General features: G+C 44.1%; 2 non-coding genes across 2 annotated transcripts; both read left to right on the forward strand.

Annotated features, from left to right (window-relative positions):
• Positions 1 to 22,946: 22,946 nt before the first annotated feature.
• Trnal-caa (transfer RNA leucine (anticodon CAA)) lies at positions 22,947 to 23,021 on the forward strand. The gene has a single exon. It is a non-coding gene; the product is annotated as a tRNA-Leu (tRNA).
• An 829-nt stretch (positions 23,022 to 23,850) lies between these two features.
• On the forward strand, positions 23,851 to 23,925 carry Trnas-cga (transfer RNA serine (anticodon CGA)). Its single transcript has one exon. It is a non-coding gene; the product is annotated as a tRNA-Ser (tRNA).
• Positions 23,926 to 72,089: the final 48,164 nt, after the last annotated feature.

Here is a 72,089-nt window from a genome sequence, read left to right on the forward strand (position 1 = left end):
TTCTTAAGTTCAGTCTAACTGAAAATTTAATCACCTTTATTTCAGGTTTGGATCTAAAATATGTAATGTTATCTTAAATTGCAACGCAGTGTAATTCGAGTGTGAAGTTCAGAATATCTTCCGGCAGTTGCATTGTCACTACTTTGTGAGTAAAGTGGAACCACGTGTTGATCAATAACTCTAACTAAGATCATCAATCTTAAATGCGAATGTGCGTGAGATTATAACGTCTCGTCTTGACAATATTTTTCAATATAGCAACTTTTCTTTATGTTGAACCCACGTGGGGTGTACTTTGTGAGACCAGTACCAAGTGCTTATACAATTGTTTGACCCATCAGGTTAATAGTAAGACGATAGTAACCAGTTCGAGGTTTTTCTTTTGTAAACTGCGTTTCGATGTAATGTATTTTAATTATCAAAATTATTGTGGAGTTACACTCTTTGTGTAAAACAAGTTGACCACGTGAAGCATGTGGTGTAAGCATCAAAGTAGCCCGCAGCTATTCTTTTCGGGAAGATTTCACAGAGAGTTAGTATGAATTTAGTATACCAGTGTGTGGTAATTTCATGACGGACAGGATTTCGCTACGAACGTAACTTCTGTGGGTGAAAATTGAATCGGTTGGTGGTGGTTAATTTCCTCTTGGATATGTTTCAACGTTCTTCGTGTGTTATTTTACGAATGTGGTGTTGTATGTAGTCTCCCAATCTTGGCTCCCTATTTGATGTGTTCCGTAAGATTACAAACTCACATTTTCACAATCCTAAATAAGGCACCAGTTTAGTTATGAATCACGTTTAACATGCTGAAATTTCAGCGATGAATGTTATAATAAATTTCCAAATATAAACTGATTTATTTCTTTTTATTTAAATTCTCTTTTATATATATGTCACCGGTTGTCGTATGACTATTAAAAGATTATTATTAATGTTAGTCTGGTTGGGAATTTGGTAAGCTAGACTGGATACCTGGTGAAACAGTTGCTCCGTAATGCAAGGTTAACTTCCCCCGACAGCTCACAGCTTTTAACCCGCTTTTATTGAATATCAGTACCACTTTCAGAATAAATGAATGTAACAACTTTACATATAACAACATTACAATGTGTGACGTAGTTTCACCACGTAGCCGCCAACGATAGCAAACAGCGGATATATCGATACTAGGGCGTAAAGTCTTTAGGAATTTCATTCCGTGTACTTAGCTGGAGGGTAACTATACCTCGTAGGCAGTCGCTTGAACACGATACGCATATGTCAGTACTTGAGAGAGAATGTGCAGTTTGGCTCAACAAGTAATCGGCGTATCGCTCGACGTTTGAGTAGAAGCGACGCCTCTCTTCGTCGATACTGGTAGAAATGGGTTAACCGTGTTCGAACACAGCGTCGAGAAGGAACCGACCTAGAAAGACAACGAGAGGACCGAGCAAACGCCAGAGAGGCACTCAGAGCCACGGATTCATCATCATCATCGATTCGACACTGATGCTTCAGTGACAAGTGCTATTAATAGGCGGCTTACAGAGAGGGAGATAAGCTCAAAGCGTCCCTAGCGCCGACTACTATTGACTGTACAACAACAAGCCCGTTTGCAATGGTGTCAAGCCCATTCGGCATAGCGTCTCATTGAATGGAATATAATTGTCTTTAGTTATGACTTATGCTTTCAAATAAGCCCCGATGGCCAGCGAAAAGCTGTCTGGAGACGTCCCGGACATTGGTGGGGTACCAACCTGATGTCGCCCTCCATTCGGTCCACGGCTAGACAACCAGGAATGATGACTTCGGGTGCTTTTCACAGCATGACCCCTCTGATTGTCAACCGCGGCATCCTTACAGCACAGTGGTAAGTGGACGATATTCTGCGCCTCGTTTTGTTGCTCTCCATCGCAAGCCATCTTGGGCTTACATTTCAGCAAGATAATGCCTGTGCGCACACGACGAGTTTCTACTGCTTGTGATCATGCTAGCCATACTCTGCCTTGGCCAGAACCGTTGCCCGATATCTCCCAAAACGAGAGCCGTTGAAGCTCTACGGGCAGGACTCTTCAACCATATCGGGATTCAGAAGATCTAACGCGCCAATGGGGCAGAATTGAAACGTCCCCTTTGAAAAATTATACATGACTATGCTTAAACTGACACACAATATTTTTTTAGCGCAATGAAATCTGACTTTCAGTAATCCCTACAAAAGAATGGCCCTGACTAACATTAACCTATACCTTTCACAAATCATTTACCTCACAAAAATCTTCGTTACTCGAACTACAGCAATACAGCGAGCACCACTACTGCCAGCTAAATAAAAGATTCAAACTACTGAAGGCACTAACTACTGATAGGCATACTTAGCAAATGAAAGATTTTGATAGAGAACAAACAATGTATTTACCTTAATAATCATAATATATATAGCAGTTCATGCCATCCAGTATTACAAATTTCAAAACTCCGCCATCTCTCTCCCCACATCCACCACTGCTGGCGGCTCACCTCCAACTGCGCAACACTACGCGCTGTTCACATCCAGCTGCCGCTGCCCAACACTACAATGGCAGACAACAATGCAAATTAGCCACAGACTGAACACAGCACAGCCAGTGATTTTCATACCGAGCGCTACGTAACGTTGCCAATAAGAGAACATAAACAGCCTACTTACATAGCCCACATGCTCCCCACAAAAAATTTTACAAATTGTTTAGGGCAGTGGCCAATAATGATTTGATAAAATTTTTCATAATTACAATAACAAAGATATAAAATGAACACACTTATTGATACAATGTTGGTCAAAAGCTAAAATTTTCTCTCAGTCCATAAAGACGGTCCTGATCATTCATTGCAGTAAAACTGCCGTTTCTTTTCTCAAAGTCTGAGCAGTAGAAGAAAATGCACACGGAAGTAGTGGATTTCCATGCAGTCTTGAAGAAGTAGTGTTGTCCTTCCAACGAAAAGACAGTGCTGACTCTTGACATGCAAACACGTAATGGGCACAACAGAGCAAACCCACAGCAGAGTCAGTCGAAGTTTTGAAAAAGATTGGTAGGTAAGTCATCACAGAGCAGACCCACTGTAGTCCCGGTAGAGATTATGGTATTGGTGGGCCACCAGAGATGCAGACCCACTACAGTCCTTGTAGAAATAAAGATATTGGTGGGCCATCAGAGATGCAGACCCACTGTAGTCTTTGTAGAGATGGCCAGCAGCCATCTGCTCCAACTGTGCAGGTGCACAATCACCATCGAAGAGTCTTGCAGAGAAGATAGCAAGTCCATAAACCACCACTTGTGCATGCACAAAGTTTTTGGAATTGTCCTTAGAACCAGCAATGCTGTTATCCAGTCCCTTGCTGAATTATTAACACACGTGCAAACACTAACAGTCCCAACTTCTCACATATTGTGCATTACTATGACCAACAGAAATGTGTGCAGTGAAATGAATGCTTACAAGTTACTTAATTTGATGAACTGGTGTCAATTACAATATTATACCATGAGAATACAGTAACAAGGATACAGAAAACATCATTAAAACATAATAATACAGACAACATTTGTAGTAATACAGGCTTTACAAAAGAATAGAAATAACATATACATCAGTGTTACAGGAATTATGACATGAGTACATACATAAAAGATCAGAATAACTTTCGAAACAACTTCACACATGAGCATTAAAACAAAACAGAATAAATAATGTCTAAACATTTTTACAAAGAAAATAACATATTATCAGAAAAATTCTACAACATAGCTCTCATCAGCTAAACACATAAAGACAGGAAAAAGACAAATAAACAAGGGTACATAAACACATAGTGGGATAACACAAGGAAAGGACAGGTTTGGTTTTATTGCAGTATTTTGCAAACAAAACTTTCTTTGCTTCTTGGAGATCTCCCTTCATTCATCATTATTCCCAAAAAGTCCTATCTATACCTCCTTCCTGAATTCTATTCATATTTCTTTCAAAATAATTGTTTCTGATTGTACAATACTCATTTTGGCACAAATTTTTTCATATAACTTCGCAATGCATTCTTTACCTATTCTCCATAGTCAGTTTCTTATGTAGTCTACCCCTCTTAAGCTAACTTAAGTCTACTGAGCTCAGATGCTAAACTAAGGGACGAGGCAATGCAGCAGCACAAAACAATTAACGCAAACAGTAATTTAAAAAATTCAGATTTGTGAAGCAAGCAGCATTATAGAAATTAGCAAAGCAATTGCAATATTACAACTAATATAAGGCAATGTGCAGCAAACAAGAAAAATAAATCAGTAGTAAACTGGCTCAGAAGAGTAACACAAAGTCAAATTCAGTAACACTATGCTTGGCAAACAGGAGCAGCAAATGAAATAACTTATATCTAAACATGACATAGCTCAAGCAAAAAAAAAAAAAAAAACATTACACTAAAGACAATAATGCAGACAAGGGAAATGTATATTCACATCTTAATGTCTATGTAATTAAAGTGGTGCACCACAAATTATTCTACAAAAGAAATTATCAAGTACTTGAAAATAAAATTATATATCAGTTATTGTTATCAGTCCCTTCTTATTGTTCTTTCCATTCCAAGAGCTCCTTTTTCGAAGAATGTGGATCATAAAATAATTATTTAATAGATCTGTTGACAGAAAGTTTTCACATCAGCAAATGCATCTAAGTTTATTTTATAAAACTAATGCTGCAACACAGCTGGAAACCAGATATTAAACAAAATGAGCAATCTCTCAACTACAAAGACAACAGATGTAAAATGTTTCTCATCATTTCATTAGGCATTTTAGTAAATATCATAAATTACGAGCTCCACAGTATGCTATCAACAAGGAAATGTCAATAGCGAGGATAATGGCCTCCCCTTTCTTTTTTTCTACCTGTGCCTCTGAAAAGGCACACACTAATGAGTTTTTCTCCAGGTGTCTGACACAGCTGGGTGCACACGACACATTACGTGCAGGTGGTCACTTAACTTTCTTATGGAAATATTTACGACAGCAGTTTCTGCTACAGTGACAGTCTCATATAAAAATATTTCACAGGTCAAGAATTTGCGTTACAAATCTGTAGGGACAAAATCCTATTGACGTAACAGAGTCCAAAAAATTTTCGTCGGCATTGTAACACATTCACGCATTTACATACATTTCATAACTCTTAAAGTATGATTCTTGGTTTCCAACAACCTTTTTCACAAACCAGAGTCCCTAAACACTACTCATTATTCCTTACCTTATTCGTCGACACTTCTTCAATATTTCATCATGACAGATATGTAGCATACTCAAATAACTCATATAGCATCAGCTTATTGGTCATAAACATACCATAACAGCATAATACACATAGTCATCGTAATAATAACACCATAACACCTCAGTGAACTCTCAAAATCGTCATAGCTTCCTCCAATAATTTCAAAACCTAAAAAAATTCTCTGCTCATGTCAAAAGTGTCATCTACCTCAAACGTACCTTAAAAATCATGATCCCATACCAAATACATCATTCAAAGCTCTCATAGTATCACAATGGTTCTGAAAAAATATGAAGAGTTCACAAAGTACAGACAAAATACAGTTTCGTAAGTGTGAAGTTATCCAACTGTGTAATTACATAAACATGTGTCAGTGATGTAGTGAAAAAATGTTTATCTCTCAGTTAAATGATCAGATAGCTATGTAATATATGTGTTAGAGAAATATAGTACCAATGGGTAAAGTTGTATAAGCAAATACCATATTAGCTAGGGCTCCTTGTGCTTGCCAAACACATGGTACACAAAGTAAGCGTGTACCCCCCTGAGGATTAATGTAATTATACCCTCAGGTGTTACAGATTACAGCAATGGAATGAAATGTATCACGGAAAACCTTTGTATCATTGTACTTCAAATATCTTTAAAAATAAATATTTTAAGTACAAATTTAATCACTCAAGTATGTGTACTGTAACGCTAAACTGTGCGTCTTGTTGTAAGATAATCTCTGTGGAAGTGTCGTAGTTATCGTCCTCCGAAAGCTAAGTTCTGCAGAAGCCAATGTACTTACCTCATGATAAACAAAAGTGAAATGCTTTGGGTATAGATATCTTAGTTATTACGCTTATTGCCGTGATGAAGAAAGTACTGTGCTGTAACATATTGTTGTGCTACTGAAAAGGCAGTCTCATTGTAGCTATACCACAAAAGTTACTACTAAAACATGTTTTACTTTCCAAACTAATACAGAAAAACTGTGCAGGTATAAAACAGATACACCGCAAAAGCAACAATGTAAATTGTTTTACATATTAGTAGCGTCGTGATATAATCGTGTAGATGTCAAATAAACTAACCACTATGTCGTCTGGTATCTCTCAGAAAGTACTTTAAATCCAGAATGTATTTCAAGTAAACCAAAATGGTGCATTAAAATCTCATTAGCAGTATATGTTCTAAGTATGTAAGCAGTATATTCGTTATGTAATCGTGCAACTAACATGGAAGAATGTATAAATAACAACACTGTGTCGTCTGTTCGCAATAACAATGCACTCGCAAGTACTTGTCTAAGTTACCTATGTTCTTGACTGGATAGTTAGTTAGCTTTAAAACATAGTTGCATGTTAACAGTTTGTAAGTGTGACAAAGAGTACTAGTAACGTGAAGTGAAAAATTTTATAGCAAAGACTAAATTAAAAAACAGATTATCTCTCAATAAACGGTTTTACATGTGAAATGTGGTGTAAACCTTTACTCTTCCTAGTACGCAGTGTTTCAACTTCGACGCAATTATCGTGTGGTATACGTCGGATTCTGTAAGGTCCATTGTAAACTAGAAAGAATTTGTGACTCAAGTGTTTCTTCTTATGTGACAGTGAATGAGCTTTAATGAGAACTTTCTGACCAATATATAAATTCTTTGCATTTGCTTTACCGTGTAGTTTTCTGTTTTTGTCGGCTGCATATTTTATATTTTTGAGAGCCAAATCAATTATGTCTTGTGTCGAAGTTTACGCGTATTCGGGAAAGGTACAAGCTCTCTGATTCTGTTCGGTGGTTCTTCATTCTTCTGTACAAGAGTAGGTGGTAAAGCAGTGGAGTCATGAGGCATTTCATTCAGCACGTTTTGAAATAAGCGTAAATATCTGTCCCAATGCTGATGCTTTCTGTGACAATAAAGTCTGCAAAGCATATTGATTTCTTTCATAATCCTTTCGGACGGGTTACAATGTGGTGAGTACAATGAAATAAAAACAGGTTTGATTTTATGATTCCGAAGCATGCGTGACCAAACAGCAGATCTGAATTGCGGTCCGTTATCTGAAATGACTTTAGCAACGTGGCCAACTTCACGTAAGAAATTTTTAACAAAGGCGTTGGATACAGACCGTCCAGTGGCTTTACGTAACGGAGTGAAAGAAACAAATTTTGAAGTAAGTTCAACAGCGACTAGAACGTACGAAAATCCATTCGATGTTCTGACAAGGGGTCCCAAGAGATCAACAGCAGCAAATTCTTTTAATTTAGAAGGAATGATAGGAAACAACGGAGCACGATGTGAGATAGTAGATGGTTTCGTCTTTTGACAAAGTTTACAAATAGACAAGACTCTTCGAATTCTCTTTTCCATATTGTTAAAATAACAAGACGTTCGAAGAATATGATAACATTTTCGTGGACCAAAATGTGCGTAGCTGAAATAAATGTACCAAATGAGCTTATTAACAAAATCTTCAGGAATGCAAAGTACCCATAGCTTGTCATCAACAGTACAGCGTTTGAACAGTATGTTGTTTCTAACCAGATAATAATGCCGAATCTGTGTGTGTGTCTTTTCATGCCATTTGCTCTTGATGTCTTTCCAAATCGGATCTTTATCTTGTTCATGAGTAATGTCCTTTAAAGATGTGGTGATGAAGTTTTCAAAGGCGACTTTCTGAATGTAAAGAATACTGAAATTTTTCTCGAGGTTGCCTTCTGTGTTACTTTTCTCAAGCCCAGCCGGTGCGCGTGACAGTGCGTCCGCAACAGTGTTGTCCTTGCCGGGAATGTAGACTACTGTGAAGTAGAATTCTTGCAGAAACAATGCCCAACGTTTTAACCTGTCATGATTTAATTTTGAAGACATAAGAAATTAAAATGCACGATGATCACTGTATACTTTTACGTGCTTACCAGAAAGAAAGAAACGGAATTTGTTAAATGCCCAAACGATAGCTAAAGCTTCTAATTCAGTAACGGAATAATTTTTTTCAGATTTTGTTAGCACTCGGCTAGCAAAAGCAATGGTTTTCTGAACGGTAGTGTCATTTTCTATGGCTTCTTGAAATAAATGGGCACCAAGACCGACTTTAGAAGAATCCGTGCTAAGGCAGAAATCTTGTGACAGATCTGGATGAGCTAGTATTGGCGCGTTAAGTAGCGATTCTTTCAAAGAATTGAATTCCAACTGTGGTTGTTCGTCCCAGTTCCAAATAGTATTTTTTCCAGTGAGAGAACAAAGTTTTGGTGTAACTAGAATTTGCATATTCGGAAAACGACGGTAAAAATTTACGAGACCTAGAAAACTGCGGAATTGTCTTTTTGTGGATGGAACTGGAATGGCTCTGATTGATTCTAACTTTTCAGGATCCGGCTGAATGCCTTCAGAAGAAATAATATGTCCCAAAAACCTCACCTTTGACCTACCGAATTCAGACTTTTCCAAGTTAACTGTAATTCCAGATTCTGCAAAAATACGTAACAAACTGTTGAGGATGCGATTATGTTGTTCCCATGAAGCTTCTGCTATTAGAATATCTACATCTACATCTACATCCATACTCCGCAAGCTACCTGACGGTGTGTGGCGGAGGGTACCTTGTGTACCTCTATCGGTTCTCCCTTCTATTCCAGTCTCGTATTTTTCGTGGAAAGAAGGATTGTCGGTATGCCTCTGTGTGGGCTCTAATCTCTCTGATTTTATCCTCATGGTCTCTTCGCGAGATATACGAAGGAGGGAGCAATATACTGCTTGACTCTTCGGTGAAGGTATGTTCTCGAAACTTTGACAAAAGCCCGTACCGAGCTACTGAGCGTCTCTCCTGCAGAGTGTTCCACTGGAGTTTATCTGTCATCTCCGTAACCCTTTGGCGATTACTAAATGATCCTGTAACGAAGCGCGCTGCTCTCCGTTGGATCTTCTCTTTGTCTTGTATCAACCCTATCTGGTACGGATTCCACACTGCTGAGCAGTATTCAAGCAGTGGGCGAACAAGCGTACTGTAACCTACTTCCATTGTTTTCGGATTGCATTTCCTTAGGATTCTTCCAATGAATCTCAGTCTGGCATCTGCTTTACCGACGATCAACATTATATGATCATTCCATTTTAAATCACTCCTAATGCGTACTCCCAGATAATTTATGGTATTAACTGCTTCCACATATAAGGTGATGTGACGTTTTAAGAACTCAGGTAATATGGAATTTAGCCCGCGAATGAATGCTGCCGAAGAAATGTTCAAACCAAAAGGAAGTTTCCGAAACTGATAACAAACGCGGTTACAAAGGAAAGCTGTGTATTTTCTACATTATGGATGAAGTTTGATCTGATAAAAGCTGGATCTGAGATCAATGGAAGACAACACTTTTACACCATTAAAATTTTGAAGAAGTTCTTCCAACGTTTGCGGCCTGTCTGTTTCAGGAATGATGATAGTATTGATTTGTCTCGAATCTAAGACAAGCCTGATCGATCCATTTTTCTTCTCAACAACATGTAATGGATTGTTGTATGAGCTTACTGCAGGCTCAATAATGCCCTCGTCAAGCATAGATTGTATTTCTGTTCTAACACGGTCCCTATAATGTGCTGGAATTACGTATGGTCTAACACAAAATTTAGTATGCTCACGAACACGAAATTGGTACTGAAATCCCTTGATTGTTCCTGTTTTGTGAGTAAAAACTGTGGAATGTGCTTGTAAAATCTCAAAAAGGTCCTGCCTATCAGTGTCATTACAATTCTCAATTGTTTGAATTTTATTCTGAATTAACTTATTAGTTTCAAATATGCCGGCGATATCATCCCTGTCAGTACTTGCAGAGTGATTATTAGTGTCTAGTTCCGTAGAAAATTCCGAACTGTTGTCTAACAGAAGGTAAAGCCCATTAATTTCTTCGTCATGGTTTGAGAGCCAATCTTCAAATTTCAAAGCTATTGACCTACCTTCTTTCTCTAAACTTATTTCAGCATCGTGAAAGTTTAAGATTACTTTTAAACAGCCTACTTACAGAATTTGGCACTATATTTCTCAGCAGGACACCCAACAACTCTGTCAATCAATGCTAAGCCGTATAACTACTTGCTTAAGGGTCAGATGTGGTCTAGTGCCTTACTGACTTACCCAGTTACGGATCTCTTTCTCTTGAATAAATCATCCAATATTTCTGAAGATACCGGGTGATCAAAGAGTAAGTATAAATTCGAAAACTTAATAAACCGCGGAATAATGTAGACAGAGAGGTAAAAATTGACACACATGCTTGGAATGACATCGGGTTTCAAGAGAACAAAAAAAAAAAAAAAAAAAAAAAAAGTTCACAAAATGTCCGACAGATGGCGCTGGACAACAAAACGTCAGGGACTGCGCATGACAATCGTGTATAAAAGGAGCTTTAATGAGAGAGAGAATCAGATATGCCAGCAGTCGCAGCATGTTGACGTTACCTGAAAAGGCGCCTTTAGTGAAGCTGTATTATCAGAATGGGGAATGTGCTAGTTCAGCGTTACGATCCTCTCGCCATAGGAAGGGGATTCGAACTGGTAAAGGTCCGTTGACAAATGCAGCTGTGGCGAGAATGATTTCGAAGATCGAAGCTACGGGTTGTTCAGACGATAGACCCCGTAGTGGCCGACCGAGCACAAGGCGTAATGCTGCTGAAACAGTTCAGGAAGAAATGGAGACTGTAGCGGATTCATGTATGCACTGGGAAGTCAGTGCTCGTGCAGTCGCCCGTCTCACCGGCATTCCATACACTACTGTTAGGTTGGCATTTAGGCGTACCCTCCGATGCTACCCATAGAAAATCCATCGGCATCATGAACTGTTACCTGACGATTTAGTGAAGGGGAGGGCATTTGCAGTGTGGGCGTTTCAAAGGATGGCGGAAGATGACGACTGGTTGAGTAACGTGTTGTGGACCGACGAAGCTCATTTCACGCTCAGAGAGTCTGTCAACGCCCACAACTGCAGAATTTGGGCTACCGAATATCCTAGAACTGTCGTGGAAACTCCATTACACGACGAGAAAGTCACGGTATGGGTTGGATTTACCACATCTACCGTTATTGGGCCTTTTTTCTTCGAGGAAATGCGTGATGCTGGTTTTGTAACTGCTACCGTGACGGGTCAGAGGTACGCCGATATGTTACAGAATCGCATCATCCCCCAGCCCGGCTGATAAACACCTGCTGGAACGTACGATGTTTATGCAGCATGGCGCTCCACCCCATATTGCTAGACGCGTGAAAGATCTCTTGCGCGCGTCGTTGGTGATGATCGTGTGCTCAGCCGCCACTTTCGTCATGCTTGGCCTCCCAGGTCGCCAGACCTCAGTCCGTGCGATTATTGGCTTTGGGGTTACCTGAAGTCGCAAATGTATCGTGATCGACCGACATCTCTAGGGATGCTGAAAGACAACATACGACGCCAATGCCTCACCATAGCTCCTGACTTGCTTTACAGTGCTGTTCACAAAATTATTCCTCGACTACAGCTATTGTTAAGGAATTATGGTGGACATATTGAGCATTTCCTGTAAAGAACATCGTCTTTGCTTTGCCTTACTTTGCTATGCTAATTATTGCTATTCTGATCAGATGAAGCGCCATCTGTCGGACATTTTGTGAACTTTTGTATATTTTTGGTTATAATAAAACCCCTAGCCGGCCGCGGTGGTCTAGCGGTTCTAGGCGCTCAGTCCGGAACCGCGCGACTGCTACGGTCGCAGGTTCGAATCCTGCCTCGGGCATGGATGTGTGTGATGTCCTTAGGTTAGTTAGGTTTAAGTAGTTCTAAGTTCTAGGGGACTGATGACCACAGATGTTAAGTCCCATAGTGCTCAGAGCCAGCCAATAAAACCCCATGTCACTCCAAGCATGTGTCGATTTGTGCCTCTCGATCTGCATTATTCCGCGATTTAATCAGTTTTCAAATTTATACTGACTTTTTGATCACCCAGTATAATCATTCTCATAGCTGTTTCGTGGTACGTCTACTTTTATAAAGAGTGTTCTAGAAAAAGTATCACTTAAACATGTAACAGAGATTTTTTATCAAAATATGTTTATGGGGACTATTAAATAACACCAATATAACACTTACAGCTCTTCGTCATTTAGCTTAATAAAGGAAAAAAGCCTCTAAAAATCTTGAGGCATCTCTTGAAGTATACACGAGTCTCTTGATTTTCTCTGGACACAGCAGTGGAGGCGGAGAGAGCGACGTCTTGCAATGGTGTGGGTCGGGTTGGCGGTGGGGGAGGGGGGTTTCTGTGAGGGGGGGTGGGGTGGGCAAACGCTTCTCGCGGGTCGAACAACGGTGACTTGGCGGCAGTTCAGCGCCAGCTCAACTTGTTGTTCTGCTACGTTTGCCACAGAGGCGGGGACGGAGCGAAACCAAGAGCAAGAGCTAGAGGGGTGGTGGTAAGGGGCGGGCAGAGGGAAGCCGTCCGTGGGCTTCTCAAGTTCTGCGCCTCTCTGGCAGGCAGAGCACCCACCATAATTGGCCGAGTGCGCACTCTGCCAATTTAACGTTTTCGACGGCGTGTTCCTACTTATTGTTAACTGTGTCTGAGTGCCCACACTTCAATTATGCAACGCTGTTCGGTTTCTGAGAGCGAATTTCGAGCAGCAACGTTGTCAGCCAGGACCACTGAGACTCAGATATATATGCTAAATATCCCTAGAGATGCTCGCTACATTGTAAAGTGTCAAGAAAGCGAATAAGCTTGCCCTATATTAATTTTGTTTTATAGAAAGGGGACGTTATCATCTGACACACAAGAGTGAGAGAAACGGAAGTAGCGATACTTCGTATTCTTTTTGTAGGAAAAACTCCGCAGACAGCTGTATTTAAACCAGTTTCATTTAGGCACTGCCACTTTCGTGGCTTGTAGCCTCATCTTCAGATGCATTTCTGAACAAAAAATACACAACGATAATGACTGGACACCTATACATCATACCAGAGCCACTATGAGAATAAATAAAAAAACAAATGTACTTACAAACAATAAAACATTATATACAACATGGCCAAGAATCTAGAAGGGCCAGTTATCTTAGTTAAAGCCATAACGAACGTGCGTCAGATAGTCAACGTGTAAAAATTTGAGCGAGGAAAAATTCCTGCATATTTAAATAACAAGAAAGAACCAGTGACAGAGATTGACCCTCTACGTATCTAAATAATGCCAGGGCCATGATCAGCTAATTATGAGGAAAGACAAAATACAAGTGTAATTATAAACATTAAAACATGGTACACGTCGTGGTGAAGACTATAGGAAGGCCAACCGTCTTAGTTAATAACGTCCATAGAGCGGATAATCAGTGTGTAAAAAAGTTGGGCGACGGAAAACATACATTGCCAAGTAACAAGTTCGCGTCTGTAACCAAACAGAGAAGCTGGAACAAAAGCAACATATAGTAGAGGCAAGAAGCAGAAGGCATACCAGCAGGTCAGTATAACACAGAGCCTCCCAGGTGAGCCGAAGCAACCACCGGTCGCACTGAATGCGTGGGGCGAGGCGGTGAACGAGTCCGAAGCATGAGTCGCCGGAGCGAAGATCGCAACCTTCTCGTGGGACGGAAGAAAACAAAACTACTTGCCCATCCTCTAAACGTACTATCAAAGCATCTGCTTTGTTGCATCAGTTCTAAAAGATCAAGGGCAACAAAACAAGGAACCCTGTGCGGAAAGTCTGGAGTTTAGACCCAGACGCAAAAGCAAACAGCATTGCACATATAGTGGTGGCACAAGCAGATACGTAGTAAGGAAAAAATATTGAAAAACCAAAAATGTCTATGAATAGACAAGAGTGACATAAAAACTGTATTAAACCAGACTGAGGGATCACTAAGCACCAGCAATACTGTCAAAGTAAAACAAGAAGCCCACATGCCCTAGATCGATTTGATTGTTCATCGTTAGTCGCGGATACAGTATCAAGCTATGCATAATCTCCACCTCTTTTCAAATACTAAGGGGGTGAATCTTCTTCTCGCTACGTAAAATTCTTAAATTTTTTTCACATTGACTATCCGCCCTAAGGAAACTATGGTTTTGAAGTGTGAGGGTTTGGGCCTGCTACATTCTTCACCTTTTTTTACCGTTTGTAAGCAAATTTGTATTTTTATCTACTCTTATAAATATGTGCTTTTGGCCCTGGTATTACTTAGATGTATAAGGGTGAAACACTACCATTGGTTACTTTTTTCCATTTAGATATGCAGAAGTTTCCCTCGGTCTATGGCACTTAAATGTGATTTGCAGAGTATCCATGTAGATGAAGATGTAGATATGGACGTTACGGTTGTAACTACAAAGGTTGGAACTACAGTATGTGCAGAAGGTTGCGTTCCATGTTTAAATGTTTGAAAATACATTTGTGTTTTATTTACTCCCATAATTAGGTGCTTATGGCTCTGATTTAATTTGATGTATACGGGTTCATTCATTATGACTCACTGCCTCCTGTTGTTCAGCTATGCAGTTCGTGTGGCTGCAAGCCACAGGCCCCGTATTGCCATAATAAAATTGGTTGAAGCACACCTGTTGGCGGGATTCTTCCTACAAAATGTGCTACCACAGCTGCGGGCTACCTGTTCTGTTGATGAAGTGGCGGCAGTGAAACCTTCTCTCCTTCTATGTACAACTGCACCCTCTTTTGAATAAGTTGACCAAATGTGGAGCATCAGGACGACCGGAGTTATTGTAAGAAATGTCTGTTATCTGATACCTGCTCCGGTAAACCTCGTACCAATCGAAAGACTGGTTTGAAAACACAGGGATTTACTGGGCATGATTCTGTTAGGGGCAGTATGCCATTTCCTGCCTGTGACTTGGTTTACGGAGTCAGTTCCTAGGGAACCAATAGTTTTATGTGAACTCCCATACACGGTGCACCTCGGAACTTTTCGCATCATCAAATATTGCCAGAGGTGAAAGAAAGGTGGGTGACAGATACAATTTCTTAAACAGAGCGAGGATCGAACACGCGACCTTTGTCTACGCACATCTACTTCAACAGCTTCTTCCTTTTCATTTTTTTTCCTTTCCTCTCCGGAACTATGAAAGAAATTAAGTGAGATTACTATTCCGTTTGAAGAATCAGCTACTTTTCTTTCTTGTTTAAATTAAATTTCTTTTCACTCGTAAGATAAAAGCTAAGGAAAAAAGGAGTCCATGGAACTGAAAAAAGTAATAATATAGTAAAGTCACTTTTGAATTTCTTCTTCTGAAGTCCTTCACGTCTCCCTTTATTTTAAAACTGAAATTTATGTTTCTTTGTAAAGAATGCAGATGTGGTTGCAGATATGTTGTCCAATCCAATCCCTTAGAGATCTACATAATGTGGAGTAAGTGTTTCTTGTTACAGGAAAAAAATTAATAAAAAAAATTAAATTCTGCTTCATTGTACCATTTTACATCAATCAATTTCAGCCGCGTTAAGAATCTATGGAGGCAGTCAGTTTTAGCTTAGAGGAAATTATGTTGATATTTAAAGTAAAAATTTTATAACATTATAAGGCTATTAACGTCTTTGGTTTTTGTGAATTACCGCTTTTGAGTTCTGGTATTTGGACTGAGAATAGCCTCCCCTCTCCACTCCTCCTGGATTTCTGTTTGGTTCTACGTGATCCATCAATCTGCATTTTCTGTACTTAATTTCCTCCCTTATGACTGTCCGCAGACAACTGGTGTTCGGCGTGGGAGATCGCTTCCTAGTAAGACAATGGTATATCTTCAGTCTCGCTTTCTTCTAGGTCACCACTGGAAGTTGCTGAGTGCAGGTACTCACGGATTCAGGTACTCATAGAGGTCCAGTGTAGGTTGTAATTATAGTATGGTACAAAACTTCATAAATATGCTAATGTTTTAATGCTGAACTAAATTAGTTACAATTTCGGCCATCAGATGCAAATCTGGCTCTGTACACTCTTCGTATGGCGGTATAACATTCACCCTGTTATCTGACAGGCCATCACATTGGTGAAAAATGTAGCTATTGAGAAGAGAGAAAGTGCGCTGTAGTGAAACTGTTTTATTTGAACGGCAGCAACTACAATGCTGCACTGAGAAAGTGCCGCCGACTGAAGGTCGGAAGTTACTAGCGAGGTTGCTGTAACTGACCATGCAACACGTGCCCCGTGTAGTGCCCATGGTCAACAGTACCGAAAGTTTTGTGGGCTATATTACACTGATATCCGAACAAGAATCAGACACTGCAGCAACTGAAACCTTGTGAATAGTAGCAACGTTCTGCATTTGCTCTCGCACGGATCGAGAATATATTCTATGTAGTGATGAGGCACATTTTACGCTAAAGGGTACAGTGAATACACAGAATTCACAAATCTGAAATAATGTTCGGGAGTTTTTAGTACACAAATAGGATAAATAAAGACTTCAGCTCTAGAACCATCTCGGTAGTAAGCAGGTGAAACATAAATAGCTTTACGACATGCTGTTAATCAGCGTTTTGTGCACGAGGAGTTACTGCACTTGCACTTGCCATGTGTGACTGTGCGACGTGGTTTCAAATGCGTCTTTATTCTTTCTTTGAAGATTATATACACAGAGGGTCATTCAAGTGTACCATGACGTCAGTGTGTTATCGAGACCTATATGTATAGCATGTGATTCCTGCTTTGAAAGAGCGGGATTGTGTGGAAACACAACACCTCATGTCAGTCGCCCAGTGAAAGATCTGTTTAATGCAACCCTCCACGGACGTGTTGTCTCCATAAGTTTTCCTGATGCTTGGCGTGCAAGATAAACTGTTGCGCGACTTTTGGCTCTGGGGGTATCAAAATGAATGTATTTATCATGGTCACATTCAGTCTTCACCTAATCTGAAGGCCATTATACACGAACACGTTGCTCACTAACAACTGTTGATCACGTCGTTTTACGGTTGTGGCATCTCTTCGACGCCTCAAGCACTCATACTGAACAAACAGTTTGAATGCGGCTAGTAGTAAAATTAACATTATGTCTTTCTTACTTGATTTGATCTTTTTTGCCCACGTCCTGTTCCTAACCCATTACATATAAATACATTTCTCTGCATCTTTCTTGCATTCATAGCGCCATGTTTGCACTTGATGATCAAAACTGGTGAAACTTTTTTCCACTGTAAATAGCTTCCTCATTAACGCATTAAAATATCTACCAAGTTTCGCTGTCGTGCCGTAATTTCAGTCCACACTAAACCTCTGTAAGCACCTACACATTAATTATAATCACCCATCACCACTGATTTCGTTTCTGGACCTGGCTCCGGAGGATCGTGCATCATATCACTCTGAACGAAATCCAATGCCGATATTTCTAATTTGCCTGCAGTAAACTGTTTGGTAATGACGGCAATGTTTCTTTAACGATGGGATTGTTGACCTTCGTTGCCTCTACAAAGATGTGCTAGAGCCTTCAACTTTCCTACAAGCTTGGTACTAATCGTTATGAAATGGATCAGAGTTCCCCATTCCTAAAACCTATTAGATTTCAGAACTCTGACTCTTTCCACGTACGCCGGAAGACGGTGATACACCTCTGTATAAAATATTTGGAACATTACTGCTATGTTCAGGCTTATTAAAATAGTCTCGGTGTCAGTTTCAGTTTTATCACTTGTTTGGACACTACCAACGGGATGTTAAAGACACGCACATTTATCAAGCTGTCTTCGACAGTACTAACGGTAAACTTATAGACAGAGCCTATTTCTAATGTTAATTCAGAGGTACCGCTAGACTCATCGATTAATCGCCCTTGCAATAAGTTTGAAATATTAGATCGATTGGTTAGTATTAAGTTCCACACTGTCTGCTAGATCTCCTGTCTACTAGATCCCATGTAAGTAGTTACCTTTCTTTCGAATTCCGAGAGCTGTTGGTCGCTCGTTCTCCTTAGCAAATTCCATTTCCACAGCGTTTTCTCGGAGGTAGGTATACACTGTAGTCTATACCGCTTCACACGTTCAGGAAAGTGTAAGGCCTTTTACTTTTCGCCTAACGAAACTGTGTAATAGAAGCTACGAATAGCAGTTTGTAAACACTGGCGGCAGCGTACTGTGGGGTCGACTCCTGCGACTTCTGAAGCGGAACTAATCACCAAGACACCTAGTGGCCACACAATTTACCTCTTGAAGCCTCGACAGCCATCTTACTCTCACGGGCTATAATGAAATTTATTATGAAACTAAATTGTGGGAATTGGCAGACATAAATAATATGATCCATGCATACGACGTCAAAGCCGGCCGGAGTGGCCGTGCGGTTCTAGGCGCTACAGTCTGGAGCCGAGCGACCGCAACGGGTTCGAATCCGGCCTCGGGCATGGATGTGTGTGATGTACTTAGGTTAGTTAGGTTTAATTAGTTCTAAGTTATAGGCGACTGATGACCTCAGAAGTTAAGTCGCATAGTGCTCAGAGCCATTTGAACCATTTGAACGACGTCAAAGGCAAAGACACACTCCATTCAGCTCGTTGAAAGCATGACCATTGGCTTCATCTCTGTTTTGCTTCCCCAGCTCGACGTGACTGCATTCACGAATTCTGAGTCGAGCGTTAAATGACTTCCTTCACAGACACATTATTTATGGAACTGGTGCTCATATCCTGGCTGTACGGTCTGTTCTGAGACCAAGCTGGAATTTCGAAACGGGCGAGTGGGACACTGCTGCTAATATGAAATTGATTGATCCAGTTCCAGAGAACGAGGTAAAGTTTTGTGCCACAGTTAAAACACCAGCCAAGAAAACCGTTTCCACGAGGCGTTCGCAAATATTTTAAACAGGGTGGAATGAAGAGACTACCGGACTTGCTGGTGAATTTTAAAAAAGGAATGTCAATGAAACAGCTCCGACTCCTCAAATTGGCGACTGAGGCCAGGAAAGCTAAATGGAAGAAAACTGTTCAGAGCAACATTTTCAGTCTTTGTAGCAGGAATGTCTGGCCTCTCATTCGTAAAATGGACTCATTGTCAACAGCATCGAGAAAGAATGCAACAGTAAAGAACCCATAACCAACTACATTCTCGGAACTTCCAAGCTGACAGCCATAAGTAGTTCAGTAAGAGAGTCATAGATGAACTGCTTAAGGCAAACCGAGTGACTACGAAATGATTTGTATTCTCAGGTATTTTCAACTTCAGAAACACAACGTAGCTTTACCAGCCTCTGAAGAGTACAGGCACAGGCGATGAAATTTTCCCACAGCTACTCACATGCCGTGGAATTGCTACTAGGCGCCGGCTCGCTTCCTTTTCCAGCTGAATTTCAGAATAAAACAAGCTAAGACTACAGTAGACTTCTTCTAGAAGACTACGGTAACTGCGCTACTGGAACAGGGGAAATACCGAGACCTTTCATAAGGCTACAGTCCAACAGCACTGATCTCTGTTAGACATAAATAACGTATAGGTTGATCCCAAAAAAGAGTAGCGTGGGGAATTTGTGTTAGTTCTAGAACAACAACCTGGTTTCCACCCCTGTCGTGACTGCAGTTACCAAATATTCTCTTTAAACAGTCTACTTGAGAACTGGCTTCCAGAAGAAAAAGAAGAAGTATAGCAGCACGCAATACAGTCTGGGAGAAGAATTGCTAATGTACCTGATAAAAACAGTTTCCTGCATAATGATCACCTCATTACTGTAAAATATGGTGGATGATCGCCAGTTACAAGTAGAGTCCGAGTACCTGGAGAGCAAATTCCACAAACCTAAAAATTGTCTTTCAATAACTCTGTCTAGTGACGCAATCAAAATGTCTCGACCACTCTCATCCAAACCAACTGTTGCCAGACAAAATCTACGTCTGCGTCTACTCTCTGCAAGCCATCTTGCGTTGTTTGGCGAAGGGTACTTTCTGTACCACAGTCACTTTCCCCCTTTATTGCTTCACTTCCAAATAGTTCGCAGGAATAACGATTGTCGCTTAGCCTTATTATGGACGCAGATATCTCTAATTTAATCTTCATGGTCTTTTCATGAGATGTAAGTAGGAGGAGGTAGTATATTTGGTAACTGTTCTATGAATCCAGAATGAGATTTTCACTCTGCAGCGGAGTGTGCGCTGATATGAAACTTCCTGGCAGATTAAAACTGTGTGCCCGACCGAGACTCGAACTCGGGACCTTTGCCTTTCGCGGGCAAGTGCTCTACCAACTGAGCTACCGAAGCACGACTCACGCCCGGTACTCACAGCTTTACTTCTGCCAGTACCTCGTCTCCTACCTTCCAAACGTTACAGAAGCTCTCCTGCGAACCTTGCAGAACTAGCACTCCTGAAAGAAAGGATATAGCGGAGACATGGCTTAGCCACAGCCTGGGGGATGTTTCCAGAATGAGATTTTCACTCTGCAGCGGAGTGTGCGCTGATATGAAACTTCCTGGCAGATTAAAACTGTGTGCCCGACCGAGACTCGAACTCGGGACCTTTGCCTTTCGCGGGCAAGTGCTCTACCAACTGAGCTACCGAAGCACGACTCACGCCCGGTACTCACAGCTTTACTTCTGCCAGTACCTCGTCTCCTACCTTCCAAACTTTACAGAAGCTCTCCTGCGAACCTTGCAGAACTAGCACTCCTGAAAGAAAGGATATAGCGGAGACATGGCTTAGCCACAGCCTGGGGGATGTTTCCAGAATGAGATTTTCACTCTGCAGCGGAGTGTGCGCTGATATGAAACTTCCTGGCAGATTAAAACTGTGTGCCCGACCGAGACTCGAACTCGGGACCTTTGCCTTTCGCGGGCAAGTGCTCTACCAACTGAGCTACCGAAGCACGACTCACGCCCGGTACTCACAGCTTTACTTCTGCCAGTACCTCGTCTCCTACCTTCCAAACTTTACAGAAGCTCTCCTGCGAACCTTGCAGAACTAGCACTCCTGAAAGAAAGGATATAGCGGAGACATGGCTTAGCCACAGCCTGGGGGATGTTTCCAGAGTGAGATTTTCACTCTGCAGCGGAGTGTGCGCTGATATGAAACTTCCTGGCAGATTAAAACTGTGTGCCCGACCGAGACTCGAACTCGGGACCTTTGCCTTTCGCGGGCAAGTGCTCTACCAACTGAGCTACCGAAGCACGACTCACGCCCGGTACTCACAGCTTTACTTCTGCCAGTACCTCGTCTCCTACCTTCCAAACTTTACAGAAGCTCTCCTGCGAACCTTGCAGAACTAGCACTCCTGAAAGAAAGGATATAGCGGAGACATGGCTTAGCCACAGCCTGGGGGATGTTTCCAGAATGAGATTTTCACTCTGCAGCGGAGTGTGCGCTGATATGAAACTTCCTGGCAGATTAAAACTGTGTGCCCGACCGAGACTCGAACTCGGGACCTCTGCCTTTCGCGGGCAAGTGCTCTACCAACTGAGCTACCGAAGCACGACTCACGCCCGGTACTCACAGCTTTACTTCTGCCAGTACCTCGTCTCCTACCTTCCAAACTTTACAGAAGCTCTCCTGCGAACCTTGCAGAACTAGCACTCCTGAAAGAAAGGATATAGCGGAGACATGGCTTAGCCACAGCCTGGGGGATGTTTCCAGAATGAGATTTTCACTCTGCAGCGGAGTGTGCGCCGATATGAAACTTCCTGGCAGATTAAAACTGTGTGCCCGACCGAGACTCGAACTCGGGACCTTTGCCTTTCGCGGGCAAGTGCTCTACCAACTGAGCTACCGAAGCACGACTCACGCCCGGTACTCACAGCTTTACTTCTGCCAGTACCTCGTCTCCTACCTTCCAAACTTTACAGAAGCTCTCCTGCGAACCTTGCAGAACTAGCACTCCTGAAAGAAAGGATATAGCGGAGACATGGCTTAGCCACAGCCTGGGGGATGTTTTCAGAATGAGATTTTCACTCTGCAGCGGAGTGTGCGCTGATATGAAACTTCCTGGCAGATTAAAACTGTGTGCCCGACCGAGACTCGAACTCGGGACCTTTGCCTTTCGCGGGCAAGTGCTCTACCAACTGAGCTACCGAATCACGACTCACGCCCGGTACTCACAGCTTTACTTCTGCCAGTACCTCGTCTCCTACCTTCCAAACTTTACAGAAGCTCTCCTGCGAACCTTGCAGAACTAGCACTCCTGAAAGAAAGGATATAGCGGAGACATGGCTTAGCCACAGCCTGGGGGATGTTTCCAGAATGAGATTTTCACTCTGCAGCGGAGTGTGCGCTGATATGAAACTTCCTGGCAGATTAAAACTGTGTGCCCGACCGAGACTCGAACTCGGGACCTTTGCCTTTTGCGTGCAAGTGCTCTACCAACTGAGCTACCGAAGCACGACTCACGCCCGGTACTCACAGCTTTACTTCTGCCAGTACCTCGTCTCCTACCTTCCAAACTTTACAGAAGCTCTCCTGCGAACCTTGCAGAACTAGCACTCCTGAAAGAAAGGATATAGCGGAGACATGGCTTAGCCACAGCCTGGGGCACAGTTTTAATCTGCCAGGAAGTTTCATATCAGCGCACACTCCGCTGCAGAGTGAAAATCTCATTCTGGAAACATCCCCCAGGCTGTGGCTAAGCCATGTCTCCGCTATATCCTTTCTTTCAGGAGTGCTAGTTCTGCAAGGTTCGCAGGAGAGCTTCTGTAAAGTTTGGAAGGTAGGAGACGAGGTACTGGCAGAAGTAAAGCTGTGAGTACCGGGCGTGAGTCGTGCTTCGGTAGCTCAGTTGGTAGAGCACTTGCCCGCAAAAGGCAGAGGTCCCGAGTTCGAGTCTCGGTCGGGCACACAGTTTTAATCTGCCAGGAAGTTTCATATCAGCGCACACTCCGCTGCAGAGTGAAAATCTCATTCTGGAAACATCCCCCAGGCTGTGGCTAAGCCATGTCTCCGCTATATCCTTTCTTTCAGGAGTGCTAGTTCTGCAAGTTTCGCAGGAGAGCTTCTGTAAAGTTTGGAAGGTAGGAGACGAGGTACTGGCAGAAGTAAAGCTGTGAGTACCGGGCGTGAGTCGTGCTTCGGTAGCTCAGATGGTAGAGCACTTGCCCGCGAAAGGCAAAGGTCCCGAGTTCGAGTCTCGGTCGGGCACACAGTTTTAATCTGCCAGGAAGTTTCATATCAGCGCACACTCCGCTGCAGAGTGAAAATCTCATTCTGGAAACATCCCCCAGGCTGTGGCTAAGCCATGTCTCCGCTATATCCTTTCTTTCAGGAGTGCTAGTTCTGCAAGGTTCGCAGGAGAGCTTCTGTAAAGTTTGGAAGGTAGGAGACGAGGTACTGGCAGAAGTAAAGCTGTGAGTACCGGGCGTGAGTCGTGCTTCGGTAGCTCAGTTGGTAGAGCACTTGCCCGCGAAAGGCAGAGGTCCCGAGTTCGAGTCTCGGTCGGGCACACAGTTTTAATCTGCCAGGAAGTTTCATATCAGCGCACACTCCGCTGCAGAGTGAAAATCTCATTCTGGAAACATCCCCCAGGCTGTGGCTAAGCCATGTCTCCGCTATATCCTTTCTTTCAGGAGTGCTAGTTCTGCAAGTTTCGCAGGAGAGCTTCTGTAAAGTTTGGAAGGTAGGAGACGAGGTACTGGCAGAAGTAAAGCTGTGAGTACCGGGCGTGAGTCGTGCCTCGGTAGCTCAGTTGGTAGAGCACTTGCCCGCGAAAGGCAAAGGTCCCGAGTTCGAGTCTCGGTCGGGCACACAGTTTTAATCTGCCAGGAAGTTTCATGTTCTATGAATGTACGCACTCAGGGCTTCAACAGTAAATCACGCCATTGAATTTTGTTGATAACCTCCGTGACACTTTCGTGTTTACTAAAAGAAACCGGAATGAAATGCGCTGTTTTTGTTTGGATCTTCTCTACTTTCTATATCAGTGAGTGTATTTTAGAAACGAGGAACCAAAACTAAATTCAGTGAAGACAAGGTTTGCAGCATTCCATATGGCCGGCAAATAAGCAAACTAATGTCCACTAAGAGACAATGTATTAAACGGCAACAGGAATCCAAAGTAGGTGGTCGTCTCGTTGAATGAAGCGCTTAGCTAGCAATATCATCTTCGGATGATAGTTATAAAAGTTGAAAGGTGAGCGTTTTGCGGAGTCCTGCAATGGTATCTTTATTATTTTTCATCTAGCAATGTCATGCCATATCGGTGCTTAGTTTTCTACACCCAAAATCACACTAAATCGTGAAAGATGATCGGAGAAAGGTTTTTCTATTTTATTTTTTTAAAAGCTTCAGTTTCTCTCAAGTAGCCATAACGGAGTCCTTTTTTCTGTATAGACTGTTTAGCTTGAAAGCATGGCTTGTTCATTGGAATGCCTTGTGTGTGCCCAAGAAGTCCCTTTACTTTTTCTCACAAGTAGCAGTACCAAGCTTTGAAACCTTGCCTTTCCTCCATATCTGTTGACGCAAAGAGATCCTCCTGCCTATTTTTTGGCGAATCACGAGCTATCCTGCTGCATTCGTGCTACTTGCCAGAACGGCACGTAGTTCACACGGCAGGTTTGCGCATCGTCATTGACCAGAATGACGAGCGCTACTTTCCGCCCTAGCATAGTCAGGTCTTTACGTTGAACAAGAGAGAGATGCAGACATCGGGAGCGGCGTTGTGTTCCTGTCATAGATGGGAAAGCATGAGTTAACAGTGGACACTGTGGATCTCGGAATATTGACTAAGTTGCGAGGCATGTGTTAAGTCAGAAACCCAGTACACAAGCATTAGCCTTTTCTAATTCTCCTATCTGTTATTATGCCCATTTTTTTCCCTTTTGTGTGTGAATTTCATTGATTGGACTCGGCACGTGAGATTTGTCTTTTAGTTAGATTTCATGCATGTGGAAACATTTGGTAACCACGTTAAGGAAATTCGTCCGCTTTTCATACATTTCTTTCCCCTTTGTATGATCAAGTATTACGAGAATGATGTAAATATTTTTGTAATCGTTAATTTTTTTGCAAGACACAATCTTGTTGCATTGTTAATAATTTAAAAATCATTTGGCGAGTGTTTGGTTTCAGTACTGCTATCATAAAAACAATTATTCGTGACTGAGGAACGCATCATGTGCACTATAGTAAGTTACAGATCGTCTGATGACAGCTCCAATGATTACCTAACATGCAGGAGGAACCATCTTTTACCATTCTACCTTTCCTGTGAGTTATCTCCCGGTTTATCTATCTTCAACGACGACAGCGTATTAATCCTCTCCATTTCTCTGTAAGCACTAAAATGATTTTCTCTTTGTAATGGCCAGACTGTGGAACTCTCCCCCTTTAGTTTGTCGATTACTTATTGACAGACTTTACTGCTTAAATGTGTGTTCATGCAGATATAATATTAAATTGTGGTAGGCTAATCATGTCCCATTTTTAATCAATATACTGAGGTTAGCTGTAATAAACTGATGTTGGAAATTCCTTCTTTTATTGCCATACAACTTCAACAAAACCGCAGATGAAAAGCATGAAATTACAAAGAACCTGTCATGGAGTCCGTAAGGAGAACAAATAAGTTCATAAAAATTGTATTTGGTTTTCGTATGGTCGTCACGGATCTGCCGTTGTCGCCATTCTAAAGTTTTGCTAAATTAGACGTCAGGGCGTTATTATTCAAAGATCCATTCCGACTATTAGACGTGCGAAAGACAAGTTGAATATCATTCCTTCAAGTAAAGGAAGCATCGAATCATTGATAGACACGAAATGAAAGTCAATTTGCTGGGTGGAAGAGGATGCTTGCTTTTGAAGGTTATAAATATACCTATATTCCTTCAGATCATTCTATGAAGGCAGTCTTCCTCATCCGCCATCCTGAGTATCGTCGTTTGTGACTAAAAGTTATCTTCAAGGTATCATAATCTTTCCCTCCTGCTTTGATGGATTGAGAACCACAGAGAAATCCTATTTCACACAACCAGGCGTCTCTTTTAAAGAGCTACAATAATTTATTGGGAAAGTTAACTGGTACTTTACCTCATGCGGAGCCGATGCTAACACCATGAGACCAACAGTTCAGTCTTTAGTTTGTTCACCGGATTAGCTGTATGACTCAACAGTTTCCTCACTTACTTAGCCAACCTTAAGGTTTGACAAACCATACGCTTTGTATCTAGAACACTTCAAGGCCACACCTGATCAGTGGTTCCAGTCCTAAGCAATGTTACGTGAAATGATAAAACACTGTCGCTCGGTAATGGACGAGGACAGAGGAATCACTCTTCCCGTACGTCATACCTTTCAGCGAGGTTCTACAAGCTGACTGAAGGAGGAGAGGAGGAGATTAGTGTTTAACGTCCCGTCGACAACGAGGTCATTAGAGACGGAGCGCAAGCTCGGGTGAGGGCAGGATGGGGAAGGAAATCGGCCGTGCCCTTCCAAAGGAACCATCCCGGCATTAGCCTGAAGCGATTTAGGGAAATCACGGAAAACCTAAATCAGGATGGCCGGAGACGGGATTGAACCGTCGTCCTCCCGAATGCGAGTCCAGTGTGCTAACCACTGCGCCACCTCGCTCGGTAAAGCTGACTGAAGTCTCGTCAATACAACTGGAGGGCAACCATCAGCTTGTTAGCCAGTTCTGTCTCTCCCGTGACTGCCTGTAAATCTGAGTGATCGTCTTCATACCAGTGGGGCTTTTTGCGAGTCGAGAACCCGACTGTCAAAATCCAGGATTTCAATCTTTTTCACGTCATCTGATGGGAGCTCAACTCAGCCACATGTGGGACAGGTAGGACAGTGTAATCTTACAACTAGTATTGTAATTTAGTATGCTTTTACCTAAACAACAGAAAACCTGTCTCTATGTTGCCACACACTTTAAAAAGCTATTATTCTTTGAACTAACTCTGTTTAGTCATTTAATAGATTATAGTAACTTGGCTTCACTCTGACTGAATTTTACGTAAGCAAACCTTTACTATAACACTTTGCAATAGTTAAAACAAACTTTCTCATTATTTACACAAAAAACTTTAAATGGTGCCTCTTTATATTAACTTGGCGCTTCATAAGTCTGTTAAACAGGACACTCGGATTAATCAAACGCCAGGAAGGAGCCCTATATATGTGTATGATTAGGATGAAATAACAGGGTGAGCCAGTTTCTTTAAAGTTCAAGAATGATTAATAAAACACAGTTTAAATTAATGGTTCACGCTGTACAAAAGTAGAATACCAGTATATCTTATCGGGTGGCTGTAGGCTTGGGTGTGGCGAACAATTATAGTCGCTACACTACCCACAGTACGGCCTGCTAGTATCTTGTTGTATGGGCTCAATTTCTCTCCTTGGCGTTATTCAGTTTTACATACAGTAGCCCAACAACTCGCATCTACGCCGTAAGCCGTTTGCAGTCTTCATCCGAGGAAATTTTGTGCAATTTTGCTGACAAAGCTTCTCCTGCTCTACTAAGAAATTGCCTCAATGACTGCTGCCTACAGACTGTGTGACTTACTTCCCGCGCTTGCTCTAGGTAGCGCGTCAGTTCGCCCTTTTGCCATCTTCTCCACTTTCGTATGAAAGTCTTTTCTTAGCCATGTGTTGGATGCGTCTTGATCGATGTGTGGCTGTGTTAGATGATACGGGTGCTTGCCATGTAGCGTTTTCTTTTTCCAATTTCTGCTTGTATCCACCGTGCGTGTCTGTTATGTTGTACCGGGTTTGACTATATGTTGCTCCTGAAGTGTTCCATGTCTGTTATGTTTGGTGGATTGTCTTTTTTAATGTGTGTGTTATCTACTGTCTGGTACATTTTCTTTTGGTTTGTATTGAATGTTTGGTTTTGTTTCCTTCTATTTTCACTTTTTTTTGTATCTTCTATGTCGTTTGGCCAATGCTTGTAATTTCTGCTTCTTTTCATCTAATTGCTCTATCGCTTCTTGTTGTGAGATTTTACTTAACCTTTTTCGTTTTTTGTCTGATATTTCATTTCTTATAAATTGTGTTAGCTGACCAAAGTCTTTTCTCAGTTTTTCTATTCTGATCTGTAGCCTGTGTTGCCATGCTGGTTTTGTGGGTTTCTTCTGTGTCTTGGTTGGTTCTGATCCCTGCCTAGTGTGTATATTTAGCGTAGTGAGTGCTCCTACATAAACCAGTAGTTGTAACTCTTCCAAAGTTGTATTTTCATTTATTTTGTTGTGTATGATTGTGTTGATAGTTGTTATTGTTGTTTCAACTTGTGGGTTATTGGTGGTCTATGCAAGAATGGTCTAATGTCTGTATTTGTGTCTTAGTTTCTATATACGTCAACTGAAATTTTTCTTCTATATCTATCATGTGTGTCACCTCGTGTTCTATTTGTGATGGTTCTGGTGGTTGTCTTATGATTTCGTTTTCCTCTCATTGTTTAATTGATGCGTGGTGTTCTTTGTTTGTTTGCTCTGGGATGTTTTCCATTACTGTATTTTCTTCCTCTTCTGATTGCACGTTATTTTGTTCCAGTATTTGTTGTACTTGTTGTTTGATGTTTTCTAATTCTGACTGGGGTATCCTGTTATTTTTGATTATTACACGAATATGGTCAGCTAGTCGTTGTTCTGTTAAAAATTTTAATTCTGGGTATCTGGTAATAAATGTTGTGTATACTTGTGATCTGTATCCAGCTGTGTTGGTTCCTAAGTTTGTTGCTTGGTAATAACAGAACATGAGGTGTCAGTTAACTTCATCTGACCATCTCATCCTCTGTCTTTGTATTCCTTCTAGAGTGGTTACAGGATGCATGTCCTGCAAAACACCTCTATTTGGATTTAAATCGTTTTACCTGTGGCTAGCAGTGTCGTTACCATTGTGGGCGGGCATAGGGTTCAAGCGTTGTCCCCAACCATGACAGCGCTTGTCCGAGGCTTCATTAGTTCTGTCCTGAACCAACTAATCACACTAAAAGGGGGGTTAGCCCTGTTAGTGGTTTGTTCTTTTCGTCGCCTTTTACGACTGGCAGAACATACCGAAGGCCTATTCTTTTCCCGAGCCTCCACGGGGTTTATTATTATTATTATTTCTATTTTTCTCAGACCTCAGGTCTGGTTAAAAATGGAAAGTGACGCGGACCTTCATGAAGCGTGACTTCCTTTTAACTGTACGGTATATGTTACATTGTATTTAGGAACTTTCGGGTTATTGAACACGTATCAATAATTACGGATTTCTGTAGTTGTATATATACGTTTGGATGTAGCTGTATTGCGTTGATGTACTGGTGGATATTGTGTGGTATGACTCCTGTAGTTGATAGTATAATCGGTATAATGTTAACTTTATCCTGATGCCACATGTCCTTGACTTCCTCAACCAGTTGGATGTATTTTTCAATTTTTTCTCGTGTTTTCTTCTGTATATTTGTTGTATTGGGTATGGATATTTCGATTAGTTGTGTTAATTTCTTCTTTTTATTGGTGAGATTGATGTCAGGTTTGTTATGTGGTGTTGTTTTATCTGTTATAATGGTTCTGTTCCAGTATAATTTGTATTCATCATTCTCCAGTACATTTTGTGGTGCATACTTGTATGTGGGAACGTGTTGTTTTATTAGTTTATGTTTTATGGCAAGTTGTTGATGTATTATTTTTGCTACATTGTCATGTCTTCTGGGGTATTCTGTATTTGCTAGTATTGTACATCCACTTGTGATGTGATCTACTGTTTCTATTTGTTGTTTGCAAAGTCTGCATTTATCTGTTGTGGTATTGGGATCTCTAATAATATGCTTGCTGTAATATCTGGTGTTTATTGTTTGATCCTGTATTTCAATCATGAATCCTTCTGTCTCACTGTATATATTGCCTTTTCTTAGCCATGTGTTGGATGCGTCTTGATCGATGTGTGTCTGTGTTAGATGATACGGGTGCTTGCCATGTAGTGCCTTCCCCTTCCAATTTACTTTCTTCGTATCTGTTGATGTTATGTGATCTAAAGGGTTGTAGAAGTGGTTATGAAATTGCAGTGGTGTAGCCGATGTATTTATATGAGTGATTGCTTTGTGTATTTTGCTAGTTTCTGATCGTTCTACAAAGAATTTTCTTAAATTGTCTACCTGTCCATAATGTAGGTTTTTTATGTCGATGAATGCCCTTCCTCCTTCCTTTCTGCTTAATGTGGATCTTTCTGTTGCTGAATGTATGTGATGTATTCTATATTTGTGGCATTGTGAAAGTGTAATTGTATTGAGTGCTTCTAGGTTTGTGTTACTCCATTTCACTACTCCAAATGAGTAGGTCAAGATTGGTATAGCATAAGTATTTATAGCTTTTGTCTTGTTTCTTGCTGTCAATTCTGTTTTCAGTACTTTTGTTAGTCTTTGTCTACATTTTCCTTTTAGTTCTTCTTTAATATTTGTATTATCTATTCCTATTTTTTATCTGTGTCCTGGATATTTATAGGCATCTGTTTTTTCCATCGCTTCTATGCAGTCACTGTGGTTATTCAATATGTAATCTTCGTGTTTAGTGTGTTTTCCCTTGACTATGTTATTTTTCTTACATTTGTCTGTTCCAAAAGCCATATTTATATCATTGCTGAATACTTCTGTTATCTTTAGTAATTGGTTGAGTTGTTGATTGGTTGCTGCCAGTAGTTTTAGATCATCCATGTATAGCATATGTGTGATTTTGTGTGGGTATGTTCCAGTAATATTATATCCATAATTTGTATTATTTAGCATGTTGGATAGTGGTTTCAGAGCAAGACAGAACCAGAAAGGACTTAATGAGTCTCCTTGGTATATTCCACGCTTAATCTGTATTGGCTGTGATGTGATGTTATTGTTATTATTATTATTATTATTATTAGTTGAAAAATTCTAAATATGTTTATTATTATCTCAGAACTGCAGACGTTCCGTCTAAGAGCTTCAGAAGCTAAATCAATAAACACATAAATCTTACAAATATTTTTTGTATTCCGCAACTCTGCAATTTTTGACATGACAGTACGAAGCATTAAGATTCTGTTCATATTCCCGTTTGGAAAAATCTGCTCCGAGGATCACTGCTATTTAGAGAAATGTAAAATTTGAGTAGGTAGATGACTGAGATCCTCAGTTATATTTTGTATACCTTTCAGTATCTGACTACCCCTACAGCTTTCAGAATCTAAAGCTCTCTCTGGTACTACGGATGTTATTCCTTGATGTCTTTACATACATCCTGTCACCCAGCGCCTTCCTCTTGTGAATGTGTTCAACATGTTCATCTCATCGACGAAACTGTGGAAAACCCCCTCATTCTGACAATTTAATTCTCGATATCCTTCTGTACCACATCTCAAAAGCTTATATTTTGTTATTTCCTGGCATACCCATAGCCCATGATTCACTGTCATGCAATGATATGCACCAAAGGTACATTCTCAAAAAGTTATGCCTCATATTAAAGGCGACCTTTGGTAGTAGACATCTTTTGCTAGGAATGTCTTCTTTGCCTGCGCTAGCCTGTTTTTTATGTCTTCTTTCCGTCGTTTATCATGTGTTATGACCGGTTTACTATTTTAAATGATATATTGATAGCATGACGCATTGCACAAGAAAAACACTTCTATCTTGACGGCTGCTTGGTTGCCCATCCATCATCACAATGCTGCATGAACAGAGCGTTGTGTGTTTGGCAGTTTTTGGCCAAACATAAAGACACTGTGTTCGCACTTACCCAGCTCACCTCATTTAGTCTTGTGTGGATTTTCTTTATTGCTTGAAAGGAAAAAATGACTTAAAAAGGAAGCGTTTTATAACAGAAAAAACGAAACCAAAACTAATGGAGGCAACGTTCACATTACAAATTGGGACGCGCTAAAAATAGGTTAGGTCTGCTGGACACTATTTTGTAGATGATGCAGTTCCGTAAACTTCACGAAAAATAAAAATTACTAATTAAATATTTCGTGTTGCTTTTGGTTTTATCCTTCATAGGTCTTAATCCCCCCCATGAACCATGGACCTTGCCGTTGGTGGGGAGGCTTGCGTGCCTCAGCGATACAGATGGCCGTACCGTAGGTGCAACCACAACGGAGGGGTATCTGTTGAGAGGCCAGACAAACATGTGGTTCCTGAAGAGGGGCAGCAGCCTTTTCAGTATGTGCAGGGGCAACAGTCTGGATGATTGACTGATCTGGCCTTGTAACATTAACCAAAACGGCCTAGCTGTGCTGGTACTGCGAACGGCTGAAAGCAAGGGGAAACTACAGCCGTAATTTTTCCCGAGGACATGCAGCTCTACTGTATGATTAAATGATGATGGCGTCCTCTTGGGTAAAATATTCCGGAGGTAAAATAGTCCCCCATTCGGATCTCCGGGCGGGGACTACTCAAGAGGACGTCGTTATCAGGAGAAAGAAAACTGGTGTTCTACGGATCGGAGCGTGGAATGTCAGATCACTTAATCGGGCAGGTAGGTTAGAAAATTTAAAAAGGGAGATGGATAGGTTAAAGTTAGATATAGTGGGAATTAGTGAAGTTCGGTGGCAGGAGGAACAAGACTTTTGGTCAGGTGATTACAGGGTTATAAATACAAAATCAAATAGGGGTAATGCAGGAGTAGGTTTAATAATGAATAAAAAAATAGGAGTGCGGGTTAGCTACTACAAACAGCATAGTGAACGCATTATTGTGGCCAAGATAGACACAAAGCCCATGCCTACTACAGTAGTACAAGTTTATATGCCAACTAGCTCTGCAGATGATGAAGAAATAGATGAAATGTATGACGAGATAAAAGAAATTATTCAGGTAGTGAAGCGAGACGAAAATTTAATAGTGATGGGTGACTGGAATTCGTCATTAGGAAAAGGGAGAGAAGGAAACATAGTAGGTGAATATGGACTGGGGGGAAGGAATGAAAGAGGAAGCCGCCTTGTAGAATTTTGCACAGAGCATAACTTAATCATAGCTAACACTTGGTTCAAGAATCATGAAAGGAGGCTGTATACATGGAAGAAGCCTGGAGATACTGACAGGTTTCAGATAGATTATATAATGGTAAGACAGAGATTTAGGAACCAGGTTTTAAATTGTAAGACATTTCCTGGGGCAGATGTAGATTCTGACCACAATCTATTGGTTATGAACTGCAGATTGAAACTGAAGAAACTGCGAAAAGGTGGGAATTTAAGGAGATGGGACCTGGATAAACTGAAAGAACCAGAGGTTGTAGAGAGTTTCAGGGAGAGCATTAGGGAACAATTGACAGGAATGGGGGAAAGAAATACGGTAGAAGAAGAATGGGTAGCTCTGAGGGATGAAGTGGTGAAGGCAGCAGACGATCAAGTAGGTAAAAAGACGCGGGCTAATAGAAATCCCTGGGTAACAGAAGAAATATTGAATTTAATTGATGAAAGGAGAAAATATAAAAATGCAGTAAATGAAGCAGGCAAAAAGGAATACAAACGTCTCAAAAATGAAATCGACAGGAAGTGCAGAATGGCTAAGCAGGGATGGCTAGAGGACAAATGTAAGGATGTAGAGGCTTGTCTCACTAGGGGTAAGATAGATACTGCCTACAGGAAAATTAAAGAGACCTTTGGAGAGAAGAGAACCACTTGTATGAATATCAAGAGCTCAGATGGCAACCCAGTTCTAAGCAAAGAAGGGAAAGCAGAAAGGTGGAAGGAGTATATAGAGGGTTTATACAAGGGCGATGTACTCGAGGACAATATTATGGAAATGGAAGAGGATGTAGATGAAGATGAAATGGGAGATAAGATACTGCGTGAAGAGTTTGACAGAGCACTGAAAGACCTGAGTCGAAATAAGGCCCCCGGAGTAGACAACATTCCAGTAGAACTACTGACGGCCTTGGGAGAGCCAGTCCTGACAAAACTCTACCATCTGGTGAGCAAGATGTATGAAACAGGCGAAATACCCTCAGACTTCAAGAAGAATATAATCATTCCAATCCCAAAGAAAGCAGGTGTTGACAGATGTGAAAATTACCGAACAATCAGTTTAATAAGTCACAGCTGCAAAATACTAACGCGAATTCTTTACAGACGAATGGAAAAACTGGTAGAAGCCGACCTCGGGGAAGATCAGTTTGGATTCCGTAGAAATGTTGGAACACGTGAGGCAATACTGACCTTACGACTTATCTTGGAAGAAAGATTAAGAAAAGGCAAACCTACGTTTCTAGCATTTGTAGACTTAGAGAAAGCTTTTGACAATGTTGACTGGAATACTCTCTTTCAAATTCTGAAGGTGGCAGGGGTAAAATACAGGGAGCGAAAGGCTATTTACAATTTGTACAGAAACCAGATGGCAGTTATAAGAGTCGAGGGGCATGAAAGGGAAGCAGTGGTTGGGAAAGGAGTGAGACAGGGTTGTAGCCTCTCCCCGATGTTATTCAATCTTTATATTGAGCAAGCAGTAAAGGAAACAAAAGAAAAATTAGGAGTAGGTATTAAAATTCACGGAGAAGAAGTAAAAACTTTGAGGTTCGCCGATGACATTGTAATTCTGTCAGAGACAGCAAAGGACTTGGAAGAGCAGTTGAACGGAATGGACAGTGTCTTGAAAGGAGGATATAAGATGAACATCAAAACGAGGATAATGGAATGTAGTCAAATTAAGTCGGGTGATGGCGAGAGAATTAGATTAGGAAATGAGACACTTAAAGTAGTAAAGGAGTTTTGCTATTTAGGGAGTAAAATAACCGATGATGGTCGAAGTAGAGAGGATATAAAATGTAGACTGGCAATGGCAAGGAAAGCGTTTCTCAAGAAGAGAAATTTGTTAACATCGAATATAGATTTAGGTGTCAGGAAGTCGTTTCTGAAAGTATTTGTATGGAGTGTAGCCATGTATGGAAGTGAGACATGGACGATAACTAGTTTGGACAAGAAGAGAATAGAAGCTTTCGAAATGTGGTGCTACAGAAGAATGCTGAAGATAAGGTGGGTAGATCACGTAACTAATGAGGAGGTATTGAATAGGATTGGGGAGAAGAGAAGTTTGTGGCACAACTTGACTAGAAGAAGGGATCGGTTGGTAGGACATGTTCTGAGGCATCGAGGGATCACAAATTTAGCATTGGAGGGCAGCGTGGAGGGTAAAAATCGTAGAGGGAGACCAAGAGATGAATACACTAAGCAGATTCAGAAGGATGTAGGTTACAGTAGGTACTGGGAGATGAAGAAGCTTGCACAGGATAGAGTAGCATGGAGAGCTGCATCAAACCAGTCTCAGGACTGAAGACCACAACAACAACAACAGGTCTTAATCAGCTGGATCTGTCTCGATTGAAGAAATCATAAAAATTTACCCTTCTACGATGTAAAGTGAAACAGAGGAAAATAAAAAAAAATCCTACACGCCCCAAAGTGTTATTAACTTTTCGTTTAGGTGTGAATATTTATAGCTGAGCCAGTAGGATTTCGGTGCTGAATCACTATTCTGAATGCAAAATTGTTCCATGTATTGTTTAGAAAAGTTATCTCAATAGTTTTGATCAGCTGAGGCAGAGAAAACAGGAACAGGTAAGTGCTACTGTCTCATGATGCGTTTGAATGTTCGAGTACGTCTTCTTTGAATCACAGTAATTTCAGTACAAAGTAGTTTCAAATTTTACTGTGAACTGTGTTTTGTTGATCAGATTAACCTATTTCTTGGTCGCACATGGCTGTTTTCACCTTGTACACGTGGTGCATTTACATTATCGTAAGATCACGTGCCTTTATTAATTAAGAGAGCCATTGATGGTGTAACTAATTAGCGATGCTGTTAAACTGTACATAGTGGACTGGTGTCCGTATTGTTTTCTAGTGTTTACTTCCACTATTGTCAGAAATAGTAGACACTTCTACCGTTTCAGCCTCAAGAAATGTATGAAGATGGTATCTATTCTTTCGGACAGACCCTGATGATGTACATCAACTGGGACAATTGAAAATGAGTGCTCCGACTGGGTCTCGAACCCGGGATCTCCTGCTTACACGGCGGACGCTGTATCCATCTGAGTCGCCAAGCGCACGGAGGGGAGTGCGACTGCAGGCAATTATCACTTGCACGCTCGCCGTGAGACCCACATTCCCAACTTAATGTCCACACAGTACATTCGTAGTGCCCCTGCCCATTACACTCATTATTTGCGGCAGACAATCTTACCGAGTCCCTTAAAAGTTCGGGCAATGCGTGCGCATCCAGCACAGAAGAAGAAGGTCAATGGCCGGTTACCCCTAACTATATGCAGATGGTATCTGTTGTTTCAGGCAACGCGGGATTAGCCGAGCGGTCTAAGGCACTGCAGTCATGGACTGTGCGGCTGGTCCCGGCGGAGGTTCGAGTCCTCCCTCGGGCATGGGTGTGTGTGTTTGTCCGCAGGATAATCTAGGTTAAGTAGTGTGTAAGCTTACGGACTGATGACCTTAGTAGTTAAGACCCATAAAATTTCACACACATTTGAACACATTTTGTTCTTTCAGACACTGACCTTCTTCTTCTGTGCTGGATGCGCACGCATTGCCCGAATTCTTACGGGACTCGGTAAGATTGTCTGCTGCGAGTAATGAGTGTAATAGGCAGGGGCACTGCGAATGAAGTGTGTGGACATTAAGTTGGTAATGTGGGTCTCACGGGGAGCGTGCAAGGGATAAATCCCTGCTGTCACACTATCCTCTGTGCACTCGGTGGCTCAATGGATATAGCGTCTGCCATGTAAGCAGGATTCCCGGGTTGAGTCCCGGTGGGGGCACACATTTTCGATTGCCCCCTTGATGTATATCAACGCCTGTCGACAGCTTAGGGTCTTTATCATTTCATTCAAAGAAATGTGTCCTACATTTATTTCTTGCTCCATAATTCATGAACACTGGCACGTGTTGTTTGATTTAAAGCTGAGCAAGAGAGGAGACAGCAGATATGGAAGTACATACACATTGGCATATCAATTTTCGTCTGTTAATCGGAATGGACTGCCATATTTCCGATCAATTAGGCTTACAGTCACGGTGTCGATTTAACCGATCGCGGTGTGGGGGGTTTCTAAGAACAGGGTTAAAACAGTCGATTACTGGCTGCTTTAGAAAATGATGGCGTTCGACTAGACACAGCCTGTGGAAAAACTGTTAAAAATGGTTCAAATGGCTCTGAGCACTATGGGACTCAACTGCTGAGGTCATTAGTCCCCTAGAACTTAGAACTAGTTAAACCTAACTAACCTAAGGACAACACAAACATCCATGCCCGAGGCAGGATTCAAACCTGCGACCGTAGCGGTCTTGCGGTGCCTGGCTGCAGCGCCTTTAAGCGCACGGCCACTTCGACCGGCTAAAAACTGTTAATTTTTTGAGTGAAAACGTTCTGGTCGTAGAGACTATCAGTATGTACGAAGCCAAAAAATATATACATAAGAGGAAATATGAATGTAGATGTGCGGTGTGTCACTTGAACAAAAAACAATCGTCACTGTAACACCTTGTTTAATATCCTCGATTTGTGTTACTAAAATATTTCATTCAGCCTTGTAAGACAAGTATGCTTGATTGGTAAAGCGAGCCATATGTAATGTAAGACAGGAGGGAATACGATACGATTAAAGATAACGGAGTTAGAACGCATGAGAATGGGAATGTTTGGTTTGCATGTCACTCACTATAACATATTCGTGCTCATGGAATATGCATTTAGCGCAAATCCGTTGAAATAACTGTCAGAAAGGAAAGGTGATGTGGCGATATTTGGTCTTGCTCTGCATGTGCCCCTTGAATTCAGAAACCCGCCAAAGATGTATAGAGTCACACTGCTGGAAAATATTCACGAATGAGCTTCACGGAAGATTTACAATAAGGGCAATTTGGAGACGATTCGTTCCTCCGTATTCAAGCAAAACGGAAACCGTGGAACTGAGGTACTCACAAGAGAGGTGACGGAGCTCACAGAAACGGCGTGGTGACGGAGCGTGCGAATTTCCCCCCCCCCCCCCCCCCTCCCCGACAGAAGCCGCCATCTTACACTGATCTCATTAGGGAGACCAGTGAACTGCAGTCTCGGATATCGGATCACGAGGGCTGAGGTCAATGGCCTTACAGGATAGGTCACTACCCTGGGACCTCTATTGCCTGTTAGCTTTCTGGAATAGATTGATCTACATGCTGACTATAAAATCAGGAATACCGGAATGGCGGCATTACGAAATCGTTAAATTTGCGTGAAATGTGCCATATGTTTGGTCATTCAAAATATTGTGAGTATGCAGGATTTCATGGACGTTTCCATACGTGATAAAATTTTGTCAGCTTTAAAGCCGTTCAGGGACACCAGCGGGAACCTAAAGAACGTCCCGGGTGATGGGTCGAAACGTCGAGCATCGAAGACGTATCAAGAGGACTATGACCTAACACAGCGAAACAGAACATTTTCTCATAACTCAAATTATTACTGTTTTAACGCCAGGCGAAATAAGTTGTAGTAATGGCTTATGCATTTTCAATGTAAAGATAACGCTGCGGACTGCTGAGTTAGAAATCACGTTTGAATGTTGGTTGCTCGTTAGAAGATCGTGTTAGGAGAGTTGTTTTTGCCGGCATGTGTCGGAATCTGACAGTGGCAGAATGGTTTCCTTTCTAGACTGTAGTGTATCGTTCAGCGGTTAGTAATTACTGTGGCTGGAGTTCCACAACTGTCATATGAATATGGAATCCATCGGTTCAAAAGGATCTTACTCAAGGGGAGGCACGATTTGAATGTCACCAAGCGACGACCATTAGACAGGACAGACGTACGCTGGTGGACAAAACTTAAGGATGAAAGTAACTTTCGCATGACGTGTCATAGTCATGGAACTTCGACCATACGTAGAGAGAGCTGCCACAGAACAGTACAGAAGGTAACTGAAAGGAGTACTCAGTGAGACGAACGGAAATTAAATTTTTATTCAGAGTCAATATATACACTGAAGTCCCTGCGATTTTTGTTGCTCCCGTAGATGTCACAAACGGTGGAACATGGTTCTTAGTAGTGTGATCACCACAGACGGCATAGCATGTTCTGCAATGTGATCCCATACAGGGCAAATGATTGCTAATGAGTTCACGTGTAGGGCGTTCCGTTCCTCTCCAATGCGGTTGGCAATTCCTGGATGGTCGTTGGTGCATTCTGACGTGCTGCAGTAGTCTCCAAACGCATCTCACGTGTGCTCGATGCGATTTAAGTCGGGGGAACAAATAGGCCATTCCATTCGCCGAACATCCTTTCGTTCCAATAGCTCCTTCGCATGTGCAGCTCGATGCTGTAGGGCACTGTCTTTTGCAAAAATGAAGTCAGGGCTGAATCTAACTCTGAAAAGACGCACATGGGGAGGGATGATTGTGTCACAACAACAACGTTGACCGCTGAGTACATCTTGTTCAAAAATTTGCAGGTAAGCACGTGCATGCAACATTATTCCTCTTCACCCCATAACACTTCGATCACAAAAACGATGCTGTCTATGTAGACTTTCCCGGCGTATTAGTATATCAGATTCTTTTCGCGTTTCCAGACGGATCAAACAGTAATCTGAGCACAATATTTCAGCGGTCCACCTGGCTGTCTCGGATGCTGGAAATTTATCACAGGAGCTGCAACATCTTAAGGACGTGTTCAATAATAACGGCTAAACGGACCGACAAATTCGACGTGCTTTTGAGTCTGGACCTCTTCCTGAACCTTCTGAAAACCCCCTTAGGTCTGTGGCTTTTCTTTCGTATGCTGGGAATGTGTCCGCCAGGATAGGTAGACTTTTGAAGAAATATGAGATCAGATGTGTTTTTCGTCCGCCAGCTAAGATTAGAGCACTTCTTGGCTCTGTTAAAGGTTATTTAGGTTTGAGGAAGTCTGACACAAAATACCGTGTCAGTGCGGGAAAATTTACATTGGCCAAACTATTCGTACCGTCAACGACAGGTGCATTGAACGTCATCGCCATAGGCGATTATTACAACCAGATAAATCTGCCGTGGCTGAGCATTGCCTTACAGAGGGACACAGGTGGTTATACAATGAGACGCAAGTAGTTGCAAATGCTTCTCGGTACTGGGATTGTGTTTTAAAAGAATCTGTTGACATCAGACTAGCGGATAATATCATTAATCGTGATAATGTACAGACTAGCGGATAATATCATTAATCGTGATAATGTATACCGGCTAAGTAGAACGTGCAATCCTGTTTTTGTTTTATCAGACATGAAGAAACAACGGCATCTGAATCTTCCAGCTATGAATAATCATTTATAGCGATATATCGTTTTCAACAGCATTCACCAACGGTGGCGCTGCAACTCTTTGCGCCAGGGGGCAGCAGGAATGACTGAGCGCGTGCGCACTGCATCTAGCGCATGCGCTGTTGTACTTCCGATGCATTTAAAGGTGCAGTCATTTACGAGTGGAGTCAGTTATCGGCGAGAGCAGCGTAGCTTTTCTCAGCTGATGATGGCGGCCAGGCGGACCGCTGAAATATTGAGCTCAGATGACAGTTTGATCCTGCTGGAAACCCGACAAGAATTTGATACAAAAACGATGCTGTTCGACAGTGCTGGACATACCCTCAAATGGCGAGAGATGAGAGCATTTAATGTACACATAAACACTATCGACCATGATCGTTTCGGTGATCCTGATTTAGTAAGTGGGAGCCACTATATTGCATGGGTGTACACTCACTCGTCAACGTTATTGTCATATCCTTCTCCATGTCTGTCTTTTAACTGGTGGATTCGGCCATGACTTCATTTCTATGGATGACAATAAGCGACCGCATCGATCAGCGTCTTTGGAAGAGTTGTTGGAGCAAAAGGATATTAGGTGACTGGACTGAGTTCCCCTGCTCCCGATTACATCCTGTCGAGGATGTGAGGGATGCATTGGGAAGACATACTGCAGCACGCCCACATGTCCCTGTCATCTTCCAGAAGTTGCTAGTCGCACTGATGGAGGAATGGAGCGCCCTACCGCAAGAACTCCTTACTGATTCGTGCCAAAATATCGACCTTGCTGGGTTGGATCGAGTCGCCGATTTTAGACTGTTTTTCGGAGATACCAGCTAAGCAACTGGTCTATATATCGATATCTGAGTGTTCAAAGAACGGGTGGGGGAGCAGAGGGAGCTGAAATACCGACAGAGTGGCGAATGCGAGCGTGGCATGGCTGTCTGCAAGAAACTGTGGTCACCAGCAGCGCCGAGTAGTACGGTATCGCTGGGCACTGACAAAGGGCAGCGAGGAGAGTGGTGGACTCACCAGCTGGCGGCCAGCGAGGGGACGGAAGTTTTACCCGTTACTTGCTGCATGTCTGTCCCATATCACCATGCGAAGATTGGCAAGGAATCAGACAGGGCGGCGGAACATGCACTGATGCTCAACTACGTGCAGAGAGAGACGGAAAGTGAATCTGGGGAATCGGTAGATTTAATAACCAGTGAAGCGACGTTTCTGCCATGTGATTGTGCTCGTGAACATAAACTTTATTAGAGTTCTATCCAATTAAGGTAGAATCTGTCAAGGAGGTAGGATTCTTGCCCTACATACACTACTGGCCATTAAAATTGCTACACCAAGAAGAAATGCAGATGATAAACGGGTATTCATTGGACAAATATATTATACTAGAACTGACATGTGATTACATTTTCACCCAATTTGGGTGCATAGATCCTGAGAAATCAGTACCCAGAACAACCACCTCTGGCCGTAATAACGGCCTTGATACGCCTAGGCATCGAGTCAAACAGAGCTTGGATGGCGAGTACGGGTACAGCTGCCCGTGCAGCTTCAACACGATACCACAGTTCATCAAGAGTAGTGACTGGCGTATTGTGACGAGCCAGTTGCTCGGCCACCATTCACCAGACAATTTAAGTTGATGAGAGATCTGGAGAATGTTCTGTCCAGGGCAGCAGTCGAACATTTTCTGTATCCAGAAAGGCCCGTACAGGACCTGCAACATGCGGTCGTGCATTATCCTGCTGAAATGTAGGGTTTCGCAGGGATCGAATGAAGGGTAGAACCACGGGTCGTAACACATCTGAAATATAACGTCCACTGTTCAAAGTGCCGTCAATGCGAACAAGAGGAGACCGAGACGTGTAACCAGTGGCACCCCATACCATCAGGCCGGATGATACGTCAGTAGGGCGATGACGAATACACGCTTCCATTGTGCGTTCACCGCGATGTCGCCAAACACGGATGCGACCATCATGATGGTCTAAACAGAACGTGGATTCATCCAAAAAAATGACGTAAATGACGTTTTGCCATTCGTGCACCCAGGTTCGTCGTTGAGTACACCATCACGGGCGGTCGTGTCTGTGATGCAGCGTCAAGGGTAACCGCAGCCATGGTCTCCAAGCTGATAGTCCATGCTGCTGCAAACGTCGTCGAACTGTTCGTGCAGATGGTTTTTGTCTTGCAAACGTCCCCATCTGCTGACTCTGGGATCGAGTCGTCGATGCACGATCCGTTACAGCCATGCGGATAAGATGCCTGTCATCTCGACTGCTAGTTATACGAAGCTGTTGGGATCTAGCACGGCGTTCCGTATTACCCTCCTGAACCCACCGATTCCGTATTCTGCTAAAAGTCGTTGGATCTCGACCAACGCCAGCAGCATTGTCGCGATAAGATAAACCGCAATCGCGATAAGCTACAATCCGACCTTTATCAAAGTCGGAAACGTGATGGTACGCATTTCTCCTCCTTACACGAGGCATCACAACAACGTTTCACCAGGTAACGCCGGTCAACTGCTGTTTGTGTATAAGAAATCGGTTGGAAACTTTCCTCGTGTCAGCACGTTGTAGGTGTCGCCACCGGCGCCAAACTTGTGTGAATGCTCTGAAAAGCTAATCATTTGCATGTCACAGCATCTTCTTCCTGTCGGTTAAATTTCGCGTCTGTAGCACGTCATCTTCGTGGTGCAGCCGTTTTAATGGTCAGTAGCGTAAGATGATGACAAGTAATTTGATAAACTGTGTTCAGTTTTGCTGTCTCGTTCACGTAAAGTCAGAGAGAAAGGTTAACGTTATGTGAAGTTTCGAGTAACAGTCCACTCAAAGGTGTTGGTAGAGCTTAGGAAGTGAATTGCTTTTAATTATCAGGTTTATGTTAAATAATGAGTGTACAGTGTGTATCGGTTTTAAATGGGTGCATAAGCTCGCTAATGACAAGAAAAGCCTTATAAATATTCTGCTTCATTGTAAAACTAGTGTGTTTGGAGAGTAGTTGTTCGAAACTCATAGCGATTTGTAAAATCCAAGTAAGATGGTTAACTACATATAAAGTTTTAATTTTATGAAGTTGTTATTTTCATTAACTGGTGTTCTACATAAAAGTGAAAAAAGAATTGGTTTGTGTACGCGAAATTTCCTGAAGCAGTCTTTTTGCTAAGAACTGAGTAATACTATAGAACACGGTATAAATGTGCAGAAATGTTTGATTCTTGTTTGAGCTACTGATGTTAAATAAATGTTTTTGGTAGGAATTCTTGCCTTCAATAAACCTCCAGCACTTTCCACTTTCCTAAATCCGTGTCCTGTCATTGCTCACTTGCCAACCCTGTGACAAGCATTGGAGCACGTTGCAGAGAATGCATTTGACGCCCGTGGTGGTCACACGTCGTACTACGAGCCATGCCCCGCCTTTTGTAATGTCTAGAGGACCATCAAGAGTCTACGTGACTTCAGTATAATTATGATCTTTGAGTAAAAGTGACAATTCTCTTCGTCTCATTGCGCATTTCTTTCAGTACTATAATGTGGCAGTTCTGCCTATGTATGGTTCACGTTCCATACAGATGTCTTAGTTGACAGTGAGTCATCATACGAAAGATACTTACACCTGTGTAAGCTATTACTTGGGGAAAGACTTTGCTTTAGATTACTTGGACTGGACATTGCGTAATATGGACAATAGATGGAAGTAAGAAGGAGGAGGGAGATTACAAGGTGTTGCGCCACCTAACCGAAATTTAACCAATGTGTCATATGATGAAGTGTGGTGTGTTGTCGCCACTCACTTTCAGCAACTAAGAGCGGATAGTGACGCTGTTATGCTCCTTCAAAAGCAGGAAACAAATACCCGCATGGTACACCACTGCGTCAACGGACTACGCCATTTTGTCTTTTTTTCTTTACTTATCTAGGTGTGAGCTACAGTACTCTGGGGGGAAGGGGGGGAGAATTACTGTGCACACCTGAACTGCAAACATGTACCACCACCGTAAGCGTGGGTGGCAGAAACGTTTGATGCAATCGAGTCACGATAGTTTAGAGTTCAAAGCACTTCAGAAAAAGTACCAATAATTCAGAGTTCTACTTAAATAAAGTCGACTGATCGAGAGGAAATAAGAAATAAGTTGATAATTATTACTTATACGTCCGTATCAATACTTACGTGTAGAGTGTGCCATACTGGCGTCTAACTTTCTACGCCCTGGACGAGAGATGCTGAGTGACACCCCAGGCACGCCGTGAGGGATGTGCTGGTATGAGGCGTGTGTTGGGAAGTATGAAGAAACGGCTGGGTAGTCGATCATGGAGCCCTCGAGGAGTGCAGAGGAACGTTGGGAAGAACTGGCCAGTGTTCTGTACATTGGCGACGTGTGGTAGACGTTCACACGAGGGACGTCGCATGTCATGGTTCCTACTTCCGCGCCGACAAGACATCTGAGACTGAGGGCCCGTTCGCGTGTTACTGTTCGTCTACTTCCTGGCTACCGTCACACTTACCTCGGTTGAAAATGGTAAGCCTCCTTGTGCCACCTTGTCTTTGAGGTATCTCTTCCACTGTAACCCCAGTCTGGCTATTACCGGTGATATTTGTGTCTCAAACAACGGGCCCATCTCATTTGGTCCTTGTCTCAATTCAATTTTTGTGTTCGGTAGAAGAAACACGGCTGAATTGCTTTCCCGTGCCCTAAGAGTGCTTCAGTTACGACGATCGTAGATTTGTGCTCGTGGTCGTTCACAAACTATATTGGGCAGAGTATTTTGTTGTAATCAGTATTTCTTGAATGTTTTGGTAAAGTGTCTTTGATGGTATCTTGTATTCTTTAATAATACGTGCTCAGGACTAAGGATTCTTTCTCCGCTTTAGAAAGTGTTATTGCACTTGTTAAGCGCATGGGTAGGTTTTTATTATTATTAATAATTTTCTATGGTCGTCCTCTACTAGCTTTGATTACTGATTGTGAATTGCTTGTTTGAGATTATAATGATGTGGTTATTTATTGAAGGCCTTCAACACAAAATATAAAAGGCGGATAATTTATTGTATTTCTTAAATTTTTTGAAAAGTTTTAAAGATTTTTCTTATTTCGTGTTTGGCTCATTTTCTTTTAAATAACTTGTGATTACGGGCTCTAGTTGATTTCTCGTGCGCTTTTTTAAAGTGTCTTACAATTTTACAATTTTGCAACATTGCATTGTCTTAAAATTCTTTGAAGTTTTCCTGTCTAGCCCATATGATTAACTGTGATTACACTCTTTGGTTTAAGAATAAGAAGAAGACTGTTTCAGAAAGTTGCTAAATCTGGATTTATAAAATAATTTTTCTTGCTCATTCATTCCAAGTATTTGTCATTTGTCAAATATTGTTATTAGGCTACATGCGTGTTCGGAATGGTTATCGTGAAAATAATAAACATTGTTAGCTGTTTTTTCATTTATAGGCTCAGTGTTCACCACCCCCAGATCCTCATGATTTGTTATCACATTTCAGTTACTATAGTGCTAATAATATTCATATTTCCTTACAGATCAACAATTAGAACTGAAAATAAAGTTACGTTAATTCTTATTGATATCAATATTTCGAGCGAAATGCAATACAAATTCCTGAAATTACGTAAGAGACTGTTCAGTTTTATTTTGCAAAGAAATCAGTGACTTTTTTCCTACTTCAGTGTCCTCCTCTACACATGGTCGCGGGCATTTTTCGCTGCGACCAAAGTCAAAAATACTCGTAAACTATCGTCTGATTCATTCTAAACATGTGCGTCTTCAACATTCCAGCGACAACCTAGCCTGTTGTTGAGACACAGATGGAATCGACTTTGCTTCTTCTTCTGCTGCTTCGTCATAGTCTTCACTCTTGGCACAAGAACAGCCTAAATAATTCCATCGTAGTTTTTGGCACCACAGACTTACCATCACACAGATTTATCTCATAACCTAAAAGAAGGCTGCAGGTATCGTTGAGATCTGAGTTCATTTTTCGCTCTCCTGCTGTTGCAGTTGCTTCTGTGGCTTCTTCACGAATTCGCATTTCTTTAAACATCTGGAATTCTACGTAGGTGAGACATTTTTCCATGATTTCTAAGCCATGGTTATCCCTGCGAAAATGTTATTTTGGCGCTCGGACAGTATGCATGTTATTCGAGAACATCGTTACAATTTCTTTGCGATACAACGTTTTAAAATGGCGAATTCGGAGTTACTCCTTGTAATTCAGAAGTGGTGTCCGCCGGTGAAAAAGGAGTTTCGTCTTGTTCAGTTATAGTGAGTTATTATAAACTGCACAACTGCCCAGAAAAACCAGGATCTTCATCCCCCATTTTTCTTCAGTGTCTCTTTTAAGGTGGCAGCTAGCTCGCAGCTTTTTTACTCCGCTGTCACTTTGATCTGCATCGACAGAACCCTACCGATGTGCCAATCGTTCCCCACCGACTACGATGTGAAATGAAAACCTGTTGCACAAGGGAAACTTGTAGAAATAGTGGCCCTAAGGAATGGTCCTTGCACAATTCAGTTGCAGTAACAGATTATTGGATTCATCCAGTCACTAAAATAATTAGTGGTCCAAGTTGACCAATTTTATTGTAACCATAAATTTAACCAAGAACAAACATGTTTTGATATCAGCACATTATCAGTTATTTTATCTCAGCCGTTTTATCTTTAAATTCTTCCTTTGGCCCGATTTAGCAAAAAAAAAAAAAAAAAAAAAAAAAAAAAACCAACGGTATGGCATTATGGGTTAGACTTGAAGCAAAACACTTTTCTTTTTATTTATTTTATGTTCTTCACCTAACTAATTTCAGCGACAGTATAGTCATCATCAGTGTTTTTTTTTTCACGTTATCAATTCCGAACATTCGAAGGTAAAAGACAGTCAAAACACAAAATCTTTGAACAGACACATTTAGACGCAATAGTAATACGACAAAACATCCAAAGTGTGAGCAAAGTATGTAATAATTTTTACATCTCCGTAAAGATCAAATGCTTGATTCCACTAAAAACGTAATGAATCGGAAGCTAACTCTAAATATAGATAAATGTAAATTAATGTAGATGAATAAGAAAAAGAATCCTGTAATGTTTGAATACTTCATTGGCAGTGTAGCGCTTGGCACAGTCACGTCGATTAAATATTTGGGCGTAACATTGCAGAGCGATATGAAGTGGGAAAAGCATGTAGTGGCAGTTGTGGGGAAGGCAAATGGTCGTCTTCGGTTCATTGGTAGAATTTTGGGAAGATGTGGTTCATCTGTAAAAGATACCGCTTATAGAAAGCTGGTGCGACCTATTCTTGAGTACTGCTCGAGCGTTGGAATCCCTATCAGGTCGGATTGAGGGAGGACATAGAAGCAATTCAGAGGCGGGCTGCTAGATTTATTACTGGTAGGTTTGATCATTACGCGAGTGTTACAGAAATGCTTCAGGAACTCGGGTGGGAGTCTCTAGAGGAAAGGAGGTGTTCTTTTCGTGGATCGCTACTGAGGAAATTTAGAGAAGCAGCATTTGAGGCTGACTGCAGTACAATTTTACTGCCGCCTACTTACATTTCGCGGAAACAGCACAAAGATAAGATAAGAGAGATTAGGGCTCGTACAGAGGCATATAGGCAGTTACTTTTCCCTCGTTCTATTTGGGAGTGAAACAGGGAGAGAAGATGCTAGTCGTGATACGAGGTACCCTCCGCCATGCACCGTATGGTGGATTGCGGAGTATGTATGTAGATGTTGATGTAGACCTGCTGTCGAGTGAGAGGATATCACGTGAAAGACTCTAAAGTGCCTGAATCATTACTGTTGCACCGAACACTTAGTGTAAGTCTGAAATAAGGTGCCATTAACTTACGGGAAACCGCCTGTATATTCCAAACTACTTTCATCTCCATTTAGTCAATGCAGAAAGTTCTTGCCATGTTTCTTCTCAACTATAATATGGGCTGTATTTGCGCCTGGCCACTCCCTGGATGCCGGTTTTATGCCCGCAGATCGCATCCTAGGACTGCAGCCTCGAAACGCTCCTCTCGTAGCTATGTCGATACTTCAGAGTCTAGCGTCCACGTCCAAGTCTAGAGCATAAGTGCGCCTATATTAGCTGGCCATTTGCTAGTACAAAAGCGAAGTGTCCGAAAAATTCTCTCTGCTCGTATACACTCCTGGAAATTGAAATAAGAACACCGTGAATTCATTGTCCCAGGAAGGGGAAACTTTATTGACACATTTCTGGGGTCAGATACATCACATGATCACACTGACAGAACCACAGGCACATAGACACAGGCAACAGAGCATGCACAATGTCGGCACTAGTACAGTGTATATCCACCTTTCGCAGCAATGCAGGCTGCTATTCTCCCATGGAGACGATCGTAGAGATGCTGGATGTAGTCCTGTGGAACGGCTTGCCATGCCATTTCCACTTGGCGCCTCAGTTGGACCAGCGTTCGTGCTGGACGTGCAGACCGCGTGAGACGACGCTTCATCCAGTCCCAAACATGCTCAATGGGGGACAGATCCAGAGATCTTAATGGCCAGGGTAGTTGACTTACACCTTCTAGAGCACGTTGGGTGGCACGGGATACATGCGGACGTGCATTGTCCTGTTGGAACAGCAAGTTCCCTTGCCGGTCTAGTAATGGTAGAACGATGGGTTCGATGACGGTTTGGATGTACCGTGCACTATTCAGTGTCCCCTCGACGATCACCAGTGGTGTACGGCCAGTGTAGGAGATCGCTCCCCACACCATGATGCCGGGTGTTGGCCCTGTGTGCCTCAGTCGTATGCAGTCCTGATTGTGGCGCTCACCTGCACGGCGTTAAACACGCATACGACCATCATTGGCACCAAGGCAGAAGCGACTCTCATCGCTGAAGACGACACGTCTCCATTCGTCCCTCCATTCACGCCTGTCGCGACACCACTGGAGGCGGGCTGCACGATGTTGGGGCGTGAGCGGAAGACGGCCTAACGGTGTGCGGGACCGTAGCCCAGCTTCATGGAGACGGTTGCAAATGGTCCTCGCCGATACCCCAGGAGCAACAGTGTCCCTAATTTGCTGGGAAGTGGCGGTGCGGTCCCCTAGGATCCTACGGTCTTGGCGTGCATCCATGCGTCGCTGCGGTCCGGTCCCAGGTCGACGGGCACGTGCACCTTCCGCCGACCACTGGCGACAACATCGATGTACTGTGGAGACCTCACGCCCCACGTGTTGAGCAATTCGGTGGTACGTCCACCCGGCCTCCCGCATGCCCACTATACGCCCTCGCTCAAAGTCCGTCAACTGCACATACGGTTCACGTCCACGCTGTCGCGGCATGCTACCAGTGTTAAAGACTGCGATGGAGCTCCGTATGCCACGGCAAACTGGCTGACACTGACGGCGGCGGTGCACAAATGCTGCGCAGCTAGCGCCATTCGACGGCCAACACCGCGGTTCCTGGTGTGTCCGCTGTGCCGTGCGTGTGATCATTGCTTGTACAGCCCTCTCGCAGTGTCCGGAGCAAGTATGGTGGGTCTGACACACCGGTGTCAATGTGTTCTTTTTTCCATTTCCAGGAGTGTATATAGGTCATTCACCTAATCGGATACCTCGTAACAAACCTCGCTCTCTCACTCTCTCTCTCTCTCTCTCTCTCTCTCTCTTTCTCTCTCTCTCTCTCTTCCGAAAAAGTTCACTGAAAAACTAATCAGTCTCTTATTTTTCCAAGTTGGCCAAGCCTAAACGATTTAGCAACTGTATCCCATCCTACAGAGACATTTCTGCACTAGCTGGCCAGTGCGAGTAGCAGCTGCGCTGTCTTTTCTCGGACAACGGCGTCCGATTCCGGTATTTAAGTTCGTATTTTCAGCACTGACCAGCCCTAGTCTTTCCCTCTTTTTCCGCAGTGATCGGGTCAACAAACTCGATAGCATGGCAACAGAGTGTCACCCATCGGCTTTTTACGAATCACGGCCGACGTTTCACAAGTTTTCCGCTCTCACGAGCCAAACAAGGTCTTACTTACCTTTTGGCCTCCCTCACTCTGTTGTCTTACGAACCCTTCGCCCTGTAGCCAGCGAGCACCACTTGACACCGTTTTAATAGAAATGCGTAAAGAAGAGCACAGATCCCACACAGTCCCATGTTCTTCATTAGAGCACACTGCTAAGGGCTATTAGGCGATGTCTGGCTGGCGCTTGTCTCAGCAGTTTCTCCGAAACCCCAGCACGCCCCACCAACATGGCGCCGACACACAACGGTGGAGGCCCGGCGACATCTTGCCGTCTTGATCGGTCGCTACATGGTGCTCCTCTCCACTGCAGCGAGGGTGTTTAGATCTTAGAGTAAGCTGATTCCCGGGAGCACCTCCGCGGCCCCTGGCTAACAAGTGGTCCCTAGCCAGATGGCTTGCAGTGATTCGACCAAATTCTGTTTGCAAACTAAATACCCAGAGCTAATCAGACTTACTATATTTCAGTGTCCGTGTTGGTACGATGTACTCTGCAATGTCCTAGAGACATGCATGCGTGCATGTCCGAGGGACATTGCAGAGTACTTCGCAAGAACACAAGCACCGCAGTATAGTATTTCATACACAAAATCAAGGCCGCGACTTTTTTCATTCGTGTCTCCAGAATTCACAGTATCGGCGCGAGCATAGTATGTAGACAAAAGGGTTGAATCAGAGAAAGGATCCGTGTGAGTGGATACTAATGTGACACCCTGTTACCCTTACTACCGAGGTGTCAGTTTGTTGTGGAAGATTGTGAATCGTGTATAGAAAGGTACAGGTAACGGCAAACTGCTCTGATTAACAAGCATAAGTATTAGTTGCGACAAAGTCGTGCAGGAACGCTGCCACCCGGGCTGTACTGAAAACTGGCTTCTCACCACTTTATTCGGTCGCTAAAAGCAAGAGTTCATATGTAAAAAATTTGTTTGCTTACGCTTTTCCGGCATAGTTCACCATCAGAACGTCATATTATGGGACTTAATACACTGTAGTGCCACATGATATCAAAAGTAACATTGTTGATCAATCAATATTGAAATCACATGACACGGACCTATGTTCTGAGATTGGAAGCATCTATATCATTTAATAAAGTGACATTCAGTAATTAAAAAGATTATTTATAAAAAACTGCATATTTGCAAAACGAGACTTTTCTACTTCTGAATATTGTCCCCACCAACAGTAATACACTTGTCCCAACGATGCACCAGTTTTTTATACCTTATGCAAAGAAGTCTTTGTTTTGTTGTTTGAGCAACTTTAGCACAAATTGTTTTTAAATTCTTTGCGTTTTGGACTCTGGTTCAAAACTGTGCACTCCATGTTACATCGAACGTCAAAAACTTGTTTAGAAAAGGGCCACATTACCTATTATAGCGTTGCTTCAAGCCTGTATTGATTCCCTGTGTTGCTTTGAAAACTCTTTTGGGACCCACCTTGCGCCTCTTTTGCTGTACTTGAGCTTGTTACTGTTAACGTTATGAGCAATGCCATCCCCTACTGAAACTGCCATTGCTACGTTATTATTCAACTTCAAGAATAATGCCAGTGTCGGTTTCAAAGGAAGGAGTTAACATTTCAGCATTGCTTGTAGTCACTGAAGCTCTATCGTTTCTTTGAAATTACGAGCAATGGCGATTTTATAAACAAAACAATTTTTATATGTCAGCCGTTCTCGGGGTCATCCCACTGATAGCGGCTGGAAGTAGCGGAAGTACAAAACTCCTCCTACAAACAATTTCATTTCTACATTAATTTGTCTCTTTAATTATCAAATGCTCCCTGTATATGTCATTGTTCATTATCCCTTTTCGGCTACTGCCATCATCAAATAGAAGTCCTTTTATATGAGCTTGTGATGATAGGCTACGCCCGAAACGAGTAAACAAACAAATTTGTAATAATAAGCAAACCGCTGTTATTAGCTACCGAACAAAACAGTGAAAAAAGAGGTGCTCAATATTAACTTCCACACCACACATACTGCACTATAGCGAAGGCTTCGGCAAGGGTGTAAAGTGGCCATGATTTCGCATCTTACAAGAACTCATCCACATACTTTGCCGTGATCTACAAACACAATTAGGTCTCATGTGATAGGCTGTACATCGTATATATGAATATATAAAGGAGACTGACATTGTCACGTACGTCTTGCAAATCATTGTTAACGCTTATTGCATGAAAGGTGACGGAGTGTCTTTATTATAAAAACGGCATAATGAATGATTGCCTATACTATAGAGGTTGGGACGCCACTGGAGATGAAAGGGCAGGCAGAATTCAAGCTCTGGGTGGAAGGCCCGCAAGGTGTTGGTCCTGCTTAAAGTAGCTTAAAGTAGCTTAAGTAGCTAGATGGACGACGTGGCAGCTGAGCATAACAGGGTGACGGCTGGCAGCTGTTGTAGTAGGGGCCGGAAGGATAACCGGATAATACTTCGGAACGCTGAAATTATTGGACGTGGGTGAGAGGACCGAAGAAGCGGCATCTCGGAAACCACGCAGGCTGGGTTGTTTCCAAGTATTTTTACTCAGAAGCGTACCATTGTACGAGTATAGTTTTCCGCGCAAACTTTCCTCGCTGGACGAGAAAAGACTAAAATGAGGTTGGCCGGCCGGATAGGCCGAGCGGTTCTAGGCGCTACAATCTGGAACCGCGTGACCGCTGCGGTCGCAGGTTCGAATCCTGCCTCGGGTATGGATGTATGTGATGTCCTTAGGTTACTTAGGTTTAAGTAGTTATAAGTTATAGGGGACTGATGACATCAGAAGTTAAGTCCCATAGTGCTCAGAGCCATTTGAACCTTTTTTAAAATATGGTTGGTAGGCGGTCGGAATAATCTGTAGAGAGGGAGAATACTCCGTGGTTTCGGGAATATGATATGTTTTGGGAATTACGATGGTGGGGAGCCAAGACTTGCGGGGAAGCCAGCGCTGGAGAGACGTGGTCTTCCGTTGTGAGCGGCCATGTGTGACGGTCGCTCGATATCAGCTTTTGTTGGCAGAGACGGACTCGCTGTCTTTGCCCTCAGCAGAGTTTATAGTTAGAACAGTTAGGCACAGTGCTGTCGCGAACCTATACGCTTCTGGACTTCACTTTCGGGATGGAAATAGTCTTTGCGTGCGCAGCGTTCAGTAACGTTGAGACGTTATCTGAACTCTGTCCTTGTGGTTGGGAGTTCGCGTTTCTGGTCTGTAGAACACAGAGAGGAGAAGACAGTTATTAGAGTATATTAGTCGGAGGACCGTGTAGTGTTGGAAAGAGTTTCTTTGTGGCTAGAGTTCATCCATCGTCGCAGACGAGTACGAGAACCCTCACTTCGACGCACCGGACGCAGTACATACGGTGATATCGCAAATTGATTCAGCTTACTAGGGCTATAAAAGCTAAACAGATGTGATCACGTTAGTTTATTTCCACTGAGGTTCCACGCTACCGTAGATCATCTTTGAAACTAGTGTCTTCTAGTGTTTGGTACGTAAATGATGTTAGTCATTTCGCGTTATTGATGTTAGACTGCGCAGTCATAATAAGGGGCAGAGTTGGGCAATTGATCAGTAATTTATTTAGGGAATGTAAACTTTGTAATATAATTTTTTTTAAATCTACAATAAATATATAAACAGGAACAACATTTATCATTTAGTAGGATTAGTGCCTTCATCATTCATTTATGTTTAGATTGAAATTTATAGAATTAAGAGATCGTTAGATCTGTTTCAGGGGGTACTCAGACAGGGCGACATCTTCATTTTAGCGTTTATTTATTTCCGTTGAGCACGTTCATTTTACATCCGCGACGAGTAGCAAGCTTATTGGAAGGGCACTGCCTGACTAATCGTGACAACACTTTCGCTGTTGGTGAAGGACTGGCATGAATCAGCGGTGGTGAAGGCTTTGATCGGAAAACCCACGATGCCAAACTGCTTGCTCGAAAGTCTCATGGTACCTACGGGTCCTACCCCATGAAGGGTCGGAAACACCATGGGCAGAAAGCCCACGTAGTCACGCTTGTTGTGAGCCGTGATCGTTTATGGTGTGGCTCCAGACGCCGAGTGGACTTGAAATTGGCCAGTGAACCCTACAAGGGACATGGCACCAAAGCTATCACACGAAAGCATGTTCAGGAGCTGTCGCGAAAGCCAGAATCTTTCTCCGTGTGAGACGGGCAGTGGTACCGTGGCGCCTCACGCTTGAAACGCGCGCCGGAGAGGCGAGAGGCGAACACCGTGCCCAATCGCGGCAGCAGCGACCGCGGCGCCAGCGGCGGCCCTCGTGTTGGCGCGTGGCGGCTGGCAGCGCCCCCTGCCTGCTGAGTCGCACCGCCCCGCCCCGCCCCCTGCTGACGTCAGCGCGGCGCGGCGCGGCCTCTTGGCAGGCGCTCGACGGCCCTGTCCTGTCACCCGCCCTCAGCTCCCAGCCCTCGAGCCCTGCAGGGCGCGTGGCGTGGAGCGGCGCGTGCGGAGGCACCACCCACTTTCGTGGCGCGGCAAGTCCTCGCTCCGCCGACGCGCCTAATCAGATCGTGAGGGCAAGCGCCGCTGGCTCGGTTTACGGGCTAAGGCTCACGCTGCGCTGGTATATCGCCGCTGGAGTGCAGCTACTCAGCAGGAGACCGAAACCGGCAGAAAAGGAAGATTTGAAATGAGATTACATTTTAAGAATGAAAATTTGTATTTTCGCCAAAGCTACAAAATAAAGATAAGCACTCCCAATGTCGTATGTCTCTTAATTCAAAACAAAGTGTTCTTCCAAGAACAGATGAAACTCGTAATTAATACTAAATTTAAAAAGTTGGTGCGATTCACCGAAACTGTAATATTGTTTATGTCAGAAAATGCAGTATTGAATCCTCCCCGACGACCAAGCGCGTTAACGGGCCGGTTTCCCTGAGGAGAGGCCCGCCGGCTCCATATCGACTCCGCCCAGCGGATTAACAACGATGGCCGGTGTACCGGGAATAAGCATTACTGGTACAGAGAAACAACTGAAACAGTTGAAAGTGAATAAGTCGTCAGGTCCTGATCGAATAAAGCCCTGTCCCCTTACGTAGCTTGTATTTAATGCGAATCTCTCGCCCAGCGGTTGGAAAAAACCGCACATGACACTTGCATATAAGAAGGGTAAAAGAAAGGACCCACAACATTAGAGACCAATATACCGGGTGATCAAAAAGTCAATATAAATTTGAAAACTTAATAAAGCACGGAATATTGTAGATAGAGAGGTAAAAATTGACACACATGCTTGGAATGACATGGGGTTTTATTAGAACAAAAAAAAACCGAGAAATGGTGCTGGACAGCAAAACGTCAGTGACTGCGCATGACAATCGTGTCACAGAATCGCATCATCCCCAGGCTGGCTGATAAACACCTGCTGGAACGTACGATGTTTATGCAGGATGGTGCTCCACCCCATATTGCTAGACGCGTGAAAGATCTCTTGCGCGCGTCGTTTGGTGATGATCGTGTTCTCAGCCGCCACTTCGTCATGCTTGGCCTCCCAGGTCCCCAGACCTCTGTCCGTGCAATTATTGGCTTTGGGGTTACCTGAAGTCGCAAGTGTATCGTGATCGACAGACATCTCTAGGGATGCTGAAAGACAACACCCGACGCCAATGCCTCACCATAACTCCGGACATGCTTTACAGTGCTATTCACAACATAATTCATCGACTACAGCTATTTTTGAGGAATGATGGTGGACATATTGAGCATTTCCTGTAAAGATAATCGTCTTTGCTTTGTCTTACTTTGTTACGCTAATGATTGCTATTCTGATCAGATGAAGTGCCATCTGTCGGACATTTTTTGAAAGTTTGTATTTTTTTTTTATTCTAATAAAAACCCCATGTCAATCCAAGCATCTATGTCAATTTGTACCTCTCTATCTACATTTTTCCGTGATTTATTCGATTTTCAAATTAATACTGACTTTTTGATCACCAGTTACCTTACAGCGATCTGCTACAGAATCCTTGAACATATTTTGAGTTACAATATAATAAATTTCTTTGAAAGGGGAAGCTTCTGCCCACAAAACGGCGTTGAAAGGGGAAGCTTCTGCCCACAAAACGGCGCGGTTTCAACGAGATCGCAAGTACGAAACTCAGCTTGCCGTTTCCTCACCCGAGTTCCTGCAACCATGGATGAAGGGCAACAGGTAGATTCCATATTCCTAGATTTCCGAAAAGCTTTCGACACAGTACCCCACAGCAGACTGCTAATGAAGATGTGGTATCGGTAGCTACGATGCCACGGCGTAGGTACTGGTTCTTGGGTTGACACTACGACACCGACGACAGCTCCCTGTGGCCGGCGCTGTGAAGCTCTACGAGCGCCACTCCACATTCTACCCATTTGATTAAGAGTAGGCGACCAAGCAACATTGTTTCTATCTCATAGTGTGCGAGCCACTACAGATTTTGCCCTTGTAACTTCTAGCCGATGTTAGATTTGATTGATGTACAGCTTCGCACCTACGTGCTCCTCTCAGCCCAAGTTAAATTACAATTCTTGTGGTCAAGTTATTGTGTTGTGATATAGTAAAACCACTTCTAAGAGCAGTACCGAGAGATTTCTACCTCACCTGCTCCTATTCGCTTCCTACATTCGGCCAACCCTTCAGTCTACAGGGGCAGACCCAAGCGCCGCCTACCAGGCGAGATACAGAAGAAGATATCATCTAAGGGTATAGGTATGCAGATGTGTGAGTTGCTCGAAAAATACTTAGGTAATAGAACCCAGTATATTTTCCTCGACAAGGACTGTTCGTAAGAGGTACGTGTATCGTCAGGAGTGTTCCAGGGAAGTGTGATATCGCAGGGAACTGTGATACTCGGTTCATTCTGGAAATATCTTATAGCCTGTGGCAAAGCCATGTCTCCACAATATCCTATCTTTCATGAGTGCTAGTTCTGCAAGTTTCGCAGGAGAGGTCCTGTGAAGTTTGGAAGATAGGTGACGAGGTACTGGAGGAATTACAGTAGTGAAAACGGGTCGTGAGTCATGCTTGTGTAACTCAGTCGGTGGAGCACTTGCCTGCGAAAGGCAAAGGTCAGAAAAGTCGGCTTTTGGCCGTGATCGCGTGCGGACCGGTTCCGTGCGCCGGACAGCGCACCGCAGTTGTTTACTTCCGCGTCGAGGTATGTCGTGTTGTGTAGCGTCCATTATTACTGCACATCATGGCGCACTGTTACCGCCGAGCGACACTGCAAGCCGAACATGCACGACCACGCGATTATGGTTCAAATGGCTCTGAGTACTACGGGACTTAACATCTGAGGTCATCAGTCCGCTAGAACTTAGAACTACTTAAACCTAACTAACCTAAGGACATCACAAACATCCATGTCCGAAGCAGGATTCGAACCTGCGACCGTAGCAGCCGCGCGGTTCCGGACTGAAGCGCCTAGAACCGAATGGCCACCGTGGCCGGCACACGCGATTATGAAACTGAACAATTGATTCACGAAGAGCTACATCTGGACCCCCAGGAAGTGATGAGTATTCACTTCTCTATCACTGGCAGTATCGTTTATATTAAAATGACGACGGAGGAAGCATGTGCTGCCGGCCGCTGTGACCGAGCGGTTCTAGGTCCTTCAGTCCGGATCTACGCTGATGCTACTGTCGTAGGTTCGAATCCTGCCACGGGCATGGCTGTGAGTGATGTCCGTAGGATAGTTGGGTTTAAATAGTTCTAAGTCTAGAGGACTGATGATGTCATATGTTAAGTCCCATCGTGCTTAGAGCCATTTTAACCATTTTTTGAAGCATGTGCTGAAGTAGTTCGACAACTCGCACACAGACTTAAGTTTAAGCGTTTTGGCGGGTATATTGGAGATTTAACAGTAGATCATGCTGGTTTCGGTCTTCTAACAATTCGGACCCTTGAGCTCCCTTTCGAAGTGTCACAAGACGTGGCCGTCGAACCTTTCCGATCATACAGCAATGGTGTAGGCCAGATCGCGGAAAAATGGCAGACGTTGACGACATACCACGAGTTTAATAGTGTCCGCAAAATCAAGATCGAACTCTCCAAACACGTACCGTCCTGTCAGCTGAGTTGGTGTCACGCTTTCGTTGAATCTGTTGGGCAACGATTAGGATGCACGGTATTCAGTTTTATGGCGCTATACGATAAGCTCGTTGATTCGAAGAAAGCGTATGGAGCATTGAAGATGGCGACATGAATTGCCGAAGCTGGTTGCGTTCGAAATAAAATAAAGTAACCTGAAGTATAGGGCTGTTGGTAAAGTTTATTGTATTGCAAAGTAGGTACCAGACGACGTCCCACGGCCATAATGGACCGACAAAGAATATCTGCTGATCGGTGGTGTGCGAGCCATCGTTATGTACGATGTCCACCTGCGGATGTGTGCCGGTTGCTGACAAGAGGGTCGTGTCCCGTCAGACTGCCTCCGTCGACGATTGTTCCAGTTCCTGACCAGTAACTCAGTTACCAAAACGACGGTCACTTTTTTCCCAAACAGCTACGCCACAGCCACACGCAGCCGCAATGCGTCACTTTAGGAAACGCCTGTTCTCTCTCAGGGGCTCCCCACTGGGAATGACTGTGCGGCCGCGGCCTCGCCGGCTCAATCTCCTCCGACGGCTACGAGACCACCAACTCCCAGAGCTCGAAGACCAGACCGCCCGTTGCGATGGACATCGATATAGGTGCGGTGCCTACCTCTGCTTTTTTTCAGACGGGTGCGACGTCGGACATTGATCGTCCACAATCTGACACGGAACAACACCTCCGAAAGCCAGCGGTCGCCACGAAAACGGAAGAAGTCCCAACGACACACTGCTTCATGTCGCATCACAGGCAGTGGAGCTGATACAAGAGAGTGATCTCTCTTCGAGCGCCAGGACGAAAGGAAATGCCGCTCCTGATGTACCATCTGAGGAACGATCCCACCAGACAACGATGGTTCCCATGGAGGGAGATTCTCTAGATCCCGCTACAGCAGCGTCGTCACACGTCGGCCTCGATGAGTGCGACAATAGCTTGCCACCTGTTCCAGTCTCCTGGGCTGATGATGTCGACGATGGAGCAGATCGAGATGGTGGATCTCCCGTCAGGCAGTGCCCCTTGGAGGTGCCTGACCCACCTTACACCAGTGATTGCGGCTACAGTGACTGCACCGGATGTTACTCGACAGCTGGACATCTCTGCCGGAACATCTGTGCCAATGATGGGAACACGCCGACGACGCTACCGCATACCGACGATGAATCTGGCCACTATTCGGGCTTCACAGAAACTGGCAATGTTCCAGGAGACCATTTATGCTGCTGATGTCGACATTGCCCTTCTCCCAGCAGTTATCGTCGCGGATCTCTACTTCCCCACTGGCTACACAGAGTGATAGAGTCGCCATCCTCCTACGCTCTGAACTTCGTGCTGAAGGTGTAGTGCACCTTCCTAATGCTACAGGTATGGCTCTCCGGCATCCGCATCCTCAGTGTATATGAGCCGACCGGCTGCAGTCGACGTCGTGACCGACGCACCTTTTTTTATGACGAAGTAAAGCCGCTTTCTTACGGTCCCCAGGACGAAATGGTCCTCGGTGGCGATTTCAATTCCACACAGGGACCTGATGACCAGCTTCCAAGTCATTCCCCGTGTGCAGACCTCTCCATCATCATCGACAGACTTCAGTTTGTTGACATATGGACAAAGGTTCATGACAATAGCACAGGTTTTATATACGAGGTGCATTCAAGTTCTAAGGCCTCCGATTTTTTTTCTCCGAACTGGAAAGAGATAGAAACATGCGCATTGTTTTAAAAAGAGGCCGCGTTCATTGTCAATACGTCCCAGAAATGGCAGCACCGTACGGACGATGGAATTTTACCGCCAGCGGCGAGAATGAGAACTGTTTTAAATACTTAAAATGGCGAAGTTTTCCTTACTTGAACAGCGTGCAATCATTCGTTTTCTGAATTTGCGTGGTGTGAAACCATTTGAAATTCATTGACAGTTGAAGGAGACATGTGGTGATGGAGTTATGGATGTGTCGAAAGTGAGTTCGTGGGTGCGACAGTTTAATGAAGGCAGAACATCGTGTGACAACAAACCGAAACAACCTCGGGCTCGCACAAGCCGGTCTGACGACATGATCGAGAAAGTGGAGAGAATTGTTTTGGGGGATCGCCGAGTGACTGTTGAACAGATCGCCTCCAGAGTTGACATTTCTGTGGGTTCTGTGCACACAATCCTGCATGACGGCCTGAAAATGCGAAAAGTGTTATCGAGGTGGGTGCCACGAATGCTGACGGACGACCACATGGCTGCCCGTGTGGCATGTTGCCAAGCAATGTTGACGCGCAACTACAGCATGAATGGGACTTTCTTTTCGTCGGTTGTGACAATGGATGAGACGTGGATGCCATTTTTCAATCCAGAAACAATGCGCCAGTCAGCTCAATTGAAGTACACAGATTCACCACCAGCAAAAAAATTTCGGGTAACCGCCAGTGCTGAAAAAGTGATGGTGTCCATGTTCTGGGACAGCGAGGGCGTAATCCTTACCCATTGCGTTCCAAAGGGCACTACGGTAACAGGTGCGTCCTACGAAAATGTTTTGAAGGACAAATTCCTTCCTACACTGCAACAAAAACGTCCGGGAAGGGCTGCACGTGTGCTGTTTCACCAAGACAACGCACCCGCACGTAGAGCTAACGTTACGCAACAGTTTCATCGTGATAACAGCTTTGAAGTGATTCCTCATGCTCCCTACTCACCTGACCTGGCTCCTAGTGACTTTTGGCATTTTCCGACAATGAAAGACACTCTCCGTGGCCGCAAATTCACCAGCCGTGGTGCTATTGCCTCAGCGATTTTCCAGTGGTCAAAACAGACTCCTAAAGAAGCCTTCGCCGCTGCCATGGAATCATGGCGTCAGCGTTGTGAAAAATGTGTACGTCTGCAGGGCGATTACGTCGAGAAGTAACGCCAGTTTCATCTATTTCGGGTGAGTAGTTAGTTAGAAAAAAAATCGGAGGCCTTAGAACTTGAATGCACCTCGTACTATAAGGTGCATTCATTCAGTCGTCTCGACCGTATATACCTCACACTTTCCCTTGCTTTCGACACTCGACATGCCGAAGTATTGCCTCTGGCTTTCTCTGACCACGGCACCTATATCTGCGATGCCGTTCTCGCCAGTCATCAGGTGTGGCACAGTCGCTGAGTGTGGAGATTAACCGTTTCCCAACTGACTGTCCCTTGTTACCGACGGGTCTTTGAGGATGCGTGTGCCCTCTGTCATCGATGTCACCCCGCATACACTTTCACCTTATCCTGGTGGCTATTCTGTGCAAAACCAGCTCTACGCAGGGTACTGATGGGATTTGGCAAAGATTTCAAGGCTTGGCACGGCAGCACCATGGACTTCTATTATACGGTGCTTTGTGACTGCACTTCGATGGCATTCTCTTCTGTGCTAAAGCGCAGATCACATCACTGATGTGACGACGCTTGGAAGGGACCCTTGTTAGATCCTGAACCCGTGACCACATGCCTCATGAAACGCCCATCGATGTACCACCTCCTCACAGACCGCCGTCGTCGAGCTATCATCCACAACCTCACCGATGCGGAAAGACGACGATACACTACGCACGATACACTATGCTTCCTATTCTCATTTCCACCGGCTGTATGCAGCCGTCCCACATTCCCCGACCTTAATTGAGCAGGTAGCAACTGGATATCCAGTTGGAACACACTTGCCGAATAACTGGCACCACACAGGAAAGCCGTACCATACACTACATGCAGACAATAGCTCCACACAGCCCATACACAGTGAGATGATCTATGGCCGATCTCCCACTAATACACTCCTGGAAATGGAAAAAAGAACACATTGACACCGGTGTGTCAGACCCACCATACTTGCTCCGGACACTGCGAGAGGGCTGTACAAGCAATGATCACACGCACGGCACAGCGGACACACCAGGAACCGCGGTGTTGGCCGTCGAATGGCGGTAGCTGCGCAGCATTTGTGCACCGCCGCCGTCAGTGTCAGCCAGTTTGCCGTGGCATACGGAGCTCCATCGCAGTCTTTAACCCTGGTAGCATGCCGCGACAGCGTGGACGTGAACCGTATGTGCAGTTGACGGACTTTGAGCGAGGGCGTATAGTGGGCATGCGGGAGGCCGGGTGGACGTACCGCCGAATTGCTCAACACGTGGGGCGTGAGGTCTCCACAGTACATCGATGTTGTCGCCAGTGGTCGGCGGAAGGTGCACGTGCCCGTCAACCTGGGACCGGACCGCAGCGACGCACGGATGCACGCCAAGACCGTAGGATCCTACGCAGTGCCGTAGGGGACCGCACCGCCACTTCCCAGCAAATTAGGGACACTGTTGCTCCTGGGGTATCGGCGAGGACCATTCGCAACCGTCTCCATGAAGCTGGGCTACGGTCCCGCACACCGTTAGGCCGTCTTCCGCTCACGCCCCAACATCGTGCAGCCCGCCTCCAGTGGTGTCGCGACAGGCGTGAATGGAGGGACGAATGGAGACGTGTCGTCTTCAGCCATGAGAGTCGCTTCTGCCTTGGTGCCAATGATGGTCGCATGCGTGTTTGGCGCCGTGCAGGTGAGTGCCACAATCAGGACTGCATACGACCGAGGCACACAGGGCCAACACCCGGCATCATGGTGTGGGGAGCGATCTCCTACACTGGCCGTACACCACTGGTGATCGTCGAGGGGACACTGAATAGTGCACGGTACATCCAAACCGTCATCGAACCCATCGTTCTACCATTCCTAGACCGGCAAGGGAACTTGCTGTTCCAACAGGACAATGCACGTCCGCATGTATCCCGTGCCACCCAACGTGCTCTAGAAGGTGTAAGTCAACTACCCTGGCCAGCAAGATCTCCGGATCTGTCCCCCAGTGAGCATGTTTGGGACTGGATGAAGCGTCGTCTCACGCGGTCTGCACGTCCAGCACGAACGCTGGTCCAACTGAGGCGCCAGGTGGAAATGGCATGGCAAGCCGTTCCACAGGACTACATCCAGCATCTCTACGATCGTCTCCATGGGAGAACAGCAGCCTGCATTGCTGCGAAAGGTGGATATACACTGTACTAGTGCCGACATTGTGCATGCTCTGTTGCCTGTGTCTATGTGCCTGTGGTTCTGTCAGTGTGATCATGTGATGTATCTGATCTCAGGAATGTGTCAATAAAGTTTCCCCTTCCTGGGACAATGAATTCACGGTGTTCTTATTTCAATTGCCAGGACTGTATATAACGATCCTGATTTTTCCAGGAACGCAGCAGCTGCAGCAAACTCGGATACATCGCCATCGCCTGCCACGGTAATGATGCATGACATCTATACAAACAAACCCTACCTTGCATGAACTATTGCAGCTAGTAAGCCACTACTGCTTTTACTACCCATCCCACTATCGCAGAGGTTTCTTTCCCACGGCCCGAGCCTTGGCACTTTTTTCCCCTCTGCTTTTCAAATTGCCGTGTCAGAGGATGTGGCTCAAGAGCTTTAGGAAAAAGTGACCCCTGAAGCAGTCCTAGATGCTACCAAGGTGGGAGCTGCCCTCAAGTCCCCTGGACCTAACGGCCTTCCAATCGAATTTTACAAGTGTTTTAGTTACCTTTTGGTGCCTGTTTGGATGTCCGTCTGTCGTGAACTGATGTTGCTGACAATGACGATTCCAGCCGCGTTCCTTGAGGTGGTCATCATCCAGGTCCCTAAGCCATGGGAGATCACGGATTTCTGATTAGCTGCGCATTACTCTACTCAACAGTGACACGAAAACTTTTACCCATTTGTTGGCCTCACGACTGAAGAAGGAAGCAAGAAACGTCACCTCCCTTGATCAGACTTCGCTGGGCGGTGACGACAACATCCATACGGCCCTTCGCCGTTACAGGGAAATGATCGCGATTGCGCGGTCGCAACATTTACCTGGCGCATTATCTCCGCTGGACTTCAGTCAGGCATTCGACCGTGTGGACCATGCCTTTCTGAAATCTGTCCTCCAAAACCTGGGTTTTCCGGCTCGTTTAGCAACAGTGGTAATGCAGCTCTTGATCGACGTGACTTCAAGAATACTTTGTAACAGTTGCCTCACCGCGCCTCTCCCTCTATCAGTAACAAACCCAAATCCGAAACAACATGCCGACCCGGTGAAGACACGGAAAAATACAATACTCCGAAAACTGAATGTAGAATAAATAATAATTACTAAAATAATACCAGTGGAAACTGGAAGTATAGGTCGACGGAAGGAGAAATGTATATCGTTGTAATTTTATGATTAGATAATGACATATTCGGTAAAGTAAGGACCACAATGTGATGAAAAGAAACCGGACACCTGGCTGAAAATGACTTACAAGTGCGTGGCGCACTCCATCGGTAATGCTGGAATGGTGTTGACCCACCCTTAACCTTGATGACTGGCAGGCATACGTTCAGTCAGGTGCTGGATGGTTTCTTGGGGAAGGGAAACCCATTCTCCACGGAGTGCTGCACTGAGGAAAGGATCGATGTCGGTCGGTGAGTCCTGGCATGAAGTCGGCGTTCCAAAACATCCCAAAAATGTTCTATAGAATTCAGGCCAGAATTTTGTGCAGGTCATTGCATTACAGTAACGTTATTATCGTGTAACAACTCCGTCACAGGCCGTGCATTATGAACAGGTGCTCGATCGTGTTGAGAGATGCAGTCGCCAACGCTGAATTTCTCTTCAGCAGTAGGAAGCCAGAAGGTGCTTAAAACATAAATGTGGGCCTGTGCGCCGGCCGGAGTGGCCGAGCGTTTCTAGGCGCTACAGTCTGGAACCGCGTGACCGCTACGGTCGCAGGTTCGAATCCGGCCACCGGCATGGATGTGTGTGATGTCATTAGGTTAGTTACGTTTAAGTAGTTCTAAGTTCCAGGGGACTGGTGACCTCAGATGTTAGGTCCCATAGCGCTCAGAGCCATTTGAACAATTTTTTTTTTGGCCTGTGCTGTGATAGTGCCACGCAAAACAACAAGGGGTGCAAGCCCCTCCATGAAAACACGACCACAACATAATAACATCGCCTCCGAATTTTACTGTTGGCACTACACACGCTGGCCGATGACGTCACCGGGCAATCGTCATACCCTCACCCTGTCATCGGATAGTCACATTGTGTACCGTGATTCGTCACTCCACACATTATTTTTCCACTGTTCAATCGTCCAATGTTTACGCTCCTTACACCGAGCGAGACACCGTTTGGCATTTACGGCGTGATGTGTGGCTTATGAGCAGCTGCTCCACCATGAAATCTAAGTTTTTTCACCTCCCGCCTAACTGTCAGAGTACTTGCAGTGGATCTTCATGCAGTTTGGAATTCCAATGTGATGTTCTGAACGGATGTCAGCCTATTACACATTACGATCCTCAACTGTTAGCGGTCTCTGTCAGTCAACAGACGAGGTCGGCCTGTACGTTTTTGTGCTGCACGTGTCGCTTTACGTTTGCACTTCACTATCACATCGGAAACAATGGACCTAGGGATGTTCAGGGGTGTGGAAATCTCGTGTACAGACGTATGACACAAGTGACACACAATCACCTGACCACGTTCGAAGTCTGTGAGTTCCGCGAAGTGCCCCACTCTGCTCTCTCACGATGTTTAATGACTACTGAGGTCGCTGTTATGGAGTACCTGGTTGTAGGTGGCAGCACAATGCACCTAATATGAAAAACGTATGTTTTTTGGGGTGTCCGGATACTCTTGATCACGTTGTGCATATCTCGAAATCACAGCTTGTTTTAAACATGTTTTAGTCCAAAATTACTAAAAACGAGCCGCAAATATCCGTATCTCTTGACGGTATACTGAGATTGCGATAAACAGGTTTATTCAAGCAGGTTCTGTCAGCTACTGAGGACATGAAGAATCGGAATCGACTGATGCACAGAAAGCACAATGTTTAAAGATATATGCTACAGCCGTGCACAGCGAATTTAGATTATTCCCTGACCTACAAAAAAATAGAAGTTGAATGCAGCACATTTTCTGCCAAAGGGCTGAGGAGGCTAAGCAAAGATTTTTTTCTCCAAGTTCGTTGCCTTCATTGAGAGGCGTGTTTCATAAATAATCCTCGATTTTCTTCATTTTTGTTAGGGGAGAAATTAGATTCTTTGCCTGTTTTTGGAGAAGAATTGTGACAAAGCGGTGAGGAATCAATAAGGAGCTTGCAAACAAAACTTACACTTCTTATCACAAATATGGAGCTGATATATTTTGTATTATTGGCAGTCACAGTATTATTTACTTGTTACATACATTGCTACGGGTTTAGAGCATGTTTTATTCATCATCGAGCTTCTTCATTGCTTAAAAAGTTAACTAGGATTGGTTTCTTTTATTCCAGTATGTGATCGCTGAAAATTTGCTCTCAGACACTACCGGTTTTGGTCAATGATGAATTAAAAAGAACGTACAAAGATCCGAAGATGATCGTTACTGATCTGAATCGACAGTCTGAGGACAACTTTTGTTTAAGTCGTAAATTGGAATAAAGAAACAAATTCTGACTTCGTGAGTTACTTCTTATTCACAACTCTCTTACTGCTTTTCAAAATTAACCATCGGATCATCGAAAATCTCAATCTTGTGCCGTCTCCTGGCGTATTTTCCTCTTTGAATATACTTGAAAGTACAGGGCTTAATATTTTTCTGTAATATGTGTAAAACTCAGACATTTTTTCCTTGTGAAGGGCATCAAATGAAAAGGACAAAGACAGTAAGTTTGATTTATTATCTGTGTGGACAATGGTTAAAGAAGACAATATACGCTCGTTAATATTTATTTGTGTGATAAAGGAGAAAACATTGTACCATTCCCATTTGGTACCTTCTCTTAGTGATTCGAAAGGAAAAGGGAGCCGGTCAAACTAGAAGACAACGGTCGTGGTGTGGTTGGCGTCTGGACACAGCAGCAGAACATTTATTGGTTTACTTAGTTTGCAAGGGCATACACAGGTACACAGAAAATTCATAATTTCTTTTTCTTAAAACATTACAGCAATAATCCTTAAAACAATATCATGTAAATCTCATTGATGTAAAATCTTTCAGCCACGTCGAGTTGCCGCGTGGTTAGAGGCGCCATGTCACGGATTGTGCGGCCCCTCTCGCCGGAGATTCCAGACCTCCCTCGGGCATGCGTGTGTGTGTGTGTGTTGTGTGTGTGTGTTCTTAGCATAAGTTAGTTTAAGTTGTGTCTAAGTTTAGGGACCGATAGCCTCAGCAGTTTGGTCCCTTCGGAATCCACACACATTTGAACATTTGAAAATCTTTCAAAATATTTAAAGGTAATTACCGAAATTCTAAATTACTCAAAATTACCTTTAAGATTAGAACCAACAACCTTTAAACTATTCACTGAAGTTCTAGCTTGCCTAAGTTCTCTTTTTCTTTAAGCATTAAACCAGTAACTTCAAAAATTTTAAATCATCCAAGGTATTTTTTCTAAACCAAATAAGCTTAAGTTCAGACACTTTTTCACGTTAGTGCACCGTAACTGGCCACAGGGATACTGACATGTTAATGGCTTAACGCCAGTTTAGAGAATTAATTACAATTCACTGAAGCATAACATGCGCTAATGCAGAAGCACATAAATCAACTCTTCATCAATATCAGATACATCACTGCATGGCCCACTTTACTACAGTCCCAGGCCAAGGTCAAAGTCTGTTAGCGACAAATTATCACTCGTTGTCTTAACCAACTTTATGTTCAAATGTCTCTGAGCACTATGGGACTTAACATCTGTGGTCATCAGTCCCCTAGAACTTAGAACTACTTAAACCTAACTAACCTAAGGATATCACACACATCCATGCCCGAGGCAGGATTCGAACCTGCGACCGTAGTGGTCACGCGGTTCCAGACTGTAGCGCCCAGAACCGCACGGCCACACCGGCCGGCAACTTTATGTTCACCCCGCCTCTTGAACATGAGGCGATTTGGGACAATACTGTTAAGCCTTGATGGATTCATTGACAGGTTTGTAATCACAGAAATTAATTAACTACCTTATATGCAGATTTTGGCCAGTGGAGCCCTGAACATGTGTCTACAATCGCGAAATGCCCTGAAGCTAACATCACTTCTCTGGAACGCCATGCACACGGTTCATTATGATTTACGTACCCCGGAAAGTCTACATCAGAAAGGTATCTGATTACCCACATATATATCGAAATTTGCAGAACACTGCCAGGGTACAAATCCGTGACGCTACATCCAGAGTGATGTGTCCCAGAGGAAATGGTAAAAATTCTGCTAAGAATTGCTAACCGAAAACAGATCAATTTACAGGATGAACTTGCACGCGACGGGACTCGATCACAGACAGACGAATTACTGTTCCAGCCAAGTCAAATGGCCCAGTTCAGATTTCAAACTGAATACCGACGCTCACCAAAATCAGTAGGAGTGCGAGGCACTAATTCCTATGTGATCGCTCCCCGCTAACCGCAGACTAATAAGCAACTTCCAGGCCGCTGAGTCACCAGTCAGACGGCGACGCAGCACTTGCCACGCTTGCACAGCCGGTCTCTCGCTACACGGCTTACTCCGCCCTCTGTCATCCAGTCCATCAGACAACACAGGTCACCCGGCGTTCGCTTAGTACTGCAACGCACATCTCTGGCCACAGAATAATTTTTCTTTGTGTAAAGATGCACTGACTCCAGAAATCGAGACGGTTCCACAAACGCATGGCAGAAGTATGATCCGAAAATCGTACGACCACAGCAATTGGCAGGTAGTTTGTGGGCAGGGAGCTGGCCCCCGATAGCGTTTCAGATACGTTACAACGTGCTCGAATCAAGCGCATCTGATGGTCAAGACATCCACGTGCTTCTGAAACCAATGTAGCACGATTCTGGACATCGCTGACGGGAAATACACTCCTGGAAATTGAAATAAGAACACCGTGAATTCATTGTCCCAGGAAGGGGAAACTTTATTGACACATTCCTGGGGTCAGATACATCACATGATCACACTGACAGAACCACAGGCACATAGACACAGGCAACAGAGCATGCACAATGTCGGCACTAGTACAGTGTATATCCACCTTTCGCAGCAATGCAGGCTGCTATTCTCCCATGGAGACGATCGTAGAGATGCTGGATGTAGTCCTGTGGAACGGCTTGCCATGCCATTTCCACCTGGCGCCTAGTTGGACCAGCGTTCGTGCTGGACGTGCAGACCGCGTGAGACAACGCTTCATCCAGTCCCAAACATGCTCAATGGGGAACAGATCCGGAGATCTTGCTGGCCAGGGTAGTTGACTTACACCTTCTAGAGCACGTTGGGTGTCACGGGATACATGCGGACGTGCATTGTCCTGTTGGAACAGCAAGTTCCCTTGCCGGTCGAGGAATGGTAGAACGATGGGTTCGATGACGGTTTGGATGTACCGTGCACTATTCAGTGTCCCCTCGACGATCACCAGTGGTGTACGGCCAGTGTAGGAGATCGTTCCCCACACCATGATGCCGGGTGTTGGCCCTGTGTGCCTCGGTCGTATGCAGTCCTGATTGTGGCGCTCACCTGCACGGCGCCAAACACGCATACGACCATCATTGGCACCAAGGCAGAAGCGACTCTCATCGCTGAAGACGACACGTCTCCATTCGTCCCTCCATTCACGCCTGTCGCGACACCACTGGAGGCGGGCTGCACGATGTTGGGGCGTGAGCGGAAGACGGCCTAACGGTGTGCGGGACCGTAGCCCAGCTTCATGGAGACGGTTGCGAATGGTCCTCGCCGATACCCCAGGAGCAACAGTGTCCCTAATTTGCTGGGAAGTGGCGGTGCGGTCCCCTACGGCACTGTGTAGGATCCTACGGTCTTGGCGTGCATCCGTGCGTCGCTGCGGTCCGGTCCCAGGTCGACGGGCACGTGCACCTTCCGCCGACCACTGGCGACAACATCGATGTACTGTGGAGACCTCACGCCCCACGTGTTGAGCAATTCGGCGGTACGTCCACCCGGCCCCCCGCATGCCCACTATACGCCCTCGCTCAAAGTCCGTCAACTGCACATACGGTTCACGTCCACGCTGTCGCGGCATGCTACCAGTGTTAAAGACTGCGATGGAGCTCCGTATGCCACGGCAAACTGGCTGACACTGACGGCGGCGGTGCACAAATGCTGCGCAGCTAGCGCCATTCGACGGCCAACACCGCGGTTCCTGGTGTGTCCGCTGTGGCGTGCGTGTGATCATTGTACAGCCCTCTCGCAGTGTCCGGAGCAAGTATGGTGGGTCTGACACACCGGTGTCAATGTGTTCTTTTTTCCATTTCCAGGAGTGTATATCAAGTGTGAAGGGGTGCCGGTGGTCCACAAACATATTGAGGTAGTCGGCAGTTGTGCCTTCGATTACTGTAACAAGTCACATATCTCCCAAAGCATGATTCTGTCCCACCCGCCAGTATCCGCAGCACGATGCATTTTTCGACCAGCTCTTAGCCTGAATGAGGGCGTATCTGGACCCGACAAGCGACCGTGCATGATGGTAGACGTGGGTAATCCGAACATGCGATGGGCTTCCATTGATCCTTGGTCAAGTGGCGATGTTCTCATGACCACTGTAACAGTAATAGGCGATTGCGTTCGGTCAGTGTGGGAACACAGGGCCCCGTCTTCACCAGTGTGTGCTCCGAAACACTTGTGCCTGCATGAGCATTGTAGTCCATTGTTACTTCTTCCACAAATCGTGCACTACCGTCCTTCACACACTGGGCAAGCGTTCTGTGACGGACCTGGACGTTTAACACTTTGTCCTCTTCGGGGTTTTACCGTCATTCAACGAATTTCGATGTGTGGTTAATACAGTAGCGGTCCAACGGCCTTACCGCATTGGATACACCGGTTCCCGTCAGATCACCGAAGTGAAGCGCTGTCGGCCTTGGCCGGCTCTTGGATGGGTGACCATCCAGGCAGCCATGCGCTGTTGCCATTTTCGGGGTGCACTCAGCCTAATGATTCCAATTGAGGAGCTACTCGACCGAATCGTAGCGGCTCCGATCATAGAAAACCATCATAACGACCGGGAGAGCAGTGTGCTGACCACACGCCCTTCCTATCCGCATCCTCATCTGAGGATGACACGGCGGTCGGATGGTCCCGATGGTCCACTTCTGGTCTGGAGACGGAGTGCCTTCTTTTACTACTGTAACAAACAAATAATTAAGAATCTCCAAGACATTTTAGATGTCCATTCCATGCGCCAATCCACAGCAAAATGCTCTTTGTCAGAGACGCTTTTCTTTTGAGTGATTCCCCATTCGCTTCTGCTCCGCTATTCAGGGATATGACAAGGTCATTCGAAACATCTGGTAAATACGGCCGTGAAATGCATCAATAGCTATGAGCACTTCGATACTGTGAAAAAAAAAATCTGGTCTACTGCTGGCTCTTTGCTTTCCACATGTTGAGAAGTTGTATTACGGTCCTAAAACAAGAGAAAAACCTCCACTAAACATCGATTCTAAAGTGCGTACCGTAAGGAATGCCAGCACTTTTTTATTTTCGCTACTGTGATACATATCTCTTCTATTGAACAAGTTCTCATAGCTCTTAAGACATACGCTTTAGGTCTCGTATTGACTA

This window comes from Schistocerca cancellata, chromosome 2 (genome assembly GCF_023864275.1).
Source record: "Schistocerca cancellata isolate TAMUIC-IGC-003103 chromosome 2, iqSchCanc2.1, whole genome shotgun sequence".
Taxonomy (NCBI): Eukaryota; Metazoa; Arthropoda; class Insecta; order Orthoptera; family Acrididae; genus Schistocerca; species Schistocerca cancellata.